Source organism: Cajanus cajan, chromosome 11 (genome assembly GCF_000230855.2).
Source record: "Cajanus cajan strain Asha chromosome 11, NIPB_CcT2T_4, whole genome shotgun sequence".
Taxonomy (NCBI): domain Eukaryota; kingdom Viridiplantae; phylum Streptophyta; class Magnoliopsida; order Fabales; family Fabaceae; genus Cajanus; species Cajanus cajan.
This window is the reverse complement of record NC_138527.1, coordinates 38174371-38233123: the sequence shown is the minus strand read 5'-3', so window position 1 is coordinate 38233123 and position 58753 is coordinate 38174371. Positions and strand designations below refer to the sequence as shown.

The 58753-nt window shown below is 27.6% G+C and overlaps 4 protein-coding genes across 6 annotated transcripts; all 4 read left to right on the top strand.

Annotated features, from left to right (window-relative positions):
• The first annotated feature begins 4085 nt into the window (after positions 1 to 4085).
• Positions 4086 to 8393, top strand: LOC109801470 (isoflavone reductase). 3 transcript variants are annotated; one of them, XM_083066949.1, is made up of 5 exons: positions 4086 to 5723; positions 5916 to 6050; positions 6516 to 6756; positions 6860 to 7063; positions 7202 to 7470. In XM_083066949.1, exons 1-5 carry the CDS (start codon positions 5511 to 5513, stop codon positions 7297 to 7299), a joined length of 891 nt encoding a protein of 296 aa, XP_082923075.1. In that variant the 5' UTR covers positions 4086 to 5510; the 3' UTR covers positions 7300 to 7470. The 3 variants fall into 3 exon arrangements, with proteins under 3 accessions (XP_082923075.1, XP_029127757.1, XP_020218133.1); XM_029271924.2 differs by having other exon boundaries at positions 4088 to 5723; positions 7346 to 8393; XM_020362544.3 differs by having other exon boundaries at positions 4091 to 5723; positions 7376 to 8390.
• A 12854-nt stretch (positions 8394 to 21247) lies between these two features.
• Positions 21248 to 23130, top strand: LOC109801488 (isoflavone reductase). The gene is made up of 5 exons (XM_020362569.3): positions 21248 to 21550; positions 21670 to 21804; positions 22062 to 22299; positions 22414 to 22617; positions 22766 to 23130. Exons 1-5 carry the CDS (start codon positions 21329 to 21331, stop codon positions 22927 to 22929), a joined length of 963 nt encoding a protein of 320 aa, XP_020218158.1. The 5' UTR covers positions 21248 to 21328; the 3' UTR covers positions 22930 to 23130.
• Positions 23131 to 33403: 10273 nt separating this feature from the next.
• LOC109801302 (isoflavone reductase) lies at positions 33404 to 35632 on the top strand. Its single transcript, XM_020362340.3, has 5 exons — positions 33404 to 33697; positions 33771 to 33905; positions 34614 to 34851; positions 34983 to 35186; positions 35280 to 35632. Exons 1-5 carry the CDS (start codon positions 33482 to 33484, stop codon positions 35441 to 35443), a joined length of 957 nt encoding a protein of 318 aa, XP_020217929.1. The 5' UTR covers positions 33404 to 33481; the 3' UTR covers positions 35444 to 35632.
• Positions 35633 to 41846: 6214 nt separating this feature from the next.
• On the top strand, positions 41847 to 43571 carry LOC109801392 (isoflavone reductase). The gene is made up of 5 exons (XM_020362448.3): positions 41847 to 42134; positions 42206 to 42340; positions 42480 to 42717; positions 42839 to 43042; positions 43183 to 43571. The coding sequence occupies exons 1-5, from the start codon at positions 41919 to 41921 to the stop codon at positions 43344 to 43346; spliced, it is 957 nt and encodes a 318-aa protein (XP_020218037.1). The 5' UTR covers positions 41847 to 41918; the 3' UTR covers positions 43347 to 43571.
• Positions 43572 to 58753: the final 15182 nt, after the last annotated feature.

Below are 58753 nucleotides of genomic sequence, written 5' to 3'. Positions count from 1 at the left end.
AATTTTAATGTACCTAACCTAAGGCGTTGCAACGAGGCCATTTGGTCATGGCTCATTTGGCATCTATCAGCTATCTTAACTCTTATCCGTACAAATGATAAAGAGAGAAAACAAGAAAGTAGTGGGGGGGAAAAACACGTATTCATAATTAAGCATTTGATTCATCGCTAATCACTATGAACACATTGTTGACCATTGTCTGCATTTTAAATATCATATGAACATGTCTATTTTTGTGATTTTACACTGGTGAATCTTTTGCGTTTATCAACTACTACCGAAAATAACTTCCGGTTAATTTTATCAAACACTATGAGAGGTTTAGCATATAAATATAACTTTTTTTATATAAAAAAATGAGTTAATCACCTATACATAGTTAGGGTAAAGTTTTTTTACACTAACAACCAATTATATCTTTTAATTGTGTCATATCACTATAAACACATTTACTTTTAGACATGATTATATCTTTTAAATTATTTTATTTTATTTTTATTTCATTAAAGTAGCTGGCATGTCACTATTAAAAGATATGATTGGTTGCCAATGTAAAAAAACTTTTACACCAATAGTATATAGGTGATTAACTCTTATAAGATATAATTGGTTGTCAGTGTAAAAAAATTTACACTGACAGTGTATAGGTGATTAACTCTAAAAAAATTATGTGACAATCAAGACGATCATAATTTTTTAAGAATACACATACGTCAAAATTTAATAACATTCAACTAATACAATTATAATTTTTTTAAGAGTGCATCAGAATTTGGTGATATATAATTAAGTTTTTTTTTTACTTAATAAAAGTTTTTGATATTAAAAAATATAAATATTTCAATTGAATTATTTGGAATGATAGATTTTGTAAGACTTTTTAGTAGAATTTACATATAATTTATTCATTCAATAATCTCATCAACTTTTTTTTTTAATTTTTCATTATTTGGAATGATAGATTTTGTAAGATATTTTAGTAGAATTTACATATAATTTATTCATTCAATAATCTCATCAAATTTTTTTAAATTTCTCATAATTTTTTCGTTTTTTTACTGTCTCCTCAATTTTCTCTCTCTCTATAAAGTTTAATATTGAAATATTAATTTGAAATTTAAGAAATTTGAATCAAATTATCCAATCAAAACATGTAAAATTTTAAGTATCTCAACTTTTAAATTTCTTCATCCAAACCTGACTTAAGAGAAATTTTTAGGCTATCTATAAAAGGCTAAATTTTACTTTTTGTCCTTGTATTTTTATCAATTCAAAATTTTGGTCCTTTTATTTTAAAATAGAAACATTTAATCCTTATATTTTTAAAAATAAAAATTTTTAATCCTACTATCAATTTGATATTTATTAATCATTAAATTTTCTCATTGTTTAATGACTTGTTACCACTAAAGTGATATGATATTTAGTGCCTTGAGATGTAAAGATAAAAATAAAAATGAATAACAAAAAAATATTTTTTTTATATATTTTAATGAGTGATTGATTTTTATTTTATTAATATATCTTATTTACATAATAGTTTTTTAGTTTAGCAGCCAAAATTGCGAATTGACACCAAAACTGAAATTTAGCTTTATAAAACTAGTATGTGAAATATGTTTTCTAAAGATATAAAAATAAAATCTTGAATGCGTTGATTATGAATGTCAAAGTTTTATTACTTATGTTACATGTAATATGAACTTGAATATACTTAAATTAATAGATGTGTATAACTTGAAACAATTACTTTTTTTTAATAATTTTATATGTAATTTTAAAGGAAAAATAAAAAAATATTGAAACAAATAGGTTTGGTACCTTTCCAACCTAACTTTATATCGGTCCAACTTGACATGTGACTTGGAGCAAATTGGTCAAAATTTTGTTGGGCTTAAAATTCTAATTTGATCTAATGGACCAATCAACTAATGCATTATGTTGGATCAATTTTGATAGTTTTATTGATCAATAAATATCATAAACTTAAATATATTATTCAAATTTAATAGCATGAAAGAAAATATCAATGCATAAATAGTCATGTGTAAAGAAATGTAATTATTTAGAGAACATGAAACTATAATTAATTATTTATTATTAGATTGTATTGATTTTATTTTTCTTTATTTAAATCTGATCATTTATGTTATTTTTTTATTAATTATATTATTTTTTAAAAATCCATATTATTCTTTTAAATCTTATAAAATTTATTAAAATCTTATAAATTCTTATGATATAAATTTATTCAAATTTATATTATAAAATCTTGATTATAAAAGTTTTTTAATTTTTTTTAAAAGTCATTACATTTCTAGAAAGTCTTTCAAAAAAAAAAACTTTAAAATCATTACATTCATATAAAAGTCTTTTAAAAAAGTGTTTTTGAGTAGTTTATTGTGTAATTTTTCCAAAGTATATACAAAAAATACTAGGAAGGTTTTATCTCCTTAAATAAAAAATTTCCACTTTGATAAATAAATTGTTTGTGCGTGTATGTCTTTAAATAAATTATTGTTTGTATGTAAGCATCCAGCTTGTTTGAACTTTCCAAAAATTTAAATCAGTTTCATTGTAGTTTCCACAATTTTATCACTTTAAATAAATTGTTTGTGCGCCTCGTAAACAATAGTCAGTTTACTGGATGTTGTTTGTTTGAACTTTCCACGGTTTTTAATTCAGTTTTGTGAATGCTGTATGTTTGAACTTTCTGGTTGGTACAATAACATTTCTACCCAACTATTCAACTTAAATTTTTTTAAATGAATTGATATTGTATAAAAATAAATTATTAAAATTGAAAATATTTTGTTATATATTATATTTGTATGGATAAAGTTTTCGTTTCTCTAGTCCTGCTAATGCAAAAGATTTTATCGAGAAATTATATAATATTGAGATATTAAAAAAAATCTTTTATTTAGATTATAATATAAATTAGTAATATAATTCAAACATATTTTGGTTCTTTAACGAAGTCCAGAGATAGAGAGGAAAAAATGTGACAAGTTTTAATTTTAGTTGGACGGAAACGAAATAGATATTTTGGGAATTGACGTGAGAAACCCGGATAAATATAGGGAAACTTCACATGTAGATTAAAGTTTATGGTCTAACATCTAGAAACACTAGAATGAAAGGAACAAAATATATGTGTGAGATTCAACAATTAACACTATTAGAAAAGTGTCATTTTCTTGCGAATTTTCTTATAAAGAATAGGACGTCTTCTCCAAGGATCAAGTTCTTCAAAGGTGACGCAAGGTTTTAGGGTGAATAATGATGGAATAGACGGTTGGGTAGAAGGTGTTTGAGGAAATGCTTGAGAAGGGTACTCTAGGATTGACTCACTTCATGATGATGAAGGCCACTTCTAGGGTTGTTTCTCTCAAGGTGGAGATGGAAGGGAGGTGGCCGAATTAGCCAAGGGTGACTAAGGAAGGATATAAAGGCACAAAAGGCTCTCTTTATATTCAATATCCAAAGTATTTACATGATGCATAGCCTAGGGTATTTATAGGAGTGAGAGGCATCTAGGGTTGCATTGGCCAAAATTCACAATGCCAAATGCACACTAAATGAAACTCAAATGAACCCTAGATGCAACTTGGTGGCCAAAGATGAAATCTTTGGGTTTAATTAGGCTACATCTAGGTGCATGATAAGACCATGCAACCTTTGCCCTCCACTTGGGTCTACGCCTTTCTACACCAAAAATAGGTCCAATAGCCACAAAAATATGTCTAGGTTGTTGTTCCCACCCTAATCAAATACCTTAGCCCAAAAATAAAAACCTATGATGTAAAGCACCCCATGATACAAGGGTAAAATGGGAAATACAAAAGAAAATAAATCCTATGATTAAAATACCCCAAAATACAAGGGTAAAATTGGAAATACAAGTAAAATAGATCCTATGTCTAAGATATCCCAAAATACAAGAGTAAAATAGGAAATCAAAGACAAGGGCAAAATATGAATAAAAATAAATGCTATGCTAATAAAAACTTAGGAGCTAAGGTCCAAAAGTGGCCTCACTCCTCCTATGATTTTTCAACACTAACTCATTCCTTTTGCTTCTTTCAATACATCACCTCTTGGACTACTTGGCCTTAGTGGTATTCCATCAAGAAAAGTGTCATTTTCTTGCGAATTTTCCTACAAAAATATATTTGCAGAAATGTTTTGCGAATTTTCTTGCAAAAAAATATTTGTAAAATTTTTTTTGCGAATTTTCCTGCAAAAAAATATTTGCAGAAATTTTTTGCGAATTTATTTGCAAAAAATAATTAATAGATATTTCTTATAAATTTTGCTAAAATTTTAATAATCATATAATTTTTTTTCATGGTAAAAATTTTGCAAAAAATATTGTAAGAATTTTATTTTATTTCTTGCAGATTTTCTTGCAAAAATAAATTCGCAAGTAATGTTTACTAAATAGTAAAAAAAATTTGCGAGTAATTTTTCCTGCAAATTTTAATCCGCAGGAAAAATAAAAAAAAGTATTTAAATTTATAAGTTTAATATTTTAAAAAAAATTCAAGTCTCATATCGATTGAATATAAAGTAATTAAAGAGTATATAAGTTGGGACAACACTTATCTTACAAGTTGATTTGTATGGATGAGTGTTAGTTTATAATCTACATTCTTAGAATTTAAAAGATTATGTATTACATGTTGGAGGCATGGAAACAAATGCTTTGAATTCATTGTGAGCATTTGAAAGTTAAAAAATTATTGATAGAATTTATAGTAATTTTTTAAATTTTTTTCATAAAAAATATTCCTGCAAAATTTCTTGCGAAAAAATTCGCAGAAATTTTTTTTGCAGGAAACTTTCCTGCAAATTTTTTTTGCAGGAAACTTTCCTGCGAATTTTTTTTGCAAGAAATTTCGCAGGAAAATTTCCTGCGAATTTTAAAATTCACAAAAATATATTATCCACAAAGGTATTATCTACAGATAAAATTTCACAGAAAAATTTGCAAGAACAACGTTTGGAAAAGTCGCATGTAATAAAAAAAATTCTAGTAGTGTAAGGATGATTTAAAAGATAATTTAGTATTATTTATATTAATAAGATACATCTATTTTTTAATAACTTATTTTTTAAGAATTTACCAGTTAAACCTGTTTGAACTGAATCAATTTAAGTATAGTGACTTTTTGAAAAATTTTCAAGAAAATATGGAAATAAAGATAAAACCCATTAAAAAATCTTATATTGATATGTGAGATTAATCCTTAATCTTAAATGCAGAAAATATTTAAGAAAGAGTTATTACCCATAAAAGACTCTGACCTCCTTCTAATCCATAAAAGAAGATGAGTGAAATGTTATTGTTTGTGAATATCATAGAATACAACCACTGAAATGTCAAAATATAAGGAAAAGGATGTCACGTATGACCCTATAAATACCGAGCAAAGTATTGCTGTACATCACAAAGCCATTGCTAGTTTGATTACCTATAAACACACACTACTATTTAGTTTTATTCAATGGCTATAAAAGATAGAATCCTGGTTCTAGGATCCACAGGATCCATTGGAAGACACATAGTTTGGGCAAGTGTTAAGGCAGGAAATCCCACATTTGTGTTGGTCAGGAGCAACACTTCTTATGTCAGGGTAAGCCTTGTCAAAGCTGCTAATCCTGAAACCAAGGAAGAGCTCCTTCAGAGCTTCAAAAATTCTGGAGTTATAATAATCGAGGTACGTACGTGCTTTCATTTCAATACCAGTTTCTACTGTTTGAAACAAAATAAGTACGTGCTCTCATAGCATATATTTTATAATGGTAAGGAATTAAAATAGTATTAGCATGTATAAAAGTTTAAATCTCGTAGCTGTTATTATACTTTATATGGATAAAAATAAAGTATATATGTTTATTGGACTGTGCAGGGAGATATAAACGATCATGAAACACTGGTCAAGGCAATGAAGCAAGTGGATGTTGTAATATGTGCAGCTGGTAGACTACTGATAGAAGACCAGGTCAAGATTATTGCAGCAATAAAAGAAGCTGGAAACGTCAAGGTGGGTAAATTAATAACCATATTTTCATTCTTAGACTTACGAGTACAGGAGAAAATGACAGATTTTGACGAGTTTACTAACTAGTACATACTTCTGTCTAGTTTGGTTTGCGTGATGGTTTGTTTTATACGAGTTTTATAAATAATTTAATAAGTCTAAATATAATTATAAAAATATTGGATCATCATGATCATGTGTAAGATTGAATCATAGATCATTAATTGAATTGCATAATTTAATCTCTATTTTATATATATATATTATAACAAGTCTAAATAAAAAAGGTGACCGACAAACCCAATTGAACACCGAGTAGAAGTGTTAGTGACAGAAACTTAATTATCTAACACTGCGATATTTCGAACAAAAGAGGTGTCTGTAGTATAACACTATAACTTACGCCTGTAATTCCTTCAACGGTTGGATTTGTATTAAGCGCTTATTTTGAATTCCTTGTGTCAACAGAGATTTTTCCCATCTGAATTTGGGTTGGATGTGGACCGTCACGATTCAGTGGATCCAGTAAGAGAAGTTTTCGTGGAAAAAGCAAAAGTCAGAAGAATAATTGAAGCCGAAGGAATTCCTTACACTTACCTCTGTTGCCATGCCTTTACTGGTTACTTCTTACGTAACCTCGCACAGATTAATAACATCGTTGTTCCTCCTCGAGAGAAGGTAGTCATTCTAGGAGATGGAAATGTCAAAGGTAATACATATAGTTCAATATTTTGTTTGGCACACGTGATAAATAACAGCTTCAACGTGTTCATAATTAACTACATATTATTATTTAACTACTTGTGTTTCAGGAGCATTTGTTACTGAGGTTGATGCTGGCACTTATACCATCGAAGCAGCGAATGACCCTACAGCCTTGAACAAAGCCGTGCACGTAAGACTCCCTGCCAATTACTTGACCTTTAATGAAATCATCTCTTTGTGGGAGAAAAAGATTGGGAAGACTCTTGAGAAAACTTATGTTCCAGAGGAACAAGTTCTCAAGGACATTAAGGGTCAGTAACAACATTCATTTTAAGACAACAAATTCTTTTTTATAGGATTGGATATGATCATGAGTAATGTTACATGAATTCTTATTTTGTGAAACTAACCATGATCTCTTGATTTTTGATGTTTTTGTTTTACTGTAGACAAGGATGGAGCCAAGGGGGGACCTACGGGTGCCACGGCCCCCCCAACAATTTTAATTTTTTTTTATATTTTTTTTTATATGCTTTTGATACTTTAATTTTCATTTATTATAAATTATATATTATTTATTTTCGGCCCCCCAGTATTGAAATCCTGGCTCCGTCCCTGTGTAGAGGCTTCCTTCCCAAATAATTACCTGCTGGCATTGTATCACTCACAACAGATAAAGGGAGATGCAGTGTATGAGATTGACCCTGCCAAAGACGTTGAGGCTTCTGAGTCTTATCCTCACGTCAAATACACCACCGTCGATGAATATTTGAATCAGTTTGTCTGATTGCTGAAATCTGAGGAATTAACGCGTTATGCACTTCTGTCACTCTACAAAAATGCTCCATAAAACCAACGACGCTTTTCCTTTTTTATTTTTGTCAAATTACTTGTGTTTGTCTTGTCCTTTACAAACCCTTCCTATTTACGTAATCTTCTTTTCATCTAAAATAAAGGTAACACTATACCATGCAATCTTAACTCTTTGCCAAATGTACTAAATTGTTTAAATATTTGCAAATGAGTAGAATATCGTTCTCATATACTTGATAAGAGATTTACAAATTTATTGTTGTTTGAATAAATAGAATTAATCAGTTGTTCAATGAGTTAGCATAAATAAATAAAGCTTGCAAAGATATTTTTGATCTTTTATATAGAAATGGTGGTGAAATATAGTTTTGAAAGATTAGATATGAAGTGTTGAGGTTAGATTTCACTAAAAACACATTTTCTTATTAAAACATTTTATACTATCGAACTTCAAAATCAACATTAGTTAATGTTGTACATTATATCTTTATAAAGATATATTTCAAAAGACTTGAGTCTCCATTGCTTGAGGGTATATGTTTATATATTAAGTTGTGTAACGCATTACAAAGAAACAAGCAATAGGCCATAAGCTTACACTTATGAGGATGGATTTTGTGGACCTATTGCAGTGCAAATCATTCACATGCAAGTATGGACTTCAAAAGTATTTTTATTTTTAGATTTTATTTATTCAAAACTTATTCGGATATGACCAATTTTTTCAGTTAATGTTCTGGCTTGGTTCTTATACAATTTTGTTAGGATTATCATTATATTACCGCTTTCTTAATATCTTAATTATTTATTAATAGTTTTAGTATATGCAGCGGATTAATTTTCATTCCGTTTTTGGAGCCAGATACTAGTGTTTTTTTCTTATAAATAGAGGCTATCTATTCACTGAAAATTAACCACTTCGTTCTTAGTCTTCTTTCCTTTCTTAAAACTATCGGCTCTTAAACCTTGTTAGTTTTGTGCCCCGATTCCATCACTGGGAATATTGTATCATGGAGGAAAGCATAGAAATGAAGAAGAATGGAACATGGGAAGTGAAGAGCCTCTTAAGAGCAATAAAGCAGTGTTCAAACATGCATACTCCCAATAATCCAAAAACAACCCATTTTCCCTACTAAAAACAATCTTTTCACAAAACATCCCATTTTTGTAAAACAAATAGCTGAGGAATTGACAAGAGTCACTATGCGATCCATGTTTAACAAAAATGGGATATTGTGACATCTCCGATCGTTAAACGACCTAATCAAATCGCTAAGTGATTAATGGCTTAACGATTACTAAATTGCTAAGCAAAAATAGGGCCACGAGAATATTTGAATTCTTTAGGTGAGGATCGCTAAGCGATTTTCTTCCGGAGTACAGTTGTTCAGACTTGAATCACTACAACAAAATAAACTTTAAGTGGCATTTAATATGATTTTTACTGGCAATAAAAATTACTACAAAAAATTTTACCGCATTTCTGCAGTGTTGCTAAAACATTTAACGACTATTATTATATATGCTGGTAAAGACCCTTATAATGGTCGGTAAAAATGTAAAACTTTTTGCGGTATTTTTTACTGGCATTTAATATCTTTTGCTATTGTCACTAAAAGTTTAAGAAATGATTTATAATACTATTTTATTATCTTATTTTTAGTCGATGTGAGACTTGTAAGATGAATGTTGTCTTCTACTTATATATTCTTTGATTTTCTTATTTTTTTAATTAGCACTATTGAACTTAGTAATGGTGAGTAATCTAGTATCAACTTAGAATAATAAGTTACAGATCTAACTTAATCCTACAAAACAAACTTATAAGGTGAGAGTTATCATTCACTTAAATACTCTCTGATTATCTTATTTCTAGTTGATATGAGACTTAAGTTTTTTCTAATAAATAATTGTCGCTAAATAAGTTTTGGTATAATGTGAATACATTTTTAGTGTATTGTATATTAGTCAGTAATATTTTTATTAAATAATAAAATAGAGACAATTAATTTATTGTTGTTAAATAATTGTCGGTAATAATAAGTTTTGTTGTAGTCTCATCCTCTTTGTCAAGTCTTACTCCTTGTCTTTCATTAACTTCAGCCAAAGGCTACCTTGAAATTTTTTTATACAATAGATTAGATGAAAACTACTCGAATGTAATAATGCAAATTAATTAAATATTAAAATATGTACCAAATGACAAATAAAGCTACAGAGCGGTAATGAAAGTGAAACGATCATTACCTATTAATTGACGTACAAATATACGTAAGCCAGACAAGTCGGAAAGCGCTGTTTTTCAAAATTTTACATCATTTTTGAACAAGTCTCATTGCTTATTTAATGCGTGATGCCGTGGTGAGAGCTTCACTTTGTAAAATATTTCAACCAAGCAACACAATGTCTAACACTTGAATGTTGGACTTACATAAGAACATGACAATAAGAAATATGTCAAATAAAAAATAATAAAATAAGTAGAAATTATCTTTACTTTATAAATATCAACGTCCTTTTTTTTTTTTTTCGTCCCTGGAGTATTCACCGCCGACAACAGTGACTAATTTCCTCGTTACGTTGGAGGCGAGGCACCTCAAAGGGTGGGATAGCTGGCCCCAAAATTTAACATAGCTGCATACACAAAGCAGGATTCGAACCCCTGACCTTGCTTAAGCGTGGATCAACCCCTACCGTTGAACAACACGCTTGGGGTTAAATATCAATGTCCTTTAAAAACAAGTAAAAAAAAATATTTCAAAACATATTATATTCTACAATTTGTTGCATAAATAAAACGAAATCACTTGATGTAATCAAAAATTTTGTACATTATTTTAGGTATTTTTTTTTTTGAAATTTATTTTAGGTATTTTTAATTATTATATTTTCAATTAAAATTATATTCTTATTTTGATGATCAACTTAATAAATATTGACATTAAATATTAGTGTGGTTATTAGTAAAGTAAAACAATTTTTTTTTGTTGAAAAACATTATAACAAACATATTTTTTAGAGTACCATATCAAGATATATAAAAGTGTTAGTAACACACTTATCTTAAACACTTTTTTTTATTGGTTAGACTTCATTAAAAATCATAAAATAAGGAGAGAGATTAAATATGGTATGAGCCGACCAACTTTTATTTTTTCCAATATTATTTACACTCTTCTAAATTACTATTTATACTTATCCTTTCTTTCTTTTTAATGATTTTTATTACAGGAATATTCATTATATAAAAAGGTTATTTTCTTTTGTCTCTCTCTTTTATATTGAAGGTCACTATAAGGAAAGTGACATATACCTATTCTTCATTCTATATGTAAATATTTAGTGTAAGGAAAACTCATATACTTTTATTTACAATGACTAATTATAGATAAAACTTATAAAATTATTATTATATAACTTACATTTCTCTACAAATTTCCAACTTTTATTATAACAATCTACGTCCATAACTACCCCCTTATTTGGTTGCACGGAAATAGGTTAGAACTAGTAGAAATGAGAGAATAAAAATAAAGCTAGTTATTTGACAGAGTAAAAATCATGTGGATGAGAAATAGAAAAGTGTGAAACCCACCGCTTTGTTTTCAAACTTAGATGAATAGAAATAGAAAAGAAATGACTTTATCTCTGACATTTTTTTTATATTTTTTACTTGACAGCCAGAAATCATACACTTATAATATTATTTTATTGTCGTGGTTAGGAAATTGCCACAATCAACCTTTTTTTAATAAATTTTTTAATCAAATAATGACGGCTTTTAAACCACCACACGATGTGTAACAAATTAAAAAAAAATAGTGTAATCAATTAAAATTCAAAACTTATGTATGATTGAAGACAAAATTATTTTTTAAAAAGTAATTATTATTATTCTTTTATTTCTCTCTTCTTTATTTTTTTTCTTCCCATTTCTCTTTAAATTAAATAATTAAAATTTTATTCTATTTCTTACCTATTTTTACTCACTTATTTCTCTCTATTCTATTTTTCACATATTTTTTACTTCTCTACCCAAACACACCCTAAAAGTATTTTTTTTAGTGGACAATAGAAATTGACTATTATTTCGATGCATATTATAAATAATATATTTTTGTGTTCTCTCTACTATTGTCCAATGATATATAGACATGTGTATCTAACTGACATATCATTTAATATAATTAATTTGTTAATATTGTAATTAAGTCTTTACAATCTATTAATTACTTTTTTTAATTTTGTATCTTTACTTTTTTAATTTAAATGATATTTTCTTGTTTTTAAACCCGTACAAAAATTAAATAATTTTTCACAGCTAATTACTATTTATTTTTATTTTTAAAATGTTAATCAACATAAAACTTTCTATAATTATTTTAATTTTTTTTATTTTTAATTAAATAACATAGAATAAATATATTAATGTCTTAATTCGATACTCATACATATATGGATATCGATATTTTTTTTATTTATAATTTTTTATTATATTTTATTTTATAATATTATATTCTAAATTTTAGATTATAATATATTATAATTTTAGTAATTATTTTTATTTTTTAAATATATAGTATTAATCAACTATTTAGCTTTTTATTTTACTACTATTATTAATATATTATCATTGTAATAATATTTTATTTTTCTTGAAATTATATAAGAATTATATAATATTAATTTTTTTATTCATAAATTATTAATAATTTCTTATATACATTATTAGTATTACTTTTTATATATTTATTTTCCTATAAATATTCATCATTATCTTATATTATTTTTATAATATTTATCATATCATAAACATTAATTATAATATTATTTTACTGTAATTAAGAAATAATAATTTTTCTTTTATATATACATTTTCAAGAAAAAAATAACTATTTTTATAATAAAATTGCATTGTTTTATATTATTATTAAAATTGGCATAGTTTTAAATTGTAATATTTTTAAAATCAATCTACCAAATAAATTGATAGATTTGTAATTTATTTATTATATTCATAATATAATACGTTTTAAATAATTATCTCTTAACATCACAACATAATATTATAAGTTAATATTATAATAAATATTTCAAGTATTATAAATATATTTTATTTCGATCGTAAGTCTGTTGACATTGTTAAATTCGTCACATTTAAAGTATTATCCATTTTGACGCTTACTCGATTATCACAATTTTGTCCTCAATAGGTAGATGAAGAATGATGTTTATAAACCTTTAGCCTCTACAACTAAGCAATGTGTGAGACTTTGTCATCGTATTATTGTTCGTTTTGACACTCGTTAAATTGTTATGATTTATTATTGAAAAAGCGTCTTAGTGGATTAAGGAAAAATTATGTTTTATAAACTATGCTTAATCTCGATTCCTAAACAATGTGAGACTTTTAGACATATCAAGAAATATTTAAAATATTAACTAAAGTGTTGGTTAATATTTATAGTGCTAAATATATATATATATATATATATATATATATAATTTTAATTTAAAAATAAATTTAATAAAAATAAAACCAATGAATATAAAAATATTAATAAAATATATATAAAAAATAAAAATAATACTATAACCTTAATAAAAGTAAAAGTAAAATTAAAACTAAAACTAAAAGTAAAATTAAAACTAAAACTAAAACTAAAATTAAAATAAAATGCTACTACAGTTCTAATATAATACTAAAATATCTAAAAATGATAGAAAGACAATATTGTATAATAAAATAAATAATAAAAAATTCACACATTATAATAATTTGTTTCTAGAATTTAAATTTAAAATTAAAATAGTATTTTTAGTCCTTTAAATTTAAGGTAAATTTTCAACATTTAAAATTTAAGGTATTATTCTAATATAATAGTAAAATATCTTAAATAATACTATATATATACTGATTTAAATATAATTTTAGTCCTTTAAATTTAAAGTAAATTTATTTTTAGTTCCTTAATTTTAAATCGATCTTTTTAGTCCTTCAATTTTCAATAAATCTTATTATAATCCTTATATTCATATTTTATTAGAGAAGTTGTTTAATATTATTATATAAAATTTATGCATTAATGTTCTTAATAGAGAAAATATAATATTAAACTTAATTAATATCGCATAACTATTTCAATCTGTCACTTTTAGACATGTTATTAGTAATATGAGATATTAAAACAAAATTTTGAAAAATTACAGTACTAAAATCAATAATTTTAAATTTGAAAAACCAAAAATAAATTTAATTTAAATTAGAGAGACTAAAAAATTTAAGCCTTATGTATTTATTCTATGTTTTCGGTTAAAATTTAAGAAATTGAAATAATTTTTTTAATTAATACTTCAAAAATTAAAAAAAAAAAAAACAGTTATTTAAGAAAAAATATGTTTTAAAAAGTTATTTGGATTAAAAAGAAGAATAAAAAACATTTCAATAAAAAAGTATAGATAAAATTAAAAAAGCTATTAATAGATCATAAAGACTTAATTACAATATTAATAAATAAATGATATTAAATTATTTGTCAATTAAATATATGTGTCTACATATTATTAGATAATAGTAGTGAAAATATCAAAATATGTTATGTAAAACATGCACCGAATTAATAAATTTAGAATTTTATCTTAATCTCATTCAATTGTAATTTTGTATTGAATTTGTTTGTTATTCTAAAATATTTTCATCAAATTGCCCGCATCATATACATGTTGAGGTAAGGTTTGATTTCATTATTTTATTCATTCAGGAAAGCAGTATAAAATCTATTATGTAAAATATTTGTAAGAAACTATGTTAAGTTTTAATTTGTTAACATCAAAACCCAAAAAATAAATTCGCTAGAAAACCTGTGAAATCACAAAAATTCTTTCACGGGAACTTCATTTGTCGGAGATGGAAGGTTTGTTCGATGCAATGTGAGAGAGGGTATGTAGGCAAGGTCGGGTGGAAGTGTTAACAAAATGAGGATATTGAAATGAAAGGAGGGAGTGCGACAAAAGGAGGATTGCAAGGGGTGTTCTTTGAAAGAGTGGAGAAAATAAAATTAAGTATATTTATATAAATAAAAAGAAAAGAAAATAATAATATATTTAGTAAATGAGGGGAGTGTAAATTGTAACACTGCAAGTTGTAAAATGTTATAATTATTTTAAATTGTTATCATGTTGTTAAGTTGAATAGTTGTTCAATGTTGAAAGATTTTGAGATTTGAGGATCCCTTAAGAGTTTCAAAAGTGCTTAGTTTGTTTTTTTTTTTTTTGGACAAATGGATAATCAGACCCTGAGAGTAAGAATATAAGATTTTTATTTAGAATAAAGTCTCATAAACTTAAATTCTTAGAATTGAAGCTTAGAAAGTGGATTTTAGAGAGAAAGACTTTGAGTATATAGGCTGAGCTTGTTCTAGAAAATTAAAGTCTAAACATGACCTATTATCTATCACAAGGTTTTTTTAAAGGTCTGATCTGACCTTTTAAAGTCTAGTATGACCTATTAGTCTATTTAAAAGTCTATTTATATTAATAATGTCAATTAGGATTATAAACTTAATTTTTAAAAATCCAACAAATTTATTTTTAAAATATAATTTACTCAATATTATTAAAATTTAAATTTGAGAATAAATATATGAGAAAAAGTGAATAATTTTTAGTTTAAGGAACAATTCATGCTTAGCCATGTATGTTGACATGCACCCACACACAAGTTGTAAGCTTATAAACCTATATTGAAAAAAAAAAAAGACAATTGTATAAAAGAAATATTTTAAATATTAATAATTTGTTTTTCTTTTATAAATTTATTTTTTTTGTTATATTTTTTAATATTTGTATATTAATTTTTTTTTTATATTATATAAATAAATAGGTCGACCTATTAGGCCTAACAAACTTTTTTATAAACCTAAGTCTAGTCTTTCTATATAAATAGGTTTTTCTAAAAGTCTAAACTTGACATTTTTATTAAACAGATCAAGCTAGACCAAACTTTAAAGAAACCAAGTCATAAGTCCCTTTTCAAGACTTGACATCAGTACTAGACTTTATTGTTTAAGTATCAACATTTGATAAATCAAGTTGTTGTGTTATAGATTGTTATCTAATTTGTTGTTGATCTAGCAAGTCAAAAAGATCATTCTGTGTTGTTGGTTTGGTAGGGTCAAGCTACTTAAATTACTCACCTAGTGTTATAGGAGATCTTCTAGTTGAAATGTGTGATGACACGTGTATTTGTTATGTTGTAAATATTGTGTTGTTGTAATAAACAATATAAGTTGTTAATGTTATGATGTTCAAGTTGATAGTATTGTAGTGGAATGAGTTGTCCATGCTGACATATGAGTTGGTTGTATTGTGATGTTGTATGTTGATAGTGTTGGTGATTTGTTAAGTGAATTTGGCAAGCGCATCAGTCACACAAGTAGCAAGTAGAAAATATTTTTATCATTTTTCCAAGGACTTTGTGTAATACACAACAATTGATAAAATTTATAATTAAATTAAACAAAAGAATATTTTTATAATTTAAATGTTGGTTTGTAAAAGAAATAAAATTTATTCAAGAGGAAATAAAACTTTTTTTGGTGTTTTATATCGAATATAGTTAGAAGATGGATTAGATTATAAAATGATATGGAATGTTAATGTTGGGATTATACTTCACCGAACCTCACTTTCATGCATATAATAATCACTCAATCTTTTTTCACATTTAATGTTAATGTTAACCCACTAGTATACTCAAACCCTAATTTCTTAAAAGAAAGAGCCTAAGTTCCTTATTAAGCATCAATTCCTTGAATGCTTAATAAACAAACTTGTATTAGTAGCAAGGGTTTAAGACAACTAATGAGTCAAGTTCTATCCCTAGATAGAAACTCTATTAGGTATTTTGTTCCAATTCAAGATTAAAAAAGATATTTTTCAATATCTAATGAATCAAATATCAAGTTATGGTTAGTCACTCCACAACAAACATTAAGAGAAGAAACAAAATATTAACATTGAAATGGAAAGACACACACACATATATATAGAATAATACAAATTACATGAGAGTTTAGTTCGTTACATCTAATCCCAATAAAATGGATTTAGCCCCTCATTGTCATGAAGAGTACTAAAAGAAAATAAGATGTATGGTGGAAGATGGAGAGCCAAGGAGAGGATTGGAGGTCTTCAAGCAAACCCTAGCAACACTTAAAGAGTCCTAAAAATCATACCCACAGTGATCCCATTGAATAATGCCCCTCATCCCTCGAAAAGAGGGAGAAAAAGTGATTCAAAACTATCACGTCATAAAAATGTCACCCAATGCATATTATGTCACGTCGAGCACTAACATTAGGGCACAAAGTAAGGGCTCTCTACCAAAGAGGTGTTGGGCATGAGTAGTGCAACACCCAGCACTGAAGTTTGAGTGGCTCTCTACCAAGACTGCGCTTGGTGCAAGTAAAGTGGCGCTCGATGCTAAAGAATATGATGTTTTTTGTCTAAATTATGCCGAGAATAGGTAGAGCAACACCCAACGCTGGAAGCCGCCTTCCTTTGTTCTTCAACTTCTCTTCTTTCTTGGCTTCCATGCACTTCCTGATGACTATATGTTAGACAAAAATTGAGAATTAGTGGCATAATTAAATGACAGTAACCAATATCCAATTAATTACAAAAAATCATAAAAAGGAGGACTAAACTTGTTAAAAACTAGAGAAGAGTTGATTTTGTTAATACAAATGGTTAATAATTTTAGGTGAAAATTATCATTATCAAGATGAGATGAAGATGTGTTAATGTATTAATGTTGTTGATGTTTTATATTATATATATACGTTATTTCTTTAAAACTTTATCTTACTCTTGCGTGTTTTCATGTAACTTAGACTACGATGATTATATATGATATGAGAACAGGATAAGGATAGGTATGAGGTGATTTAGTGGAGGCTGCTTAGTGGTGCAAGAACCGGATTTGATGACTACCTTTAGGTGGTTCTTGTATAAATAATAGTAATTGTTTAACCTACAACTTAAGTTATATAGTTTACATTTACATGATTATTTTGTATCTATAATGCATATATTTGAATAGTTGCTTTTATCTCTAGATACAAGCTTTATAGTACATCTTCTTGTATTTGTAGGTATATACAACCTTAAGTTAATAATTTTTTCGTTACTAGTTGTTTATCGTTAAGTGTGGGAACTATGGCAGTTCATTACATAAATGAAAAAAGGCCTTGTCTAATGATAAATGTGATTTGTATAGTATTTTTAAGGATACGATTGTGTTTTAATTTAAGTGATTTGTGTGAATTTATTGTTTAATTGTGTCGTAATGATGTTAATATTGGTTTATACAGTGAATTTATAATTTGTGTGTTTTTGTAGAATTTTTAGAGAAAAAAATGAAGTAAATTGAAAGACAAGGGTGTGAAGTCATGGAGAGGTCAGAAAGCAACAAAATTTTTGTCGCATGCCAACTCTCAATACCAAAGCTAGAGTTAAGCGTTAAGGATGAGACTAAGCACCAAACTCTTTGAAAGGAGTATTTTTGTACAAAAAGAGATGCTCAACACTATTTTAATTAATGTTGAGCATCATAGTGCATAACTACTACGAAATGTAACTAATTTAAATAGTTTGGATAGTTTTTTAGGGTTAGAACTACTACAGAGAGAAACTTTGGGATTCAAAGCATTTGATGAACAATGAGATTCATGGTTCTTTTAGCATCAACTTGACACAAAGGTTAATAGAAATTTGGGAGAAATTAAATAGGATAATTCAGTAAGGAATTATGATTAAGTTTCAGTAGAATGGTGCCAAAAAAGATAAGCAGAAACATGTTTTATTGATTCCAAGTTATACTCATATTGATGTAGTTTCATTCTAAATCTAACATATTTTAATCCATTATCAATTATTTTCTTGCATATCATGTGTTTGATTAAATATTCTTACATAGTTTTTATACACCTTAACTCAATTTTACTTTTGGTTAATTAATGATGAGTATGAATTATACTAGAAATGATTTACTTATACTATCTACTTGTTAAGATTTGGTGTACTTGCTAATAGTCACAAACGAAACTAATACCTAACTTTATGAAAAGTATTCTTATCTCCCTAACATCTTTTGATTTGTTTATTTTCTCTCCATGTAAGTTGTATATAAAATTGTGGGATATAAATCTTTAAAGTAAGGGAAGTATCCTTTAAAGTATATAATAACTATTAATGCGAAAATTAATAATTTTAATTTTTTTTATATAGCCATATAATAATTCTCAATAATTGATTTTATAATCAATGATTATCAACATAGATTATTCTCCAAAATGCTTCTCTTTCCACTTTAGAGGAGATTTTTTTTTTTAAAAATGTAAGTTTCACTTTATCTAATAAAATTTACTCTGTATATAAAATTAAATTACATGATTTGCCTAATGAAACTCTCCTTTTTGTTACTCTTCCAATTAGTTTATTATTTGATTTTCTCACTTTTCTCAATTTTGAATGTGACTTTGACTTACAATTACTTAGCGTAAAATAATTCTTTTTCACTTTTTTTTTTATCTTTAGGTGACTTAATTTATTAGTTTATTAATTAATTTTAAATTATAATAAAAAAAATTAGAAAGCTTTTCTATCATTACAAAATTTTTAATTTATTCTTATGTAACATTATCCTTGCCATTTTTAATTATTTAAAATATATTAAAATAATAAAAAAATTCTGTTATAAAAAATCTTATCCGATATTACTCGTATTTTTATTTTATTTTTACTTGTAGCAAAAAAACAATTAAAATTTCCATTTATCCTTGCAATATCCTATTTAAATATTAAAATATATAATATTTTTTAGTTTTCTAAAAAATATTAATAAAATATAAAAGTTATCCATATATTATATGAATTAAATTACTAGTATATGTTATTTATAAAAACAATTCTCTTGTATGTTTTGCCACTTCATTAGCTTCTAGCTATAACATGCTAAGCAAGATGCTTAAAAATAAGATGTCTTATAAAAATCTCCTTAACGATCAATGAAAAATAATAAACAATGCATATTGGAATAATAAAGAAATAAATTCAAGAATTAAATTGAAAAATATGAAATGAACAATATTTTTTTAATAAATATAGAAAATGAAAGATATAATTTAACTTTTAAAAATTAATTTTTATCAAAATTCATGATAAAATAAACCTAAACCTAAATATGATGACATTGGGGTTGATTAACTAAATTGTCAAGATCTCGTGTGTACCATGGGAATTGAATATACGATGGTGCATATATTTTAATGCTGTGTTTAATTAACGATATAGGGTAACTTTGCATTAACGCTACGAGATCAAGAATTCAAACCCGTAGTTGCTTTCAGTTAATACAAGATTTCATTTTCAGTGGAGGCCTCCATTCGTGTTATTTATAATTTTTCTTCCCTTTCTTGTGTTAGGTGATGTAACTTCCATTTCTTTAATTTCCCCGAGGATCTAGTAGATAGTTTTCTTTAGGGTCTCTTTCTCACCAAAAAGAAGAAAAGAAAATTAAGAATTCAGATGGACATTTTCCTAATGCTGAAACAATTAACAATGTAGGCAATTTTCGTACGGGCTTAGATTTTGTTAAACATAAATTATTTTAATAATTGTTAATATAATAAATAATATATAATTACAATATAAAAGATTTTTACACTGTTATTTAATCATAAATCACTATATAAAATAAAATAATTTATTTTTAATATAATTGTCTTTAAAAAGTAAAAAACAATTATAAATTTTGATTAGTTTTTTTTTTTGAACAGCTAAGAAAAATTTCATTGAAAAGGTACCAGTGGTACCAAAAAGATAAACAGAAAAGTGTACATATAGAACCAAACATCAGTTCCGTGAATAGAAAAAAATAGAAAAGAAGTAACCCCTTCACAACCCTTTACCCTAAATTTTGATTAGTTGACCTTGCAAAATCTTATTTTTATTAATAACACGTGAATATTAAACTATTGATCATATTTTTAATTTTTATTGTTATTGTTCGATGGATAGAGACTTATCATCGAAATATTCAATGTCATTTTTTTTCCCTTCCGAGTACTATTTGTTTTGGTCGAAAGAGAGGGTTGCTAAGTTGTAATTGATTATATGAAAAAAGCTTTTTATTTGAATATATTGAGAAAAATGGTTTAAAATAATTTGTTTCATTTAAATTGTTCTGTATATAGAGTATTTTTTATAATAAAATCAGCATTTAAGATTCTGTTGGTTGAAAAAGTATCTGAGTTAACCAAACTTCTTCATCCTGTGATCGCAAAACCTGTATTAAAACATCGAAAATTAACCTAATACTCCAAGGATTCATAGTATTAAAATAATGTTTTCTACCTCTCACAAATAAATTAATCCCAAGTTATTGGTTTGGAATAAATAAAAAAATATATATAAAAAAATAAATTATAGTCTCTACTGTAAGCAGCTTGAATGCAACAGCGACGGTGGGATGGTTCATCTAGAACTGAGATCACCAGCGGCGGCATGACGGAAACGAAATAAATATTTGTGCAATTAACGTGAGAAACACGAAATAAATAAAGCGAAAAAATTGCATATAGATCAAAGTCAGTGTTCTATAAATACTACGTACCCAAAGTACAGTTCTGCACCACAAGCCATTGATTGGTTATTTGATTACTTAGAAAACAAGAAAAACACAGACATTGCTTGTGTTAACAATGCCTGGAGCTGGAAAAGATAGGATCCTGGTCCTGGGACCCACAGGAGCCATTGGAAGGCACATAGTTTGGGCCAGTCTTAAGGCTGGCAATCCCACATATGCCTTGGTCAGGAACACCCCTGGCGACAAGAACAGGGTAAGCCTTGTCAAAGCTGCTAATCCTGAAACCAAGGAAGAGCTCCTTCAGAGCTTCATCAATGCTGGAGTTAATATAATCGAGGTACATACGTGCTTTCATTTCAACACCAATTTCTATACGTACTATTTCTTTCTGACAAAATTAGTAAATATTTTGTAACCATAACCTTGTTAAAGGTATCTGTTTATTGGATTCTGTAGGGGGATATGATGGACCATGACACTCTGGTTAGGGCAATAAAGCAAGTTGATATTGTAATCTGCACTGCTGGTAGACTACTTATAGAATATCAGGTGAAGATCATTGCAGCAATCAAAGAAGCTGGAAACGTCAAGGTAAGCATTAATTTCCATTCTTAGACTCATATTATGATATACTTTATGAATTTAACCTATGCTATAATCATTGACGTGAGGTCTCTTTGAGAAAATTTTAAGCATGTGTATATGTATACTTTTTGTACCGTGGACCTATTTTTTATTTGGTTGAATCCATTGACCTTACTTTTTCACTTTATTGTTAAATTTTGTCATTTTCTTACTATTTTTAACTTTGGTACGTACTTTAAATTTTATTTGTCAACATTCAACAGAGGTTTTTCCCATCTGAATTTGGGTTGGATGTGGACCGTCACGATGCAGCTGAGCCAGTTAGAGCAGTTTTCGAGGAAAAAGCGAAGATCCGAAGAGTAATTGAAGCTGAAGGAGTTCCTTACACTTACCTCTGTTGCCATGCATTTACTGGTTATTTCTTACGTAACATGTCGCAGCTTGACACCGCTGATCCTCCTCGTGACAAGGTGACTATTCTTGGAGATGGAAATGTCAAAGGTAATAATAATATATATAAATAAGAACGGTTTTGTTTTAGCACAAAGGATAAATAACATATGCACAATTCAATTGCCTTATTAATGTGTACAATATTGGATTTATTTGTTTCAGGAGCGTATATAACTGAGGCTGATGTGGGGACTTATACCATTAAAGCAGCGAATGACCCTAGAACCTTGAACAAATCCGTACACATAAGACTCCCTGCCAATTATTTGACCTTAAATGAGGTCATCTCTTTGTGGGAGAAAAAGATTGGGAAGACTCTTGAGAAAACTTATATTCCAGCGGATCAAGTTGTTAAGATCATTAAGGGTCAGTCACACTAGCAGTAACATTCATTTTAAGACTTTACAAATTCATTTTTATAGGATAGGATACTAGTGCATGCATGCAACATATGTCAATTATATATGTGAGGCTAAGCATTTCTTGATTTATAATGCTTTTTGCTTTACTGCAGGGACTCCTATACCAAATAATTATCTTCTGGCATTGTTCCACTCACAGCAGATAACAGGAGATGCAGTGTATGAGATCGACCCTGCCAAAGATGTTGAGGCTTATGAGCTTTATCCTGATGTGAAGTACACCACCGTCGATGAGTATTTGAATCAGTTTGTCTGATTTATGAAAGACGAAGAATTATCTCACTGTCATATCACTATGCTACTGCCTAATAAAATAAATGCCAATTTTCCTTTTTTATTTATTTTTTAATAAAGGCATTGCATGCAGGTTTGTACTTTTGCAGCACTACCCGCCTACTATTATTTGTGTTATTCACCAGAAAAAAATAATATAAAAAAAAGTCTACCATTGTTTGTAGTATTCGTTTCTCAAACTTTTACATCACTCATACGTTGTTGGGAGCGAATTGTGTAATCTTTACGCGGGAACACGTCACCATGCAAAGAAAAAAATAATAATAATAAAACCTATCATTTAGGTATTGCCGATTTCTCGTGAACTGAAACTGGACATAGCCTATTGTCACGATTTTATGGGTAGGTGCTCACTTGGGCAAAAATGAATTATATTTAAAAATGATTATTAGAATTTCATATAAAAATTAATAAATATATTGTTAGGGCTACTCGAAAACCGTACAAGTCGAAAGCTACATGTATAAAGCTACTCAAAAGGAAGATAAAAGTCAACACCTACCAGGAATGTATTAGGAACCGTAATTGTTAGTGCTCGAGATATGATCGAAAAGGAATTGATCGAGTAGAACAAAGACTGCTCGGAAAAAGCGAAAAGAGGTTACTGGAGGTTTGTGACGGTTAAGGCGCGTTAAGGTGGTTATTAAAGGTCAAATCAAGAAAATGAAAACGTGGGACAAACGGTTACAAGAAGTTATGAATTTGAGTCACGTAGTGAGCTTAGTGGAGAGCGGTTATGCACCGAATACGCACACGAACAAAATTAACTGCCCTCGACCAGCTCTATAAATTTGAACAGCGTAGCGATGTAGTGGGATCGGAAATTTCATACTTGCACTTGGCTTCCGTGCACGCGATTGTTGGGTACTGATTTCTTGACCACATTTTCTTTTCTTCTTCTAGGATTAGGATTAGTGTAGTTTTCTTCTTTTAATCACGTAGTATAGTTGTGTGATTGTACTTTGATTAGTATGCTTCAACATTTTAATTGTAATTTGATCATTATACGAAGTGAACCATGATTTATATTGCTAATATATCTATTGTGCACTCTGTGTATTTACGTATTTATATGCATGAAAATCATTACTTGTTAATTATTGATGAATATTTGGAAACAAGTAACTATTAATCTCTGCTCCATTTTTTCTCATTCCTTAAAACTTCAAAACGTACCTAAATTGAAACGTTTCTCGTGCTAGTTCAGATAAAAAGAATCCGTAAACAAATTTCATCGTAAGCATATATATAAAATGAAAAATAAACTAAAAGAAAACTGAATTAATTAATAAGAAATCACCATAAAAAATAACTATGAAAATCTAGAAAACATTTAATTTTCCTGTGAGAATGTTTGGTATCTAGAATATTTTTACTTTCTGATAGAAGGAAGTAGGAGAGGTGAAGAATGGACTCCTCCTTGACTCCTCCTAGGCACGGATCCTCTTCAATGGAGATGAGACCGAGATGATGAACACCTTAGAATGAAGAATACTTGCGGAAGGTAAGGTCTAAACCTTAGAGGGAAGCATCCAAGCTCAAGCACTCAAGGGATTGCACACTTCAAAGAGAAGGAAACTAGGTTTTCCTAAGGAATTGAAGGCACTCTCTATGGCTCTCTCTTAGAACTTCGGTGACTCTTGAATTGGCTGAAAACAATTTCAGAATCTCATATATTCAAAAGTGTCTTAACATGGTAGGAAAAGATACACTTATAGGAGGGAAATTAGGTTAAACTTGGCGGCAACTCAAATAAGCCTAGTTGGCGCCAAGTTTGAATTTCAAATTTGAATTTGAAATTCAAACTTTGGCCACTCACATGCTTAATCCGGTTGCTACCATCATTTAGATGTCATTTATGAGTTATTTGAGGTGAATTTGGAGCTCACATGGCCGGAACCACTCCATGCCATCCATGTGACTCAAATTCAACTCAAATTACTTCTAAATTACACATGAATGAAACCTAATTCTCCTATTAATGTATACTTCATATAAACCTAATCTATTGACCGAAATACATTGGTCTAATGAATACAATGAATAGAAAAAAATACAAGAAGAAGAATGAGCCTAATATTGGGTATCAAAAGCTCAAAGCCCATGAAGCCCAAATATAAGCCCAAAAGCCTAAACCCTAAACTATGGTCAAAATACAAGACCGAAATCAAAGAAATTTCCTATACTAATAAATATACAATAAAGCATGGTGTTTAATCATGTAAAGTCCATGTGAGAAGCACCCTAGGCCCACCAAGCCCATTGGGCCCACTAAGCTCTGAAGCAGACAAGTCTTCAAGTAATCTCCTGGCCATAGCTCTAGTGGTTGGGCCTTTAGCCCATGCTCTTCCATCACTTTCTTAGGAATCTTAAGTTAGAAATTTTGATTTTTTATATTTGATAGCTATTTAAAAAAATAATTTTCAGGAATATATATAGTTTTCTCGAAATCATTTTTATTGTACTTTCCCACAAAAGTATTTTGAGGGTGGTTGAGAATCCAACTTTTTTAAGTTCGGGAAAAAGTTTTATGTATATAAAAAGACTACAATATCCCTTTTTAAAATAGAAAATCTTTCTCTTTCTATTTTTCTTTCTTTCTCTATGTCTCTCTTTCACTTTCACTGCCCCTCTCTTCCTCTCTCTCCCTCTCCCTCTCCTTCTTAGATGACAAGTAAACTCATACTTGTGGGTAATTTTTAAATCTATCTCGACTTTGATGAAGAATACTCAATTTGACTAAACATAAGTACGTATACAGATAATACCTAATTTATTAAATCAAGTACGAGGATGGAGATGAGTACATACATGCTCGTCTTGTACTTATGCCCGTTGTAAAGTTTATTAACATTTATGTATTTGTTTTTAATTTATGTCAAATAAAGTTTAATTAATAATGTAATTTTATAATTGTTATTCTATGTTGAAATTCTTTGTTTATATATTTTTATAAAAAAAAAAATTTGGATGGGTACAGGTATACTTGATTGTCGACAGGTACAAAACTACAAACACAAATTTCATGCCTATCAGATATAAGAACGATGATAGATATGAGATATGGAAATATAAAGGTGACCAAGGATAAAGAAACTCAAATCTGTTCCACTCCATTGTCATCTTAATTACTCTCTTTCCTTCTCTCTCTCTCTTTCTCTTCGTCTTTCTCACTCTCACTCTCACTTCCCCCTCTCCCTCTCTCCCTTTTCCTCTTTCTCTCTCTTGCACTATCCATCTCTCTATTTCTCTTTCTTCCTCTCTCTCTTTTTCACACTTGGTCTCACTCCCCATCTCTTCTTCTCTCCCTCTTCCTTTCCATTTCTCTCTACCTTCGATATCTCTATTTCTCTCTTTTTCTTCTTGTATCTCATTATTTCTTGACCTTGTCAATTTTAATAATATTATTTATTTTGTTTCTACAACTTAATGGTATTTGTTAACACTTTTTATTTATTTATTGAAATGAAATGAAATAATATACTTTTATCCTTCTTATTTATTATGTAAAAATTTTCTTTGTTTATTTCTTTTGTTAAATTTTGTATTTAAATAATTTTAACGGTAAGTTTTTAACTTTTTAAAATAATTTAATGTCATATTTATAATAATATTTGAGTAAATAAAAATATTTAATGATATTATTTTAATAAAAATATTTTTGGAAAAAATATTTATATATCCATAATATACTATTCTAACCAAATATGAAATCTTTAATTCCTAGAAATTTTGTATGAATATTCTCAAGAACTTTTATCATAATTTTTTAGTATATGTAAAAACTTCTTCCCTACCAAACACTCTCAAACAGTATTTTGCTGAAAATTTTCCGCCATTAATATGCAGTCTTGTTATTGCTACTTTTTAAATATTTTTTTGTGCCACCAATACATTTTTTTTGTCCTTCTATAGCACCATATAACTACGATTTAAATAGCATTGTTTAGTTCAAAATTAATTACTATAAAGTTTGTCAACAATTTGTAAAAACATTTACTATATATAAATATTTATGTTTAATACAACATTTCATTATTGAGTTTTTGTTTTAATTATATCTATTTCATGATAATTGTAGATTAAATATAACTAATCATTGTTGAGAAACACACGTACATCCATACATACATATACATGTAACGTAGGAAAAAAAAGTGTGATTGATTTAGTAGCCCAGAACAGGTCGTTCCCAATCTGGAACGGGCCGTTCTAAGCTATTAAATTGAACTAAAAATTGTAGTTGAGAACGGGCCGTTCCGGATGAGTCCCAGAACGGGCTGTTTTGATTTTAAAACGGGCCGTTCCGAATGGAAATTTTGAACGTGATTGAGGGGTGCAGAACGGGCCGTTTCGGTATCGGTACAGGCCGTTTTGGCCAATCCGAAAAGTCTATAAATAGGGGTTGGGGGCCTTCAGGAAAATGTGAGTTTTTAGAGAGAAGTTTTAGAGAGAAGGTCTCTGGGTCAGTGAGTTTCTTTCTCTCCCAAATTTCTCTGTTTGACTCCTTTTCTCCTGTAAACCACTAATGCCTTCTGGCTTTTCTTGAAATTTAGATTAGAAAGCTTGCTTTAGGAGGATTGAAGTTTCGGGTTGAGTTTTGGAAGGGAATTCTATTTCGTCACGGTTGTTGGCTATTCTGAGCCAATCTTCAGGTGAGGGAAGCTAGAGTGTAGAATGATTAAGTTGTTGGGTGTGGATTGAGTAGTTGTTAACTTAAGTTGTTCATATGTTGTGTGTTGATAATATGTGATACGTTGTTAAAGTTGCTATACGTGGTAAAACTAAGTTATTTTTATGTTGTTTATTATTGAATTATTAATAAGTTGAGATGTATAAGTTGAAGTAGTTTATTGATGTAAAAGTTGTTTAAAGTTGCATAAGTTGCCTATTGTTGAAAGATGCTTATTGTTGTAAGTTGTCTCTTGTTGTAAGATGTCTATAGTTGTATTGTTGTGAGTTGCTATAAAGTTGTAAGTCGTATATTGCTGTAAAGTTGTAAGTCGTCTATTGCTGAAAAGTGGTATGTTGTTTAAGTTGGTATGCTTATTAAGTTGTGAGTTGATTGTGTTGTTCAAGTTGAAAGTTGTTGAGCTGATATATGTTGTTAATTTATAAGCTAATTAAACTGTGATAATAAGTTGTTGATCACTAAGACTGGGGGAGATGTTTTCGAAGTTGCTCATCCCATTGTGTGGAGTGAGATAGTTATGGTGCTCTGAGAGCCCAATTTGTTGAAAAACCCTCCTTGGGAAGTTGTCCCTTAGAGTGGATGTTGTATTGTTCTCCTCTAGGACTTAATTGATCCCGTGTGTGGGCAAGGTCGAGGCACATGTGTACAAAGCGACCACAGTATAGGGGCCAGGCCGAGCTATACTGATTACAAGCGGCCAGAAGTTGAGATATATAGTACTAAGGTGATAAGTTGAAAGTTGTTTTAAAGTTGAAAGTTGTTTTAAAGTTGAATCCCTTAGTACTGTGTGGGCGACATGGAAATAGTCGTCCATGTCATGGTTGAATGACCAATTTGAGTAAGGTATCTAGTTAGAGATGCAGTCTTTGACTAGATACTGGAGGATGCGTGGTACTTGGGGGACAGTGGGTGGGCTAACTCCACATGTGGATTGGTGAAGCTAGCCAAGGCCGTGGTAGGCTCATACCCAAACCCTTTTGTCCTGACAATAGTACTGAACCTCCGAGTCTAATTAAGTGGCACACTTGAGAAATCTCCTATTGTTGTCTATACCTGGTTCTCTTTGGAGTTCCTAACGTTGTACTATACCTGACCTGGTGGAGATAGGTCAAACGTTGGATTCGGTAGGGTTTATGCCACCTAGACTGCTCAACCTCAGTTGTTGAAGATCTCCATGTTGTATATGCGTGACGACGCATTAAATATTAAGTTGTATCATATTGTTGTTGTTGTTGTATTAAAGTTATTTCTAAGTTGTATGAATGAGTTGGGTTTTTATGTTGAATTGTATAGTTGTTTGTGGTGATGATTGTAATACATTTATTGCATAATTGTTAATATGATGAAGTGTGTGGTGTCTTGCTTCATGATTGATTTTGAACTCTAGCTTACCCTCTTGTTTCCATGTGGATGGACTGCGATGATCATACTTTGTATGGGAGCAGGTCAGGGCCAGCTTGGAGTTGAGGTGACTGTTGCGAGACGGGGAGTTTTGATCCTCATGTTAGAATTATCACCTTGGGTAGCCGTTTGTGCTTGACCGGCACTAGGAGATAGTATTTTTGGATAACTGTATAAATACCTAATACTTAAAAATTTAATGATTCGTATATATTTTTTTAATGTTTTTGTATTTATAAGCTATCCAACTTTATTATTTATCTTAGTTCACTAGTAATAATGTGATTCCACTAAGTGTAGAGACCATGGCGGGTCGTTACAATACACATGGATATTTGTATATTTTTCAATATTCACGAATATCCATGGGTACATGTAAGTATTTACTAAAAAATATATATATCTTAAAATATTTAACAAAATATTTTAACAACACATTCTAGTTATTTGTAAGAGTTTTCTTTTTCTTATAAAAGTTATAAAAATCTAAAAAATAAAATTTGCATAATTTTTTTTGAAGATTATAACTAAAATTCAAATAAAATCTGCATTTATAAAAGGTTTTGAAGATTATAAAATTAAAATTCAAATATTCTTTACAATTATATTAATAACAATAAGTGGACTTAGAAACTGAATTTTAAACGTTCAATCACATAAGTTTAATGTTGAAATAATAATTGTTAAAATAAATTATTTTGGTTACATATAAATCAAAATAAGAGATAATAAAGTACAATACTTAACTATTAAGTCAAAATAAAATCACTCATCATAAAAAAAAAATTGTTATAAGTCTAAACAAAATCTAAATAAAATCAAATTCATACAAATTTAAATAAAATTATAAAACTCAATAAAATCACGCCCTACAATTTTGAAAGCAACTTAAGAATTAAAATATTAGTGGATTCAACACAACAAAGTCAATACATATATATATATATATATATATTGGAATATTTGTATAAATTAAATATTAATAATTACAAGTATTTACGAGTACAAATAATATGATATTCATACTCATTCCATTAACATACAAGTATAAAAAAATATTAAAACCTATTATCCTTCCATTTATAATATTTATTTTCTACCCATACTTGCAAGTACAATTTTTTTTTAAATATTCCAAGTCAAAACAACATTATATAAAATAAATAAATATTTAATTATTTGTCTAAAAATTGACCAAAATTAACTAATATCCTTAAGTTAGTTAATTAAATTTGTTAACATGATTTAGCATATAAAAACAAAAATATTATTTTTTAAAACTGTTTGATGAACTATCCCGATCCGTCAAAGAAAAGATTATGACAAGCCATCAGAGGGGGCGGCCATCCATGCCTCATTATTGGTGCCAGCTCCATTTACCATTTTTTAATTAATACATTATATATAGTGAGAGGAAGAGAAAAAGAAAAGAGTTATAATAATACTAGCGTAATTTTTACTAAATATTACACCGCTTAATAATTTTATATTAAATGTGAATTTTGTAAATTCAACCGTTAGATTAAAAGTTTTTTACTCTTAAATCATATATACAAAATTTTATATTAATCTAAGATAATTTAATACTTCATTCATATAAAATAAAATTAACGTAATATATATATTTCAATAATATGAACATTTTGATTACCTTCAAGTTGTTGTTCAATTTTAACAAAATTTGATATAAACATATAAAATGATATGAACTTTCAATTTAACGTTTGAATTTACAAAAGTCATATTTAATATAAAGTTATTGAGCGATATAATTCTTAATAAAAGTTAAATTGATGTTATTATAACTCTTCTTTTATATATATATATATATATATAGTATGTGTAGTATACATATAAAATATTTATTATATTTAATTAAAATTTATAATAAATTATATATAAATAAATATTATATTTAAATATATATAGATTATATTTTAAATTTATGATAAATAATTTAAATTGTACTATAATATTTTTTTACTTATTGATAATTTATTTTAAAATATTAAATTTAATCTATAAATAATTATGATAAATAAAAATTAAATTAGATAAAAAAAATTTAAAAATCTTAAAAAAACTCTTTCATTGAAGGAAATTTTTTTTAAAATATTTTCAAAGGTTCATATTTATTTATTTATATTGTGACATAATATTATTTTTATTTATTAGTAATTTATTTTAAAATATTAAAATTTAATTTATAAATAATTATAATAAATAAAAATTAACATAAAAAAAATCTCTAAAAACTCTTCAATTAAAAAATTAAAAATAATTTTAAATTAAATAAATTTTTATGTTTATTATATAAAAATTGATTCGATCCCACCATTAGTACCTAATTGAAGTTGAATATATATGGAATCGTGCAATATTCCATGTGTTCCGTGAACGTAATGCAAAATTTTTCTTATATAATATTATTCTTTTTATTTTTCACTTCTTTAAAATATATTATAATAAGAAAAAAAATCCCAATATTATAAAAATTGGTTTTTTTTTCTTATTTAATCATAAGTACTTTTTTGAAGTTGCGAATATATATGGAATCGTGCAATATTGCATGTGTTCCGTGAACGTAATACAAAATTTTTCTTATATAATATTATCCTTGTTATTTTTCACTTATTTAAAATATATTATAATAAGAAAAAATCCCAATATTATAAAAAAATGTTTTTTTCTTATTTAATATTACTCACGTGACTATTCTTATTTTAAACATAACAAATAAAATTAAAAAATCTAATTCAATTAGTTGAGTAGCAGAGTTGTTATAAATCTTTTAGTATTGGGTTTGAATTTTATGAATAAAAAAAATATTATTATTTTTTTATATTTCTGATGTTCATATTTAAATTTTTTAAAATATACATGATCTTTTTATATTTAATTTTGTTTAGTTTTATACATGATCTTTTGAAAAAACATTTATCCCCGAAAACTCAACGTGTTATAAGCTAAGCTACATAATAAATGTTTGAAAATCTATTTGGTCTTTTCACTCACAAAAAAAGTAACATTTTTTTATTCACAGTATGCTGAATTTTTGGAATTCAACAATTAACTAAACACATTTACTGTGGTAGTTGTTCATTCAAACTTTTCGGCGAAGGTACATTGTATAGTCCTCAATTCAAACAATTAATTATCACACGAATTCAATATTTTAAAATAATCATTTTAAATAAAATATTAGTATATTTTTGCCCATACTATTTTTAATGCTGCATTTTTCTTTAGTATTTTTTTAACAATACTAATTTTAATTTTACCGTTATACAAGATCAAGCATCTAAGAAATTTTTTTACCGTTATTAATTTCCTAATGCTGTAACACTTAACAGGAGAGGCAATTTTTGTACGGGCATAAATTAGTTGTAAAACATAAATTTAAAATTTTTGTTTCTTCCATAAGGGCGCTTGAAAAAGAAACAACATGGCTCTCAAGAAGGACGTAGGATTAAGCTATAAAGTTTAAATAGGTTTTAGTTTCTTAAATTTAGTCTCTAAAAAATTTAGTTTTAATTTCTCAACTCATTAATAACATATTTCAAAGTAACATATGGAAGAATTAAAATAAAATTTAATTTAAATTTGAGAAATAAAAAATATATTTAAACTTATTGAATATATTACTAGCATTCATTATAATTTTTAAGCTTAAATATATTTTTAGTTAATGCAAAATGATTCAAAAATTCAAAATCATGATTTTATTCATTAATGTAACATTTTTAACTACTTGTGTTTATTAAAAGGTTATGTATTTTTTTGTGTGGTGCAAATAATTGATAGGTCTTAGAGTGTCAATGTTGTTGAGATGCTTTAATAATGTTTTACATGTTAATAATTTCTATTTAAAAAAAGAAGAAGAAGAAGGTTATGTGAGAGTCTCAAATAATAGCTACAATTATTTGTAATACTTTATCGGTGACATTTCTAAATCTTTTTATAAATCTTTAAAATTATCATTAGTTAGAGACCAAAAATAATTACTTTAAATTCTAAAGGGATGAGAATAAAGAAAAAAATACTTTACAAAAATTAAAACCAAAATTTACTTATTTTACAAAGATTAAAAATAAAATTTTCAAATTTTAAAAGATGAAAAATAAAGAAATTTTTTACGGGAATTAAAATTAGAATTGAGTCGATTTACACTTATGTTTAAAACTAATTTTGAATAATCATCTTTAAATGACGGTTCTAGAATTATAATCACCCGGCGTCTTTGATTAATATTTAATTAATTATAGTGAGAGACATGGAATAAACAAAGGGAAGAAATGCATAGAGATCAAAGTTAGTGTTCTATATAAATGGTACTCAAAGTATTGGTCTGCACCCCAAAGCCATCGGTGTTTTGATTGCCTATACAAAACAAGAAAGAGAGTCGTTACTTGTTTGAACAATGGCTGCAAAAGATAGGATCCTTGTTCTGGGAGCTACAGGATCCATGGGAAGACACGTAGTATGGGCAAGTGTTAAGGCTGGCAATCCCACATATGTCTTGGTCAGGAATACCCCTGGCGCTAAGAGCAATGTACGCCTTGTCAAAGCTGCTAATCCTGAAACCAAGGAAGAGCTCCTTCAGAGCTTCATCAATTCTGGTGTTAACATAATCGAGGTACATACATACGTGCTTTCATTTCAATACCAATTTCTTGCTCAATAATTTTTCTCATTATTGGATTCTGTAGGGAGATATGAACGATCATGAAACTCTGGTTAATGCAATCAAGCAAGTTCATACTGTAATATGCACTCTTGGTAAACAACTAATAGGAGATCAGGTGAAGATCATTGAAGCAATCAAAGAAGCTGGCAACGTCAAGGTGCGTATTTCACTTCTTAGACTTACACTATGCCTATGGTATACTTTACATTAATTAAATTGTAAAGTTATATTAAATTATGCACCAACTTCCACCCAGAAATGGACAATAAAATATTGCTAATGTCCAAAATATAAGATACCACACATGTTACTAACATACTTAAAATAAATATATAATATTATTATAATATTATTATTTTAAAAATATATAATTTGTTATTGAATAGTATTATTCTGAACAAATAATTATCTAAATATTAACATTATTATATATATATATATGATCAAGTCAGATATCGTGGATAAAAAATACAAAACTAGTTATTTAGATAGTATAATTTCAAATTTTCATCGAATTGAGTTGAGTATTAAAAAAATCTGATTTAAACTCATTAATTTTAATTAGTTCAGATTTGCAGATTTTCTGTACTTGTCTACACCCCAAATTCTCTTAACTTGTGTTTGACTCATTAAAAAAAATGTTCAAGTTGTGTGCAAAAGGTGTCTCAGATGTGTCAAAGAGGTGCTAAAAACAAATAATAATAATCTTTAATGATGGTACAGTAGAGAAGTGTTGGATGCTGTTCAAGATGTGTCCAACAAATACCCTGTCGGAAACGTTGACACATGATGTGTTTTGCAGAAGTGTTTGTAGTTGATAGTTAATCACTTTAACCTATAATTTCTTCATTTCATTTGTGAACAGAGATTTTTTCCATCTGAATTTGGGTTGGATGTGGACCGTCACGAAGCAGTGGAGCCATTTAGAGAAATTTGCGAGGAAAAAGCAAAAATACGAAGAATGATTGAAGCCGAAGGAATTCCTTATACTTACATATGTTGCTTTGCCTTTACTGGTTACTACTTACGTAACCTGTGGCAGCTTGACACTGTTGTCCCTCCTCGGAACAAGGTAGTCATAGTAGGAAATGGAAACGTGAAAGGTAATATATATAGTTGAATTAGTTGCAAACGTTTTGTTTTAGCACAAGTGATGTATATTAACTAGACACAAGACACAACTCAATTGCTTCAATGTGTTCATAACTACATATTATAATTTACTTGCGTTCAGGAGCATTTGTGACTGAGGCTGATGTGGGCACTTTCACCATCGAAGCAGCGAACGATCCTAGAGCCTTGAACAAAGCCGTCCACATAAGGCTCCCTGCCAATTATTTGACCTCAGATGAAATCATCCCTTTGTGGGAGAAAAAGATTGGGAAGACTCTTGAGAAAATTTATGTTCCAGAGGAACAAGTTCTCAAGGAAATTCAGAGTAAGTAACAACATTCATTTTATAGGAGTAATGTTACATCATTTTTGTGAAACTAACCATCTCTTTATTTATGATGTTTTTCCTTTTCTGCAGAGTCTTCTTTCCCAAATAATTACCTCTTGGCGTTGTATCACTCACAGTTGATAAAGGGAGATGCGGTTTATGAGATTGACCCAGCCAAAGACATTGAAGCATCTGAGTTTTATCCCCATGTGAAATACACAACCGTTGATGAATATTTTAATCAGTTTGTCTGATTTTTTAATTACCCAACTTTAATAACTCTGCTTTGCTTCTGCCTAATAAAACAGGATAAAACTAGGTCTTGTTGGTAATGTTAATTAAAGAAAAGTATCATAAGTAAACAAATGTTATTTTAACTTTTTTGCCTCAGTTATTTCAATAAAGGCATGCAGGGTTTGTAGTTTGCCAGCACTACCATTCTACCATTGTGTTTGTTCTGAGCTCATAAGTTAAAAGTGCATCTCCACATTAATGCAATATTCTACCAAAAGAATGACTTTAATAGAACGGTGCCTTTATCTACGTAAGATTATGTAAAGGAGAGATATAATTGCAGTTTTTGATTTTCCAAATATATATATATATATATAAAAGATGTTAGAAAAGAAAACTGAAGCAGATAACTTGAAGATCATTTTTTTTTTAAATAAAAGACGTTATGTCACTTATGTGGCTTTATTTAATCATATTTTATTTGATTTTATGCCTTAATATAAAAAGATGCACCATCTTTAGTCATATATACACACAGCGTTCGAAGTTGGCTGGCTTTTTTTTATATAACTAAAAGTTATGGGGCATGACAAATATACTCGATCATTAATTACATGTAAGAATAAAATGAATTAAGTTTATGCGGTGTTCAACATTTAACCAATTTGGATTGGTTCTAGTGGTGATTAATGTTGCTTAATTAAGTAGTAAAGGATGGAATTTTAACTTTAGTAAATATAAAAAATTTAAATTGAAAAAATATGTCCTTTTATTTAGTACATATCAAATTTCTTAAAGAGATTTTCTTTCTGTTGAATACTCCATATTAATGAAAAGTTACATTTTGTATATTAATTAATTAAACAAAGTGGTCCAGTACTGCGGCAATTATAATATTTGTAGAATCTCAAAGGATCATGAATGCATAAAAGGTGGAGCCGTCAAATTGGCTAATTCAGTCCATCCAGTCTATCAGGTTGGAATATAAGTGTATCAATCCGATTTAGCTCACTATATATTGGTGTGTTAAATAAATTAACTCACTTAAATTTTAGAAAAAAATAATTAAATTTTATAAAAAATATATATTATAATATTATATTTTAAAATTACAATTATATTAATAAATTTGACAAATAAGATATAAAAAAAAATATATCATTAACAACCAACTTATAAAATCAAAATTGTTACATAAAATATTAATAAATAATATCAAATAAATATTAATTATTATAATTCATAATTAGTATATAAAATATTTAGTCAATAATATAAATATATAATCACATAAACTAATATTTAAAAACATAAAAACAAAATAAAATAATATATTAGGTGAGTGAATCCGAGTCATAGTTCTACTAAACCTGACTCATGGTTGAGTTGTAGCGAGTAAATGATGGACATATTTTATCTCCCTTTAACAGTTGTACTAAAACGTGAAGCAGTTAAATAATTGGCAGACCGATAAATTAGTGGTCGACATTGGTGGCCTCCATCTCCTTCAACACAATCCTCGCATGAGCAGATGCAATTATGCATCAATGAAGAAACTATAAGTTTGTTAATTAGGCATAACCCCTGATTGGTCCAGAGAAGCGTAGGTATCAGAACAAAAACAATTTGTTAAATCGGTATTCAGTCTCCAAAAACTAGCTAACTGCTGCACTAGTGTGGTGTATTTGAAGCTAGGGTTTTCTTTATCCACGTTGGACTTCGGATAAATGCAAGAGAGGGCAATTCAACTCATGATTTTCTTCGATTACAAATTTGATTTTCAATTCAATCGATTAATTTCATTTATTTTTTTCAGTAAAAAAAAATACAAAGACAACAACTAAATCTAAAACTTTATGTATATTAACATTTTAGTTTATGAAATTAACAGACTAAATATTTATATATAACTAAAATTTATAATAAATTAATTGTAAATATAAATAAATATTATATTTGAATAAATAAATTATATTTAAAATTTGTATGAAATGATATTCTTGAGCATATAAATTATTTTTTTATTTATAAAAATATGTAAATTATATTTTAGATTTATGATAAATAATATATATTATAGTATAATATTATTTTTATTTATTGATAATTTATTTTTAAAATATTAAAATTTAATTCCTAAATAATTATAATAAATAAATAAAAATTAAATAAGAAGTTAAAATATCTCTAGAAACCCTTTTGTCGAAGATAAACTCTTAAAAATAGTCTCATTCAAAATAACGATCTTAAATATTAATTATTCAAATCTGACAATTACATCATTCTAATAGTTCAATTGTGTATTATTATTTTTTTTAATAAAAAAGCTCATATTTTACAAAGACAATTTTAATAAGATTTGTAAAAGTTTGAATTTAGATTGTTTTAAATGAATAGTTTAAAATTAAAGAAAATAGTAATCGTTTATTCTTTAATTTTTATTTTAAGAAACAAGAATACAAAAACATAAGGAAAATGAGTTGAATCAAATGAGAAAAGTATTAAAATTAAATTTCATCCAACTTCATGTAGAATTCTTCATACAGGTATAATTTAATTAATTTTTTTTTACTTTGCCAATAAGATTTACTAATTTATTTAAATTGTTATTCCATGAAAATTGAATCATTTTTCTAATTAAAAATTTTGTGTTGGATTCAACACTTACTACTAGACCAAAAAGTTATAACAACTCTTTCTATTTAGTCGTAACAGCTTAAGTGTCACGTGTCAACTGTGACTTGACCTATCTAAATTTCTGCCACAGAATAATTAATATCACCTGGGAAACATTTTTGTTTCCTTGGATGAAATTAAGAGAAATCAAGTTTTAAGAGTGAACATTGTTGGTGTAAAAAAAAATTGAACATTATTAACGGATTTTGGTCTCTAATAATTAATTATTCATGACTTAAATGATTATTAAAGATAATTAAATCTTAATAAATATTAAGTATAATCATTTTTTTTTCATTAAAACCCAATTTAGAAATGTTAATTACATTGAAATTCGCTTAACTCCAATAGAAAGAAGTTTAGTTTAGACAGAGAAAATACTCCTGTAACTCCTAGTTAGAGAAAGCGGAAGAGGTGTTGCTAAGAATATTGAGAAGAGAAAAGGATCTTTAATTCTCTTAGGGTTTATTTAATTTAAGAAAGAAAGTAAGAGGATAAAAAAAAGGAAAATGAGGTAATTTTTCATATTATTTGGTATGAGAAAAAATAAATGAATTGATAAAATCAATTTTATCTTTCATTTAATCTGATTCACGATCACCCCTGACTTTACATGGTGAAACGGATTCACTCTTATTTATATTTCCTATTTACTAATTTTAGTGACTGAATTACATGTGATTGCTATTTTTTTCACTTATTTATGAGTAGCTGATTGGTACCGACTTTTGGTTGCTATTCTGCCGCAACGTGGTTAATAGAAAATATTTTGAAAATTAGACACTTTGGAAGGAAAAGTTTGTTGCTGAATAACCATTTAGCCACTATAACTATATATATATATATATATATAATTAAATATATAATTTAGTCACCATAACTATATACTGATCAGTCAAATAATATAATATGTAATATCAAAAGTCATTTTTCTAAGTGATATTAAATTTAATCCCCTTATAAAAAGATTTTAGTTTCAAATTTTGTAAATGAGAAAAAAAAATATAATTGGAAAAAGAAATCTTAATTAAAATGATCGATCAATCAAGTTTTCAATAAAAATTAGTTATCAATAAAAATAATGAAAACTTCGATCAATAAATAACACAATTAAAAAAATTTAATATGTATTAGTCTTTTTTTTTAATGTGAGTATAAAAAAACTATAAAAATAATTAGAACTTAATATTTTAAGAAATTATCTAAACTTTTTAATCTCTAACACTGTGTTTTGGGAAAGGGAAAGTTGATGAGAAAGGAATGAAAGAATAAAGAAGTGAGCGAAGGTCAAAATATTGAGTACATTTGGAAAGATGGAAAAATAGAGAATTGTGTTCAATTGAGTGTGGACCCATGTGAAAAAAACTTATTTAAAATGAAGGAAAGTACGGGGAAGTTTGCTTTTTATAAAACAAAAAGGGGGAGGAGTTATGAAAATAATTATATATTATTAAATAAAATTATTTATAAAAATTAAACCTCCCAATAATAGTAAATAAATAAATATAATAATAATAGCAAAAAAATTTATTTATTATTTATAAAAGTTAAAGTTCTAATAATAATAAATACTATAATAATAAAATAATTTTATTTCTTATTTAAAAATTATTAATAAAAAATAAACTTCTATTCTATTTTCTTTATTTTTCCTTTATCAAACAACCTTAATTTTTACTCTCTTTTTTTTAACCTATTTTTCTATGTTTTTTCACACTTCTCTTTTCTTCTTTTTTCTTCATTTATTTCTTCTTTACTAAACAAAGGCTAAGCCAATTTTAGTAGGGTTATAAGTGGGTCGAGTTGCATCAAGTTTAACAGATTGGGTTTGTGCAAAAAAAAATTTAAACCCAACCCAACCCAACTTTATCCGATCAGGAACAGGTTGGGTTGGGTTAAATTAATCGGATCAACATAATTATATTTATTTATTTATTTTAAAATTTTAAATATTTCAAAATATATGTAAATCATTTGATACATTGTTACAAATACAATGTTATCAATTTATAAAGAAAATAATAATATAAATTAAATTTTAAAATAAATTTATTACATTATTATCAACTAAAAAAATTAATATTTATTAATATAAAATAAAATTTAAAATAAATATATTATATTGTTACAATACTAACAATCAAAAACATAAAACTCGTTATTAAGTAAAATTTAAAGTAAGTATTATCCTAAACAAATAATCATTCAAATACTATTATTATTATTATTATTATTATATAACAAGATTACCTAACTCATGTAATGTCAGGTTTTGATTAAATTGAATTGAGTCTAAGTCGAATACTAAAAAAATTCAGTCTAAATTATATTAGTTTAACTCAGTTTAAACTCGTGAGTTATACATATCTATTTACATCCCTAAATTTTATTTAGAGTAATAATAGTCTCTCTATTAATTTTTTTATTTGAATTGCAAGAGTAGGTAAGAATAGGCTGTTCAAACCATTTATAATAATTCACACATATTCAAACTTTTTATATTTAATCAATTTAAATAAAATAATTAGTATTTCCCTCAAGTACGTAAGCCGGCGACGCCTTGATCCCAATGCAACCATTTAATCAAAAGAAAAATACTTGCACTATTTTAAATGCTGTTTTTTTTTTTTTTTTTGGTTTAACGGTGCTGATTTTGCATTCTACCGCTATACAAGATAAAAAATTCAAGATGGTTATTTATCTAATGCTGTAACAATAGGGATGCAATTTTTGTACGGGCTTAGATTAGTTGTGTATCATAAATTATTTTAATAGTTGATTATTGAAAATCATTATATGTGTAATCTATAATTCTATAAACTATAACTATAATAATGGGAAATAAACTTTTTGTGCATATAATTTGTCCAATTTTACTCTTATAATTATATTTTTTATAAGTTACAATTTGTAATTCTTTATTGTAAATTTTACTGCTCATACCTTCATTTAATCATATGTTATTATATAATTTTTATAATTTTTTTTTAAAATTTGCAGAAACATAAAATACCTTTCGTATACTAGTCCTAATAAAGTTGATAGTCCGTACACATTTCATTTCTAAAACTACCCCATAAATTACCTCTCTTTTTTTATTTTAAATTCCATAGGTTAAAAACCATTCATACCTTTTAAATAAACAATCCCACTTCACTATTTTTTTTTTTTTTGTTTTTTTAAATGAGAGACACACCTTTAAAATAACTACCAATTTTTTTTTTCTTTTTATTTTTTTAAATGAGAGGGGTATAAAGTACATTTTTTCGTTAATGTGTAATATATATATATATATATATATATATATATATATATATATATTACATATTAGTTAATGTTACAGAATTTGATTTTTTTTGCGCGTTCAATAGTAATAATGAGAATGAAACTTTTAGATAAATATGATATTAATACCAAGTATTTATCGCTATATTTTTAGTAATGAAATCGTGAATGCGCATAATATCATATTTACCTAAGCAAATTTAATACTTATTAAAATTGAATCGATTGAACTTTGAGTTAATAGTCTTAAATTTAATATTTTTGTTTCTAAGCAAACCTGAAGCAACATCGATACGGTCAAATGGATGATCTAGAATTGAGATCACCAGCGGTCGCTTGACGGAAACAAAAATAAATATTATTCGGTTAATTGACATGAGAAAGATGAAATAAACAAAGGAAAAAATGCTTATAGATCAAGGTTAGTGTACTATAAATACCACCCAAAGTATTGGTGTACACCACAAAGTCATTGGTAGTAGTTAGATAACTTCACTAAAAAAACAAACATCGATTGTTTGAACTTTGAAAACAATGGGTGGGAAAGATAGAATCCTTGTTCTGGGAGCCACAGGAGCCATGGGAAGACACATAGTATGGGCAAGTGTTAAGGCTGGCAATCCCACATATGTCTTGGTCAGGAACACCCCTGGCAATAACAACAAGATAAGCCTTATCAAATCTGCTAATCCTGAAACCAAGGAAGAGCTCATCCAGAACTTCAAAAATTCTGGGGTTAATATAATCGAGGTACGTAACTAGGTGCTTTCATTTCAATACCAATTTCTGATGTTTGTAACTAAATGATTGCTCTCATGCAGGGAGATATGATGGATCATAGAACTCTGGTTAAGGCAATCAAGCAAGTTGATGTTGTAATTTGCACTGTTGGTAGACTACTAATTGAAGATCAAGTGAAGATCATTGCAGCAATAAAAGAAGCTGGAAACATCAAGGTAAGTATTTCCATTCTTAGACTCACATGCACTATGCTATACGTTATATTAAATTGTAAATTTACACTATGCTATAATCTTACTTATGGGACTGTCATGACTTTAACCAATAGAGATTCTCAATTTCATTTGTCAACAGAGATTTTTCCCATCTGAATTTGGGTTGGATGTTGACCGTCAAGATGCAGTTGACCCTGTAAGAGAAGTTTTCGAGGCAAAAGCAAAAATCCGAAGAGTGATCGAAGCTGAAGGAGTTCCTTACACTTACCTTTGTTGTCATGCATTTACTGGTTACTTCTTACGTAACCTGTCGCAGGTTGACACTGCTGTTCCTCCTCGAGACAAGGTGGTTATTCTAGGAGATGGAAATGTAAAAGGTAATAATTAAATATAGTTGAGTTAGTTAAAAACGTTTTTGTTATAGCACAAGGGATTAATAACGTGCACAATTCAATTTCATCAACGTGTACATTATATTATTGTTTACTTTTGTTTCAGGAGCGTATGTGACTGAGGCTGATGTTGGGACTTATACCATCGAAGCAACGAATGACCCTAGAACCTTGAACAAATCCGTACACATAAGACTCCCTGCCAATTATTTGACCTTAAATGAAGTCATCTCTTTGTGGGAGAAAAAGATTGGGAAGACTCTTGAGAAAACTTATGTTACAGAAAAACAAGTTCTAAAGGACATTAAGCGTTAGTAACACTACAACACTCATTTTAAGACTAAACAAATTCATTTTATAGCATAAGATATTATTACATTTGTACATGTTACATATCAATTATGTGAAACTAAGCATCTCTTTACTTATAATGTTTTTGCTTTACTGCAGAGTCTCCCTTACCAAATAACTATCTGCTGGCATTGTTCCACTCACAACAGATAAAGGGAGATGCAGTATATGAGATTGACCCTTCCAAAGACGTTGAGGCTTCTGAGTTTTATCCTCACGTGAAATACACCACCGTCGATGAATATTTGAACCAATTTGTCTGATTTCTGAAAGCTGAAGAATTATTAACGCACTTTTATCACTCTACTACTGCTTAATAAAACAAATGTTTTTTTTCCTTTTTTTTTTTTTTAATAAAGGCATGAATTTGCACATCGAGTACTACCAGTCAACCATTGTGTTTGTTATGAACTCAATATTATCTCCACATTGATGTAATATATTCTACCAGTAAAACAACAAATTTACTATTGCTTGCACTGTGCAAATCATGTCTGCATTCTTTTCTCAATTTTTTATATCACTCTTAGTTTGGAGTAGATTGTTTGACCTTAACGCGGGAACGTCAACATGCAGTTCTTATTATATATACACCGTTGAATTAATTATTTACAGGATAATACTTCTTTAACAATATCTACATAAAAAATTAAAGGAACTATGATTTAGGTATTGTCAAATTCTCATGAATAGAAACTGGAGATCGCCCATTAACAGGATTTTATGGTCAGGTGAAAGTATAAGTTCACTTGGACAAAAATGAATTATATTTAAAAAATAATGATTAAAATTAATAGAAAAATAATTAAATATATATAAAAGAAAAGAAAAGAAAAGAAAAGGAAAGCGAAATCATTGATAAGAAACTACCATAAAAAAACAACAATAAAAATCTAGAAGATACTCTTAAATTTATTATGAGCGTATTTCGCTGAAAATTTCCCATCACCAATATACAGTCTTGTTGCCAATTTTCAAATATTTTTTTTTTGCCACCAATCCATTGTTTTTTGTCCTTCTATAACATCATATAGCTACAATTTAACAAGAAATTTTTAATACTATAAATAATTACTGTAAAATTCTGTTGACAGAATTTGTGGAAAAAAATTACTACATATAAAATTTTATTAACATAATTTTTAGTAAAAAAAATTAAATAACTAAATTAATTCTATTCACATAGGTTTTGAAAAGAAAAATTAATTTTAAAAATTTAGATATTAGAAAATTGAGATGAAGAACAGAACGAATTAGATGATGAACTTTTACATCAAACTGTCAATAAATATATAACATGATTTAGGCCGAAATGAACCTTTATCCTTGTAAGACTATTTAATGGAGATATAATTGAGTTTTTTGATCTTTCATGTCTTTATGCACTATATATATTGATCTTCTTTAATAAAATGTTAGGAACAAAAATTTGATGCATGTAATTTGGAGATGATGTATAAGATTCATAACCTTTTTGATAATAATTAAGTATTCTTTCAAAAAAAATTGTTGTACTTTCAGAATCTTATATTCATTCGAGTTATGACTATTATATATTTTATGTTTTTATTTTGTTAACATAATATGTAGACTCATTTATTATTAGAAAAAATCTAACATTAAAAAGAAAATAAAATAATTATAATTGAAGAGACTTATCAAAAGAATCATCCATCAATCGTCTTCATATATGAAGTTGGAGGGAAAAGAATGGTAATTTGATCTTCGTATTATTCTAAAGTAAAAATAAAATAAAAGAAGTTGAGAGAAAAAGAGAAGAAATCTGTATAAAATAAGAATGAGATGTTGACTTCGTGATAGTGAGAGTATTTATTAAAAATTGAAGATAAAAAAATCTATAAAAAAAAGTTGTACATCAAAATATTCTCTCTCTATATATATATATATTATTGAACAAGGATGTTTTAAAGATTTTTTCTTTTCAACAAAGATATTTTAAAATTCTTAATTTTTTTATCTCCTTAAGTCGTATTTTTTTTATATATCTTTATTTTAAATTTCAAATTATAAATTTTTAAAAACAACTTTATATCAATATATACGTTACTTATATAGATATAAAATATAAATTGTATGTTTAAAATATTTTTTTTATAAATTTTGTTTATATAAAATAAATATTTAATAACATGTATGATACACATATTAAAATACTAGTTATAATAATTATAGAGTAGAATAATCCATCTTTATATATTAAAAATGAATGTTTTTCTTTACGTAAGAGTATTTTTAGAAATTTTTTTAATAAGATAATTTAAAAAAAAATAATTTCTTATATAATTAAATTCTTATTTATTATCATTATTTATAAATTAAATTTTATCATTCTAAAATATATTATCAATAAATAAAAATAACTATGTATTACAATATAAATTATTTATCATAAATCAAAAATATAATTTATATATTTAAAAATATCTATTTATATAAATTTTAAATATAATTTATATGTTCAAATATAATATTTATTTGTATATAATATATTATAAATTTTAATTATATATTATAAATATTTAATTTGTACATTATACATGCTAAAATATTAGTTATACTTAACATGAGCATTGTTAATAATTTTTAAATGAGATTTTTTAATTTATAATAGATAAAAATTAAAATATATAAATTATATTATATTAAAAAAAATTATTTATTATAAATTTTTGTTATATAGAAATAAACATTATAATATAATAATCATAGAAGGAAAGAAATATGTATTGACAGCACAAAAATAATAATATTATTTTTTTATAAAACTCAAAAATAATATTTAAAAACCTGCATGAAGACTGTCCATGTAGTAGCATACTGGTGGCGGAAAATTTCAGTCAAATAATCTAATGATATCTGAAATCGTGTTCATGGGCAATGTCCAACTTTGATACCTAAATGATAATTTATTTTAAGGAGATATTGTAAAAGACGTGTCAAAGTCTGGTGTGTATCATTAATCAATAAGAACATGGAACGGTCTCCCAGAATTAAAAATTAAGAATTAATTTATGTTTACAAAAACATGTTATTACGATCAAATATTATTTCAATATAAACAAAAATTGAATCTAAAAATATCAAATCAACTTCATGTGTCACACGAGAAATAATATTAGGTCAAGTCATACAATTGGATTTGGTTCTTTTATAATAAAAAAATTATTTTAAAAGATAAGATATATTTATAATTATTTATTAAAAATTATAGTAAGATCAAATGCTATTAAATGAAATATAAAATTAATGATATTATCAATCATTAATTTTTTTTATTAATAATTAGTATTACACTTTAGCGTAATTTTCTCGAATTAGAGTAATGAAATCCCACGCAGTCCGCTATCTTGGCTGTTGCGTGATTATGCGGGACTCTATTAAAATAAAATATTGTTTTAATCTTAAGGCGCACCATAATTGACTTCCATCGCAAACCAATCATAGTTATTGTTGTATTATTTAAATATAAAGTAACATTATACATCACATCGTGTATAATTTATTTTATTTATTAAATATTTTAAATATACCTCAAATAAAACAAAAATATTTTTATTCTTTCATTTCAATAATCATAAAATATTTTTAAAAATAATTATATTTGTATATTTTTTTAGAGATAAAAATTTTAAAATAACTTTTTAAGAACGCAAAAAGAAAATTTTTTAGTTATAAATATTAAAATAATTACATGAATATTTACAAAATAATTTTTTTTTAAAGAGGTAAAAAAAACTAAGATATTTTTATTAACCTTATATTAAAACTGGAAATCAGTATAGTATTACTTAATCATATTTATTTCATTTTATGCTTTAATAAGAGAAATGCAATATCTTTATTTTTTTTATTTGTTTTGTTTTGTTTTTAAAATGCACTAAATAGTACTCAATCATTACAAGTAACAATATATAAATAAATGAAGTTTATATAATATATTTTCGTTTAAAATTTATAGTGTTATTAAAAATTGGAGTGTGTTTTAGGTGTTTTAAATTTAATTATATGTGAATATGATTAAATTTTTGTTGTGTTGTTATTGATGTTGTTTGGAGTTATGAAAATTTTGGGACCCTGACAGTTAAGTTGTCTTTAAGATAGTTGAATTAGAATTAATTTGGTTTAACTTAAGGAAATGTATTAAGTTTTTTTTAAGATGTAAATTTAATAAGTTTATGTTTTAAGAAAATCTAGAGAAAAGTTCTTTGGAACTTAAACTTTCTTCTCCATCTTTCAATACTGAAATTATTTCCTTCTTACTTTCCTATAGTTGATCCACTTTATTGAGTTGGAGATTCAAACTTTCGAAGATTGAAATCTCAAGTCGAAGTTGCGTGAAACTCTTTTCTCCTTCCTCATCTCTTCTCAAGTGATCAACTAGAGATAAAAAAAGTTTGATGATTGTTAGATGTTAGGTTGTTGTTATTGATTTTGTGTAGATTTCCTTTTACGGATTGTTGATTGAACATAATCATGAAAGGAGATTTGAGTTATTAAGTTTTTTTGCATGTGTTACATTTCTTGAAAGAAAATGATGATTCTTGATTTGGAATGGATGAATGTTATTTCTAATAATGGGAATGAGTTTTACATATTGTTTATATGTTGTACATTATGTTGCATGTTGGTGTCTTTGAGTTTTAGGTGGATTTAACCCAAAATGAGCTTTTACAAAGTGTAGAATTCATAATCATGTTAGGCATGACTCAAGTTAGGGTTTCTCAACTTTGATGACTTTGGGCGAAAGATTGGTGACACCGAGTGTAAGGGAGAGAGAATTGTCTCTAACTTGGACACGGTAGGGGTGAATTTGAATGACACCATGCATGAAAAGAGAGCATCGTCTCTACTTGAGTTGGTGTCGAGTGTCAATGGAGTGACATTGGACATGACTCAAGTATAGGCTCTGTGGCTGATTGAAGTCATCAGACGTGTAGTTTTGTCACATTAGTCGTGAAAGACTCAGAGGCTCTCTACCTCATCCACGTCAGACACAGGTGTATCAATGTCAAGCATGGATAACATAACAAGCCCCTGTCTTGATAGCATTGGACATGTTGGAATGGTGTCATTAGGGATGGCAATGGGGCCCCATGGGGGCGGGTAATAGTAAACCCTCCCTCGCCCCGCTGAATGAAAATTGGTCTCATACCCACCCCATATCCGTGCAGGTATCCATTAAGCGGGTATCCATGAATTTCTTGAATACCCACGGGTATCCACAGATATCCATGGATATTTATAAAATTTTTAAGAAATTAAAAAAAAAATATTACAAATAATTTTAAATTTATATTTTAATGTCATTGAAATATTAAAAATAAAAATTCAATTTTAATTTTGAACTTTTATTTAACGTTAATTTTGTTGAAATAATAATAAAAATTCAAGATAATCAATAACTTAAAATACATCAATCTCACAAGTTAAAGTCTCATCACAAAGCTACAATGATTCAATATCATAATTCCAAATGAAAGTAAATAACTTAAAATACATAAATCTTATTGGTCCAATCAAAGTTAGAAAATTAATCAAATTACATCCAACATAATTCTATAACATGCTTAACACATGTCGGTTACTTCATCAACCTCACTTTTGTAGAAAAATAAGATGAGAGAATGTAGTTTTAGGATTATGTGGTACAAGGATAATTAGGTTATTTAAGAAATAATATTAAACGGGTACCCGCGGGTATGGATATCATCATACCCGCCCCCGCCCCATTTATAAACGGGTAAAAAATTATCCGTCCCCATTATCCACGGGTACCCAATTAGTCTATCCATTTATTATCCGTAGCGGGTTTTATCCACAGATACCCGCGGGTGCGGGTATTTTTGCCATCCCTAGGTGTCAGGCGTGAGTTGTATGGTAAAATATGATGCTTTAAGTTGATTGATAGTTAAAGAATGATGAATTATTTACATGATGAATGTTATATGATGATGACTCATTATTCATTAAGCTTTATATAAAGTATAGTGATGTTTATGTTGCTAAGATGTAAGTTCAAAGATGATTAAAGCTAGAGAGAGAGCAAGAGGTGTAACGACCCGTCACGGTCTCTACACTTAATGGAATCGCAATACATACAAACATAAATATAAAGATCAAAATAATTGAGTTTCTGTATATACAATATAGCACCATATATGTACAGTCATCCCAAAATATTCCTTAGTGCCAGTCAAGCACTAACAAAAAAAAAAGAAATTGTTACCCAGAATGGTAACTCAAAACACGAGACTCAGCTCCTCGTCTCGCAACGATCACCTCTACTCCAAGCTATTCCTGACCTGCTCCTATACCAAGTATGATCATCGCAGTTCCACTACATGGAAACAAAAGGGTAAGCTAGAACTCAAAAAAATCAAGATTACAAGTACAGAATAAAAATCTATACTACACATACATCCCAAATCCTGTCCCTAAGGAACCTTTCATCTCAATCAATCATTCATTCATCAAACATGAAGTCAAACACCACACTTCATCATATTACTAATCATGCAATAAATGCATCTCAATCATCTAATGCGTCGTCACGAATACACCCAGGAGATCTCCATAACAACAGAGCTGTATAAGTGACATTCCATCCTACCGAAACCACCCCAACCGTTTTCACGCCCAATGCGCCCGCTCGGTCACAGCTAAACAGGATATAACCCTCACTCGGGTTTACTCGGATGATGTCACTTATACACTTGGAAGTCCAGATCCACCGTCAGGTATAGCACAGCTGGGTACGGGCTTACCACGACCTTGGCATGCATTAACCAAGTCAATTGTGGAGTTCTCCCACCGACTATCCGCAAGGATCCACGCACCTTCCCGAGTACTTGGTTAAGGGAATAACCCTCGACTTCATACCCCGCTCCAACACTAGCTAAGGACTTAGAGGAGACTCACCCAACCCAGTGGCCTATCTGAGCACCACTCTCCCAAATCCAGTGGCCTCCCAGAGCACCACTCTCATATATCAGTGGCCTATCCAAGCACCACTCTCAAGAGACTCTATGTGAGCTCTTCCAGTTCGAAAATATTTTTCCTCTCCTCAAGTCCTAGGCTAGACTCATGCCATAGGCATCACATGCAATCATGCATCATACATCATAATGGTCTGCCCACCATCATGATTAACAATCATACACATGTCATAAGACATCACATGCAATAATGCATCATACATCATAAATCATTATGATCAATAAACATACTCATATCATATTCAACCATTCGTACGTATCATCACAAGCATACATATGAATCACACTTCACCATACATCATATATCATACATATATGATCTACTATTTCAACGTTAAACATGCATAAGCATCAATTTAAAACAATTATTTATAAATATAATTACGCTTGGCGCAGTCAGCTCGCGCCTAGCCTAACACCTACCCAAGAGCTCTAAGCTCTTCCACACCTGGCATACTGAACCTGCGCCCGACTTAATCCCATTGAGTATGTAAACTCACATACATCCTAAATAACAACATTTTAGCTTCCCTTACCTGAAGATTGGCTCAGATAGCCAAAGACTGAACAAAAGTAGAATTTCCCCTCGAGGCTTAACTCGGAACTTCAGTCCTCCCAAAACAAGCTTTCTAATCTGAATTTCAAGAAAAGACAGAAGGAGTTATTGATCTAGAGGAGAAAAGGAGTTAAACAAAGAAATTTAGGAGAGAAAGGAGCTCACTGATGTAACACCCCAGTTTTCAATAAAGTTATTATTATTATTATAATAATAATTATTATATGGTATTTGGTCATAATTATTTTAATAATTATAGAGGAATATTATTTTGTACGTTTTAAATAATTATTGTTTTGGACAATTATTTTGTACGTATTAAATAAGTATTTTTTATTAGCATATTTAAATAAATATTTATATGTTTTAAGAGAAGGTTGATTTTATATGATATTTTGTTATTGAAATTATATTATTATATTTTGGGTCAGAAATATATTATTATTATAGAGGAAAAATATTTTATAATATACATGTATTTATTTTATTTAATTATTTTGAGGAAAAAAGAGAAGTGGGTTAGAAGAGAAGGAAAATGGGTTGGGTTGACCCAGCCCAATGGATTAATTTTAAGGAGTCAGGTAGCGTTAACCCTATCTACCTCATTTGCGTTCTGAAGGGTTAGGAAAAAAAAAGGAGAAACAAAGAGCTCTAAGGAAGAGTACTCAGGAACGACCTTAGATCACACCTTTGTCTTCTGCTCATCCAGGTAAGGGGGGAGTGAGGAACCTCGCTCTGTGTGTGAGATTGTATGCTGGGTAGTGGGATTGGCCCCCAATCCTGTGTTTGCTGTATTTTTATGTATGCTCATGTATGAGGGATTTCTCTCAATTGTATATGTTTTGCTTATTATTTTTCTTATATGCAATTAATTGTATGACTTGAGATCTTTATGGGTTCCTATGGGAAATCCTATGAGAAAACGGGCAAAATATGAATGTTTTCTATTTTGCCTTCTGATTACTTTGTTGTGTTCCTTGTTGGATGTGATGCATGAGTATGTGGTTAATTTTGAAAATAAATATGTTTTAATATGATCTAGAGTGCTCTATGGGTTCCTGCGGGAAACCCTATGAGAAATAGACAAAATATGAAATATTTTCTGTTTTGATTTCTGATTTTTCTGTTATATTCCTTGTTTGATGAGATGTAAAAATATGTATTTAATTTTATAAATAAACGAGTTTTGATATAAATTAAAGTGCTCTATGGAGGCTTTGTGAATATGATGATGTAAAGTGAAATGTGATTGAGACATGGGATATGAAATGTGATAATGAAATATGATGACAAAATGCGATGATGTGATATGACCATAGGAAATGATAATGTGATATGAGAATGCATAGAGTCTTGATTGACATGCATCATTTGCATAAGTGTTTTAAGGGTACGATATGGAATACACCGCCAGAGAAGGCCCCCTAGTGTAAAAGCTTTGGGGATTAGTCCTTGGGGATAGCTCGGTTTGGAAGTCCCAGTCTCGCCCATTGTGTGCATGGGATGTATCTTGCGCAACTTAGCTATCCTGACGAGACTCTGGTAGTATATCCTTCTAGTGAGAGTGCGCAGAGGGTGTGACCCAGCATGTACTCCTAGACTACTCTTCGTGTATTGTTAGCGGCAATATGCCATGTGATGTTTTACTGGCGCCACATGCATGATAATGTGAAGTTCGTGTCCATGCATGTGCATCCTTATTATTAAATGATGATAAATTACTATTTGTATGACTTGGATGATTGAATAAACTATTGTTGTTAATTGATCTATGAGGTAACTGTATTGTTTGTGTTTGGCTATCCAGTGTGCGTTCCTACATCGTGAGCCAGAGTGAGATGTTTCTCACTCCCTTCTTTTGTGTTGTTTCTCTTGTTTGATATACATGTGATCATCAGCGTGAGGCTGAGGATGTTGGTGATGAAACTTAGGCTTCTATGGTGGGTTTTGCTCTGATAGGACATGTGACATCGGGACATAGATAGAATTAGTTTAAAGATGTTCTTATTAAATTATTTTAGAAAATTCAGTTTTATTTCTTCGTAATTTTACTGGCATGTTATTTGGATTAAGTTTATGAATGTGAACTCTTTACCCTTACGTGGCTGGAAATTTGATTTTTAATGATGAAAATTTTTATATTTTTTATAATTACTGTATATGTATGTTGGGGTAGAGGGTGTCACAACTGATCCAGAGACCTTCTCTCTAAAACTTCTCTCTAGAATCAGAACTCCTCACGGCCCCCCTCACCCCTATTTATAGGCAATCCGGAGAGGCCAGAACGGCCTGTTCCGATACCGGAACGGCCCGTTCTGAACCCCCAAAACAAGCCAAAAATACACGCCCAGAACGGCTTATTCTGAAATCAGAACGGCCCGTTCCGGGACTCATCCGGAACGGCCCATTCTCCCTCTGGAACGGCCCGTTCTCCTTCCCAGAACGGTCCGTTCTTAACTATAATATATAGTACAATTCAGTAGTTTGGAACGGCCCGTTCCAGTTTGGGAACGGCCCGTTCTAGACTACTGAATCAACCTTTTTTTTTTTAACAATGTTACAAGAGGCGACTATCAAAAAATTGAGAGGATAAAGAATCGCTATTTCTCTCGAGGTGTGTTTAATATAAGAAGAAAAAAAAGTGAAAAGATAGAAGAAAAAATTCTTTCTTCTTATTCAGTTGTATAAAAATCAATATATATATATATATATATGTGTGTGTAATGTCATAAATATTTTTATAAAAAAATATAAAAATTAATAAAACACTATAATTTGATTACATGATATCAACTTTCTTCTATATTTTCACCCAAAATTAACCAATTGAGGAAGTATTAAGGGGTGAAGTGAATTTAGATTTTAAAAGACTTTTTATTATAAAAAATCTTGTGATATTTAATTAATAATTTTTTAATATAAAAAACTATGTGATATTTAATTAAGATAATTAGAATTTTTTTAAGGATACATAAAAATTTAGTGATATTTAATTAAAAAAGCCATAAGCACTGAAAGGGTATAGTATTTAGAAAGTAGTCAGTGAGATAAAACTATCGCTGACTTAGTTATGCTGGCTAATATCTAAATTGTTATATCCTGATAATAATACTAGCCTTCTTAGTTTAGGCGACGACGTCCAAAAAATCAAGTTGTGTTGTAGATTTACATCCAAATTGTTGATCTAACAGGTCAAAAAGGTCATGTTGTGTTGTTGATTTGATAGGGTTAAATCGTCTAAACTGCTCACATGAGATGTAGGAGATCTCTATTATTTGAAATGCACAATAATGCATTAGTTGATAGTTGTGTTGATGTTGCATGATGATGATGATGTTGATGTTGATATTGATGTTGAGCTGAGATTGTTGAGTGTTAAATGAATACAAAATGTAATAATGTGAGATGTTTTACTTTGTTTTATGTTATTGTATGTTAAATCTTTTATATTTAGTTTATCCTTATTATTTTGTATTGAACTATTATACTTTATATGAGGATAAGACAAGACTAGGTTTGAGATGCTTTTCGATGATAGTCATCCAAATGATGACTAAGAGAGAGTTTTGCATAACTGCTTGCGAAGTAGCTACTTGTGTATAATTGTGATCAACTGGTTGAATATACTAGGTATATATTTACTTTTATTGAATGAATGTAATTATGTTTTATATAATTATATAATTGTGTACATTTATATATGATATTTAGTACATTATCTAAAAAAAATGACATTAAATTATATTATTACGACATACTGTTACATAAAAAGAATATTATAATAAATTTAATATTATTTTATTTATATTATTCATTATTTCACGATCTATTTACAAAACACAAAATTATTTAATAACTTAAGTATTTATCTTATATTATTCTTTTTATCATGTACCTTAATGTATATTAAGTGCAACCTTAACTTTTAATGCTTCCTTTATCTTTATTAATTTTTATGCTTCTTTTTGGCTTTGCACTACTAAACGAACAAAAAAAATTTTCTTTTCCATTCATATCTATCCGTTCTATTCTCTTCTCACTGTTACAAACACAGTGTTTATCCCATCCTTTTTATACGTGGGTTAAATGTATGAGAAAATGTCCAAAGCTTACTATAAGACTAATTTTTGGTGTTTTGAATTACATTTTTTTGTCTTTTTTTTATATTCATTATATGTTCCTTCTTTCTTGTTTATTATCTAAAATAAAGATATCAAAAATTTAAAAATATTTCAATTAAATTTTGAAAAAAAATCAGATAATGTATATGCGTGATTTCATTTTGAGTCATCTAAAATTACGTTGGAATATTAACTGATGCGATTTTAGATAAATTTTCATATATTTAATATCATATCAAAAAAACATTTCTAAGTCTAAAATTAATTTTGAATATAAACAATGTTTATGTTGAATAAAAAAAATCATTTTGAAATTTATTTTTACTATTAACTTACCTTTTAAAAAAAATACTTAAACATAAATCGTTTGACTACAAATTAATTTACCATAGTTAAATTTACTAAATCAACTTTATATAAAAACAATTTTACAAAAATTCACCTAAATACACAATATTTTCCACTCTGACACTTCAAAAATTTTCTCTTAAAAATAAACTGAATTTTTTTTTAAAATAACATAAATTTAGTAAAATTAACAAAAATAATAACTCAAGGAATTATATATAGGAAGCGAACGACAGGTACCATGTGGACTAATTTTCAACAATAACGTGCTTAAGTTGAACTTTCTTGTTGCCAAATGGCCAAATTCTATAAACAGCATTAAAATAAGAATTTTTTTTTTCTATACCAAATTATCATCTACCGCTAAAAGCAACTATATTTAAATCGAGTAAAATAAAAATTATTTTAATAAATATAAATTATAATAAATTTATTTAAACCAACTGTATATTTAAGTTTCAAACTCAATTCATTGACTAAATTGAAATAATTTTGCTTAGTTGATGCATGTGTTTGGTATAGTTACCGTATATTAATTAGTATAATTATAACTTACAAACTAAAACTATTTTTTTACGTACTTACAGTTTAAAATTATTATTTCATTATAAATTATATAATTTTCCCTGCAGAACGACAGAATCAAATATTTTGTTTCATTCCTAAATTTATTTTTTTGATAAATCCTAAATATTTATTGTATCATATACAAGCACTACAAGATATAGAAACACGTTATTAAAAACCAAATTCAACGCTTTCCATATCCTACCAAAAAAAAATAATAATAACAAGCCAAATTCAACACTTTCCATATCTGACCAAAAATAAAGAAGTCAAATTCAACATAATTTTGTAAAAGGAAGGAAATTTAATTCATCGTCTGACATAATACAAGTGGAATTGCATGTGTTGACATTTTGAGTACATCCTAATCCATTACACAAGATCCTTGAACGTTAGCATAAATTATTTCAATTTCCATCTATTTGTCTAATTTTTATATTAAGACTTCAAATTTCAAAATATGTATGATCCCGGTGATCTTGTTTTATTAAAAAATATTATGCTAAATTAATTTTTAACGAACAATTAATTAATTCTAATTTTATGTCATTTTAAATAATATTTTATGCTCTTAACTTTGAATAACAAGTTTGGTATAAAAAAAAAAAAGTTTGAATGATAAGTTCAAAAATATTGTATTCATTAATTAATAAATAGATATTAATTTACTAGTTCAATTGAAAATTACATCCCTTGAGAAAAAAATTTTATGTAGTATTCTTTATGATAATAGGTAGATTGGTTTAGGATTTTATAAGATTTTAAAAGACTGTTTTTTTTTTAGTAAAAAAGTTCGTTGGCAATCAGGATTTTATATCACTTTAAAATAATTTAGTAGTATTTAATCTAGATTTTAAAGATTTTTTAAAGAGTCCATTAAAATTCATTGGTATTCATTCGAGACTTTACAACTTAAAAACAATCGATTAGTATTAAAAAAAATTACGGATTTTAAAAGATTGTTGTATTATAGAGATTTTGAATGACTTTTTAGTGATATCTATAAATACCAAATTCATAAAACAATCTCATTCAAACCTATCAGATTTTAAAGGATTGTTTGAAGTGACTTTTTAAGTGCTTCAAGAATTTCCAAATGTGTTTTTCATTTTTTTTTATATGCTCATGTCTTCTCTATTTTTTTTCTCTGCTAATAATATTGCACTACTACTCATATATAATATTGTATTATTATTCTCATTCCATTTTCTTATTGGGTGAAACTCCTGTACGTAAATAATAGTGTCATTGACTTGCTCTATTTTTCTCTCCGTTCTCTTTAATTGACTTACTTTATTTTTCTCTATTTAGTTGAGTTTGTTTCTTAAATATATAACACAGAAAATACATGAAATTTTAATTTTTAAGTAGTAATTTTGTTTATAACACGCGTAAGAAAAGGGAAAGGTGAGAGCTAAAATTAATATCATGATGTTCAAGACCTTGTAATCAATTTAAATTTATTAGAACAATATATATATATATATATATATATATATACATATATATAAAAGATGAATTTGAGTTAGAGTTTCTGTGTGAGTAGAATAAGATAAGAATGAATCTTATTTTGGAGAAGAACCTTCTCAACACAAAAACTGTGATCTCTCTCTCCTTTAAATTTGTTACTTTTATCCTTCCCCTCAGCAATTATTTTATTTCTTTTTTTACTAAAAATTTTAATTTTTTAATTTTTGTATTGTGAAATTAGAATTTTTTATATTTTAACAAAAATAATAAAGGACATTACTGTATCTGAGAATTTAATATTAAAAATATTTTTTCATGAGTGAATAATTGAAAGCAGTTAAAAATAATTTAAAATTATTTTGTACCTGTAACAAATTTCAGATATATTTTTTTTCTCCTAGTTAATGTTTGTAAATTTCTAAGATATTTCAAATGAATAAAATGTATGAAAGACAAAGTTTCACTCAAATATCAATATAAAATATAGGGACATATTTAGTTATAAGAGAGTAGGGTAGCTATCCCATTATTTTTTTAATCATTTATAAATCTATAAATAAAATATTTTAAATCAGAAATTATAAAAATTTTGAAATTTTGTTTAGAATAATTTTTAACATGTGCAACACTATATAACTTTCTTCGTAAAAAATGTTATTATGATGAATTTTTAATTGAAGTGGTGGATGAACCTTCATCTTCAACATTACTGGTTAATGAAAATCATAATTTTGAGCCTATTATTAAAATCTAAGAGCAAAAGTGAAAAAATGTTAATGCTTGAAGGACTAATATAGTTAAGGATATGTAGGTGAATGCTATTTAGAAGGACATGATACTACGAATAATTATTATTATTATTTATCCAGGCATTATTTTTTTTATTTTTATCTTTGACTCTTTTTAAATTTAAATGTTTTAATCTTGAACTTTTATCATATGTCAAAAATTTACAAAATTCATTAAAATCATAACTTAAAGTCTTGTAGAATCCATTAAAATCCTAATTTAAAATCTTGCAGAATCTTACAAAGTCTTAAAAGTCGTAAAAATCGTGCAAAGTCTTTTAAAATCCACAAAAATTTTTCAACTAAAAAAATCATTTAAAATCTTAATCCAATACACCCTCTTTAACTTTTTTTTTAATCATAATATTGACAGAAAGAATATATATCAATCAACAAACATTAATTAATTCATTTTAAATAGAAATGAGAATCATAACATAAGAATTATAAAGCGTTTAAAATATACAATATTTTTTAAATCACATTCTTTAGAACATCTACGGTGCTCTTTAAATAAGTGACCCACATTTTTTTAGAAGTGGATCTAGATATGTCGGATAGTTTTAAGAAACCTACTTAATCTTTATTCCACTACAAGTTTCTATCAAAATTGGTTCACTCCGATATAAGTTTCTATCAAAATACTTCGCTCACAAATATATTTTCTCGCTATTCAGTAACTCCAATTAATAGAAAGAGAAGATAAAGAAGTTTGAAAGACGAAAGAAAAGATGAAAAAGATGAAGAGAAAAAAAAAAGGTTTATATCATTGAGGAAGGCATCAGGATTTATACCATCAAAGCA

Coding starts and splice junctions, on each gene's coding strand:
- LOC109801470 (XM_029271924.2), top strand. CDS start 5,511: ATGGCTATAAAAGATAGAATCCTGGTTCTAGGATCCACAGGATCCATT. Junction 5,724..5,915: donor CTGGAGTTATAATAATCGAG/GTACGTACGTGC, acceptor TGGACTGTGCAG/GGAGATATAAACGATCATGA. Junction 7,064..7,345: donor AGTTCTCAAGGACATTAAGG/GTCAGTAACAAC, acceptor TCGGCCCCCCAG/TATTGAAATCCTGGCTCCGT.
- LOC109801488 (XM_020362569.3), top strand. CDS start 21,329: ATGCCTGGAGCTGGAAAAGATAGGATCCTGGTCCTGGGACCCACAGGA. Junction 21,551..21,669: donor CTGGAGTTAATATAATCGAG/GTACATACGTGC, acceptor TGGATTCTGTAG/GGGGATATGATGGACCATGA. Junction 22,300..22,413: donor TGGAGATGGAAATGTCAAAG/GTAATAATAATA, acceptor TATTTGTTTCAG/GAGCGTATATAACTGAGGCT.
- LOC109801302 (XM_020362340.3), top strand. CDS start 33,482: ATGGCTGCAAAAGATAGGATCCTTGTTCTGGGAGCTACAGGATCCATG. Junction 33,698..33,770: donor CTGGTGTTAACATAATCGAG/GTACATACATAC, acceptor TGGATTCTGTAG/GGAGATATGAACGATCATGA. Junction 34,852..34,982: donor AGGAAATGGAAACGTGAAAG/GTAATATATATA, acceptor ACTTGCGTTCAG/GAGCATTTGTGACTGAGGCT.
- LOC109801392 (XM_020362448.3), top strand. CDS start 41,919: ATGGGTGGGAAAGATAGAATCCTTGTTCTGGGAGCCACAGGAGCCATG. Junction 42,341..42,479: donor AAGAAGCTGGAAACATCAAG/GTAAGTATTTCC, acceptor ATTTGTCAACAG/AGATTTTTCCCATCTGAATT. Junction 42,718..42,838: donor AGGAGATGGAAATGTAAAAG/GTAATAATTAAA, acceptor CTTTTGTTTCAG/GAGCGTATGTGACTGAGGCT.